The sequence below is a fragment of the Adiantum capillus-veneris genome, chromosome 18 (genome assembly GCF_014529385.1).
Source record: "Adiantum capillus-veneris isolate H3 chromosome 18, ASM1452938v2, whole genome shotgun sequence".
NCBI lineage: Eukaryota > Viridiplantae > Streptophyta > Polypodiopsida > Polypodiales > Pteridaceae > Adiantum > Adiantum capillus-veneris.
Window position 1 is genome coordinate 109,709,911 of NC_140948.1, and position 72,089 is coordinate 109,781,999.

General features: G+C 40.2%; 1 protein-coding gene and 1 pseudogene across 1 annotated transcript; one reads left to right on the forward strand and one right to left on the reverse strand.

Moving 5' to 3' along the window:
• Positions 1–23,326: 23,326 nt before the first annotated feature.
• On the reverse strand, positions 23,327–23,961 carry LOC147436193 (uncharacterized; annotated as a pseudogene).
• A 12,037-nt stretch (positions 23,962–35,998) lies between these two features.
• On the forward strand, positions 35,999–36,512 carry LOC147436194 (uncharacterized). Its single transcript, XM_086488107.1, has 2 exons — positions 35,999–36,120; positions 36,185–36,512. The coding sequence occupies exons 1-2, from the start codon at positions 36,024–36,026 to the stop codon at positions 36,394–36,396; spliced, it is 309 nt and encodes a 102-aa protein (XP_086344233.1). The 5' UTR covers positions 35,999–36,023; the 3' UTR covers positions 36,397–36,512.
• Positions 36,513–72,089: the final 35,577 nt, after the last annotated feature.

Genomic DNA, 72,089 nt, shown 5'->3' on the forward strand with positions numbered 1-72,089 from the left:
CATTTGCAAAACATCCATCACCTAATTGGGATGCTTGCAGGTGAAAGATAGAATGATCTGCAAGTAAGTGCAGGACATGAGGACATGTAGTATCATCCAAGTGTATAGCTAACGGGTCAACATTTGAAGGAGGAGACACATCCTCTTCTATCCTAGTATGTTTAGAACTGCCTTCGACCTTATCCTTGGTCTTCAACTTTGAATGTAGTTGTACCACAAGCTGCATTCGCTCTTTGGTTCCAGGTTTGTCTTTGATTTCTCGATGAACCATACTCTCAAAGCTTCTAGTGACTTGGCCCAATAATTCCTTTATTGTATTGTGCAGTACTCCATTAGTGTGTAGAGCTGGGTCAAAGGAAATAGGGAATGCACTACACAGTTTCAGTTAGTGCTGCTCCACAAGTTCAATCACAAAATCATCAAACTTTTCTTGCAGTAAGTCAAATGCCCAATGCAAATGATCGTCTGAAGCTCCATAAAGAGATGAAACTAGAGCATCACAAATGATTTTTTAATGCTAACGCACTAACTTTGTCTCTACCATGACCTAAGCCTGAAAATACATGAAGAAAATAAAATTAAGGTAGATCTAGAATACATATAACTTTGACATATATGATTGTAAATAGAAAAAAAACACTAATAACAGCCAACAACAAAAGATTTAAAAATATATAACTCCTCCCTGCAGTGCAACCCTAAACCCTAAATTACACACAATTTTTGCATTATAAAATTAATTGAGAATATAATACAAACTGTGTAGCTTATCCGTCCCCTCAATCACAGGCACCATGCCATCAATTTCTTCGACATCTAAAAATTTTGGATCAATATCTTTCAGGTTCCATTCCATTTCATCATCAAAGTTGAGCTCATTTCCAATTGCTTCGTGTGATTGAAAGTGTCCGAAGCTTTCCTCAGTGGCACGTGTGGCTAACTTTTCTAGCTTATCCATAAGTCACATGTTACAAATACAAACACCAAGTCTCGATTTTGTTTCTTAGTATGCACGAAAGAAAACGAAGACCAATTTCTTTCATAGCTACCACTTGAGGTGGAAACAAACAATACTCTCACAATTACATGTTGAAGTTCCACTTTTTCTCCACCATACTCTTTCCAACAAACTGGTGTGCTCATTGCCTTGATAGCATCTATATGCCAAGGATCCCCAAATATTCCTTCTCTGCTAGTAGAGGCCATCTTCTATGAGTATGTCACATGTCCATCCACATTGCCAAATAGTTGGGCATGCACTTTCTTGAAATCGCTGATCACTTCATTGTTTCAAGATTGATCGTGCATCTGGAATTTGGGATCTAAGATGAACCCCGCTCCAGTAAAGGTGTATGCAGCTGTTCCCATCATCTTTTGACAAATGATATCATCATGGCTTTCTCTTTTCCTACATAAGATGTACACTCTTTTAACTTGCGAGAGGCTTCAAGAATGTACCAATAAACCTCTCCATAGATAGAGGCTTCTTTGTCCACTAATCCTATCAGATGAGTGAAGGGTTCTATGATAACAACAATTTTGTCTACATTTCTTCAAAAAAAAAGGGATATTTTACAAGCTAATAGAATATGGAAGTAGCATGTTCATACTTGGGATATTTATCAAGGCAAATGTCCCACCTTCTATCTTTTACTGTTTCAAGAAGGGATGCTGTAACCTGTTGTAGTGTAGTGAGAACGTAATAAGCTCCTGCAAAATGGATTGCACAAAAAACTATATATTTTTTGTTGGGGAGTTTGCTAAACAAACCATAAGAAATGAATGCTCTCTTATAAACTTTACCAAGTGGTTTGCATCTAGAAGAGTTTGCTTAATAGAAGAAGTCCTTAGAGAGCAGATTCAAAGTGTGGGCAGCACATGGAACCCATGTAATCTCTGGATACTTTGCTTCAATCACTTTTCCAACTACTTTGTAGTTAGATGTGTTATCTATGAGGGAATGGCTCACATTTGTAGGTCACCCTTCTCTTCTGATTCAATGCTCTATATACCATCAAGATATCCACTAGTTTTCTCTTTTAGAGATGTGTCGATCACTTCAAGAAATATGCATCCTCTTGGACAAATCAAGATCACATTAATCAATGGTTTCTTATGATAATTTGTCCAACCATCTAGAGCTATTTTGCATCCATACTGTGGCACATAGTCAATAGCTGTGTGCTTTAAAAAATTCTCTGATGTAGCTTTCATTTTATCTAAATAGTACGCATCTTATTATAATAGGTAGCATAAAACCCTTCTTGGTTGTGCTCATTGAAGCATCTTTGAAGATAGGATTTTAAATGACAATTAAAGGAATTCCACATGCAACAAATTCTTCCGTTCACTTAAGATGGGAGTTCAAGCATCCACTGTGTATCAAATGCTTGATTCCAAGTAGAACCACTTGGTATAGGTTCTCCTGCAGCCCGTGCTTCACTTTGGCTTATGTTAGTAGAGCTTGCAGTAGGATTAGAGCTATAATCCCCAACAAAGGATGAATGATACCCTCCTTGATTATACATAGGGGTCGAGGGAAGGTTTTAATCATTCTCAAGTGTCATCTCCACGTCCCTAGCCATAGATGGAGCCATCATGCTGGGACTCTTTTAAGACAACCCTTTTTTTTGCCCTCAAGATGTGCTCTCTTTGCATTGAGTGCCCACTCAGGAAATTTTTGTTTAATACCTCTGGGGGGGGTATTGCAAGCTGTCACATTTCCAAGAATTTTGAACACATGTTCTTTTATCTTATGAGCATTTTTGCTAAAATTATGGTCGCAGGTCTTACACCTCAACTTTGATGTAGTCTTTCCACTGACCAATTCATCTACGTAGTTCCACGCATATCCTTTCACCATCTTCTTAAGATTTGCAAACTCAAACAACAATACTTACTAAATACACATCTGAAATCAAACTCTCATACCATTTAACTTACTTTATTCTCCATCATTTTCAAATAAAAAAACATCAGTTTTCAACCTCTTTAAATTCTAAATACCAATTTGTTTTCCAAGTGTGAGCTTTCACTCTATACTTGAATCATGATAAATAAATCAATAAATCGGTTAATCTATCTCCAATAACTTCTAAGTGTGAGTAAACTCTACACAAAGCAAGATATCTTTAGAAATCCTACCTAAGGTACCTCCAAGTGTGAGTATAACTCTACACATGGCAAGGAATCAACATTCACTACTTATCTATATCTCTTCTAGGTGTGAATACCTCTACACAAAGCAAGAGATTATTATATTTAATCTACACTACAAGAGGTTGTGTGCTCTTGTGATGTTGTTAGTGACGAAAATACATTGGGTTTTTATAACCCTTGGCATCGCTAAGACCGTTGCTAATAGCGTCGATACGGGAATGTTGATATAACGGTCACTATATGCGCCGCTATAACCATCGCTATATAGCGACGATCTTTAGCGACGTTTACAGGCCATCTATAGCGACGTTGCAGGGCCTTATATAGCGACGGTCATAGCGACGCCAGAGAGAATTTGTTTTTTGGTGGTAGGGCATTGAATGCCTTGCCACCCATCAACCATATTGAATGGTTCATTAATTGATTCACCTTTGAAAAAAAGACCAAGGATACATATAGACCCAAAATAGTCACCCACAAGACAATATAACCATTAACTCCATCATCCATAGTGCGTATTGTTTGCAAAATAAACATACAAAACTAACAAGCTTAAATTGATGAAAGTAAATCAATGACATTTACACACATCATAGGCAAAATCACTTGATTGTTACACTTTGCAAATGTAATAGTTACAACACCATTGTCATTATTGAAAAATATACATGGTTTTCAAAAAGACGTTTAAAAGTAATCTCATGATACATATGCTATGACAAAAAGAAACTAATGCTATCTAGCTACGGCTAGACGGACGGCGTCTAATCAGACGTCTCATCACGTCCAAGCAGCATATCTGTCCAATTCTGCAAAAAAAAAACAATAAGACAACTTTCTATAAGTATAAACATATAGCGACGTTTATAAAACAATACAAAAATAAGAAAAGAGTAAACCCTAATACTAACCATGCCACCACAAGAACTCAGAATGTCCATCAGGGCGTTTAAGCCCTTCCTGCCTGTTTACTCGCGCTCGTACGGTGTGGGGTCACGTCCTATCATCGACCACTGTCAAAACATACAGAGAATCCATTATGTTAGAATTTAAAATTCCCTAAACCCTAAACTATCAAACATAAAGAGCAATGCAAAAATACTTACAAAATCGGCCTCAAATGATGCCCACCCGCCGCTCCCCAAGTGGTGCAAGCTCCCTACTTGTACTCGCGCTCTGGCTTCCTCCTTTTGTTGCTTCCACTTTTCGGGATTGTCGCGTGCTGCTTTCTTCGCATTCTTCCAATCGTCTTTGGCCAGCTAATCTGGTCTGTTCAATTTATGCTTGATTGATCTTTGCCTTCAAAACGCTTGTGCTTGTAGCGTGCGCGCATTCAAACCTTCATCAGGTCTTCGTTGAAGCGCTTATCCTATGTTGGAGCGGGAAACTCGTCATGAAGCATGTTGATGACTCTGTCTTTTAAATCACTCGATACTTCACTCCAGGTGTTTAGTATGTAGTGTCTAAATACTTGAGAGCAAAGACCGCGCATGCGCGAAATCACCTTCTTGCCTTTATCATCCAAGATGATGCCGCCACTGAAGTGGACGGAGTAAGGCAAGCCCTCTTGCCGCTGACGCGAGAACCTGGGTGTTCCGGCAGGGGTCTCTAGCGGTGTATCGATGGGGGTACGGACGTCAGGTGTCTCCACTCGAGTCTGGGCCCCGAAGAGAGGTGTGGATGGTGATGCCATGGCTGGTGTCGGGGCGGGCAAAGAAGGGGAGGGTAAAGAGCCTCGTCGAACACAAGGCAGTGTCGAAGCATCGGTGGTGGCATCCCCACAACAACGGCCACCGCCACCACTAGAGCGTCGATGCCTAGACGAGTGTGAAGATCGTCTCGTCGACATCAAAGCTTTGGAGCGCGCTGAATGCTACGAAACGAAGGGAGACACGGCCGGAGTAGGAACGCGCGATGGTGCACCAGAGCGATGACGCTCCACGTACCAATGTCTTTGCTCGGGTGACAAAGAAGAAAGAAACTCCTCATTATCCATACGTGCATTAAACACACAAACATCTAAACTTAATACTAAATGAATGGAGTAGAAAGCATGGACAAGTAGATAGATAGATAGAGAGAGAGAGAGAGAGAGAGAGAGAGAGGGAGGGAAGGTACCTAGAGACCCAGAGTTTTTATAAAACGGAGCAAAATTATTCAAATACAATATTTATGGCTTTAAGAGGTCTCTCTCTCATCCTCGCATAGCTCAACACAAATGATATCATCATGGATTTCTCTTTTCCTACATAAGATGTACACTCTTTTAACTTGCGAGAGGCTTCAAGTATGTACCAATAAACCTGTCCATAGATAGAGGCTTCTTTGTCCACTAATCCTATCAGATGAGTGAAGGGTTCTATGATAACAACAATTTTGTCTACATTTCTTCAAAAAAAATGGGATATTTTACAAGCTAATAGAATATGGAAGTAGCATGTTCATACTTGGGATATTTATCAAGGCAAATGTCCCACCTTCTATCTTTTACTGTTTCAAGAAGGGATGCTGTAACCTGTTGTAGTGTAGTGAGAACGTAATAAGCTCCTGCAAAATGGATTGCACAAAAAACTATATATTTTTTGTTGGGGAGTTTGCTAAACAAACCATAAGAAATGAATGCTCTCTTATAAACTTTACCAAGTGGTTTGCATCTAGAAGAGTTTGCTTAATAGAAGAAGTCCTTAGAGAGCAGATTCAAAGTGTGGGCAGCACATGGAACCCATGTAATCTCTGGATACTTTGCTTCAATCACTTTTCCAACTACTTTGTAGTTAGATGTGTTATCTATGAGGGAATGGCTCACATTTGTAGGTCACCCTTCTCTTCTGATTCAATGCTCTATATACCATCAAGATATCCACTAGTTTTCTCTTTTAGAGATGTGTCGATCACTTCAAGAAATATGCATCCTCTTGGACAAATCAACATCACATTAATCAATGGTTTCTTATGATAATTTGTCCAACCATCTAGAGCTATTTTGCATCCATACTGTGGCACATAGTCAATAGCTGTGTGCTTTAAAAAATTCTCTGATGTAGCTTTCATTTTATCTAAATAGTACGCATCTTATTATAATAGGTAGCATAAAACCCTTCTTGGTTGTGCTCATTGAAGCATCTTTGAAGATAGGATTTTAAATGACAATTAAAGGAATTCCACATGCAACAAATTCTTCCGTTCACTTAAGATGGGAGTTCAAGCATCCACTGTGTATCAAATGCTTGATTCCAAGTAGAACCACTTGGTATAGGTTCTCCTGCAGCCCGTGCTTCACTTTGGCTTATGTTAGTAGAGCTTGCAGTAGGATTAGAGCTATAATCCCCAACAAAGGATGAATGATACCCTCCTTGATTATACATAGGGGTCGAGGGAAGGTTTTAATCATTCTCAAGTGTCATCTCCACGTCCCTAGCCATAGATGGAGCCATCATGCTGGGACTCTTTTAAGACAACCCTTTTTTTTGCCCTCAAGATGTGCTCTCTTTGCATTGAGTGCCCACTCAGGAAATTTTTGTTTAATACCTCTGGGGGGGGTATTGCAAGCTGTCACATTTCCAAGAATTTTGAACACATGTTCTTTTATCTTATGAGCATTTTTGCTAAAATTATGGTCGCAGGTCTTACACCTCAACTTTGATGTAGTCTTTCCACTGACCAATTCATCTACGTAGTTCCACGCATATCCTTTCACCATCTTCTTAAGATTTGCAAACTCAAACAACAATACTTACTAAATACACATCTGAAATCAAACTCTCATACCATTTAACTTACTTTATTCTCCATCGTTTTCAAATAAAAAAACATAAGTTTTCAACCTCTTTAAATTCTAAATACCAATTTGTTTTCCAAGTGTGAGCTTTCACTCTATACTTGAATCATGATAAATAAATCAATAAATCGGTTAATCTATCTCAAATAACTTCTAAGTGTGAGTAAACTCTACACAAAGCAAGATATCTTTAGAAATCCTACCTAAGGTACCTCCAAGTGTGAGTATAACTCTACACATGGCAAGGAATCAAAATTCACTACTTATCTAAATCTGTTCTAGGTGTGAATACCTCTACACAAAGCAAGAGATTATTATATTTAATCTACACTACAAGAGGTTGTGTGCTCTTGTGATGCTGTTAGTGACAAAAATACATTGGGTTTTTATAACCCTTGGCATCGCTAAGACCGTTGCTAATAGCGTCGATACGGGAATGTTGATATAATGGTCACTATATGCGTTGCTATAACCATCGCTATATAGCGACGATCTATAGAGATGTTTATAGGCCATCTATAGCAACGTTTATAGCGATGTTGCAGAGCCTTATATAGCGACGGTCATAGCAACGCCCGAGAGAATTTGTTTTTTGGTGGCAGGGCATTGAATGCCTTTCCACCATGCATAAATTGATGAAAGTAAATCAATGACATTTGTACACATCATAGGCAAAATCACTTGATTGTTACACTTTGCAAATGTAATAGTTACAACACCATTGTCATTATTGAAAAATATACATGGTTTTCAAAAAGACGTTTAAAAGTAGTCTCATGATACATATGCTATGACAAAAAGAAACTAATGCTATCTAGCTACGGCTAGATGGACGTCGTCTAATCAGACGTCTGATCACGTCCAAGCAGCGTATCTATCTGATTCTGCAAAAAAAAAAACAATAAGACAACTTTCTATAAGTATAAACATATAGCGACGTTTATAAAACAATACAAAAATAAGAAAAGAGTAAACCCTAATACTAACCATGCCACCGCGAGAACTCAGAATGTCCATCAGGGCGTTTAAGCCCTTCCTGCCTGTTTACTCGCGCTCGTACGGTGTGGGGTCACGTCCTATCATCGACCACTATCAAAACATATAGAGAATCCATTATGTTAGAATTTAAAATTCCCTAAACCCTAAACTATCAAACATAAAGATCAATGCAAAAACACTTACAAAATCGGCCTCAAATGATGCCCACCCGCCGCTCCCCAAGTGGTGCAAGCTCCCTACTTGTACTTGCGCTCTGGCTTCCTCCTTTTGTTGCTTCCACTTGTCGGGATTCTCGCGTGCTGCTTTCTTTGCATTCCTCCAATCGTCTTTGGCCAGCCAATCTGGTCTGTTCCACTTATGCTTGATTGATATTTGCCTTCGAAACGCTTGTGCTTGTAGTGTGCATGCATTAAAACCTTCATCAGGTCTTCATTGAAGCGCTCATCCTATGTTGGAGCGGGAAACTCGTCATGAAGCATGTTGATGACTCTGTCTTTTAAATCACTTTGTACTTCACTCCACGTGTTTAGTATGTAGTGTATAAATACTTGAGAGCAAAGACCGCGCATGCACGAAATCACCTTCTTGCCTTTATCATCCAAGATGATGCCGCCGCTGAAGTGGACGGAGTAAGGCAAGCCCTCTTGCCGTTGACGCGTGGACCTGGGTGTCCCGGCAGGGGTCTCTAGCGGTGTATCGATGGGGGCACGGAAGTCAGGTGTCTCCACTGGAGTCTGGGCCCCAAAGCGAGGTGTCAATGGTGATGCCATGGCTGGTGTCAGGGCGGGCAAAGAAGGGGAGGGTAAAGAGCCTCGTCAAACACGAGGCAGTGTCGAAGCATCGGTGGTGGCATCCCCACAACAACTGCCACCGCCACTGCCACCACTAGAGAGTCGATGCCTAGACGAGTGGGAAGATCGTCTCGTTGACATCGAAGCTTTGGAGCGCGCTGAATGCTACGAAACGAAGGGAGACACGGTCGGAGTAGGAACGCACGATGGTGCACCAGAGCAATGATGCTCCACGTACCAGTGTCTTTGCTCGGGTGACAAAGAAGAAAGAAATTTCTCATTGTCCATACGTGCATTAAACACACAAACATCTAAACTTAATACTGAATGAATGGAGTAGAAAGCATGGACAAGTAGATAGATAGATAGAGATAGAGAGAGAGAGAGAGAGAGAGAGAGAGAGAGAGAGAGAGGGAGGGAAGGTACCTAGAGAGCCAGAGTTTTTATAAAACGGAGCAAAATTGTTCAAATACAATATTTATGGCTTTAAGAGGTATCTCTCTCATCCTCGCATAGCTCAACATAACTTCCTATCTCTATATAGAGCTCTCCGTTTAGACAGATGTCCTCCGTTTCATTTTGTAGATCCTCTGCATGCACCCCATAGAGAGTAGCAGATTGATGCTCATCCGGCACTACCTCAGCGGCTTCTGACTGAGCATCTTCTCTGATCTCCTCCATTGATGCCGATGTGATTGGCACATGGTAGCCTTCATACGTCCGTGCACTACGAAGTGCTACCTCTATGACGTACCACCAGTTTGGTGCAAACTTTGTAGGATGAAATATCACTTGCCAGAGCCACATAAGTTACATGAGACCTTCCAAGCACATAACTTCTAAAATGGGATGTTAACTATTTACATACTTACTTGTTCACAATGCTCGGGTAGTACGAAAGTGTCTCTTAGGTCATTCCATTTCATAGTTGAATCCACCTCAAGAAAACCAGACTCTCCTCTACGCACAATAGAGTTGCGACCCTCCATGATTCTAGAACCATTGCACATCGAACAAGTGGACAAAAAATCCTCTATAATCAATCCTCAAAGTCTCTTGTAGCGTGCTAAAGGAAGCGAGGTCTGCCACCACATGATCTGCATCAGAGGACCGTCGTCGACTAGACTCTTCAAATTTTTCCATGACTCCACAATATTGAGTAAAACTCTTTTTGTCGATCCGTTCCACCCTAAAATGTCGACCTTTACACCATGCTGGTGTGTATGACTTATACTACAATGAACAAAGATTATGAGTGATTGTTCAAACATCTAGAAAGTCACTAGTCGTACAATGCAAAATTACCTTGGTCGCGCAACCCCGAGAGTAATCCCACTCTTCCTGAGTCACTTCTTCACCACACTGTTGTGCGCTTTTCAATTGGTTGTGCAACCATCTTAAGCTCATGAATGTTGGTATGCTCTGCAAACCCGTCGGATAGTGCATCGGTGGTGGTCTTTGTTGGAATTAGGGTTGCAGAGAAACACACACAGCTTGGAGAAGACGAAGGAAGCTCAAGGCACACAATAGAGAGTGTATTACTTAGTGTGCAATGGAAAGATAGATAGCCCTAGAGTGATGGACGTATATACAATGCACGGGGGGAAAAACCTCCTAAAGAGGGAAAAGATGCCCCGGCGGTCCTAGTGTGTTCACACATATCACTACCACATGTATATGGTAACAAATCCCCCCTGGAGTGATGCAGTGAACGAGAGCTGTCACATGAGTAAAGGGAAGTGCCATGCCCTGAGGACATGATCAGTCCACAAAGGGGAGGAAGCCCAAAGCTTTGCGGAAAGCTTCAAGTGTCTCACAAGACAATGCCTTTGTGAAAAGATCTTCAAGGTTGTCCTGTACTGGCACATAAGCCAAGCTGATCTCTATTACTGAGAGCCTCTCCGTGACATAGTGGTAATGCACCTCAATGTGATTTGTGCCAGCATGAAAAACCGGGTTCATCGCAACTCCCAATGCGCTCTGACTGTCAGTGTAGATAGTGTTGGAGTGTCCTGTCCAATACCCAAATCAGTCATAAGGCGTCTGAGCCATACACACTCAACCGTAGCTGTGAAGACTGCCCTGGACTCAGCCTCACAACTTGAAGTGGCCACAGTAGGTTGCTTCTTGCTCAACCATGATATACATGAACTGCCAAGCATGAAACAAAAACCACTTGTGGACACTCGCGTGTCAAAACAACCAGCCCAATCTGAGTCCTAAAAAGCATGTAAGTCTGGCAGCAATGATCCCACCTTGGGATAAAACAAGCCAAGGTATAAAGTGCCACTAAGGTAGCGGAAAATCTTCTTGACAACTTACCATTACTTAGACCCTAGGCTATGCATGAATCTGCTGACCTGTGAGACTGCAAACTGAATATGTGGCCTCATGTTGCATACATAAATGAGGCAGCCAACAGCAATTTGGTAAAGAGTGCATCATGTAGACTCAACTTCAAACCTGTTTCCATGGGAGTGGCAATAGGTTTGCAATCCTCAAGTCCAAACTTACATACCAATGTCTCTATGTAACTTTTCTGATAAAAGGAAATATACCACCATCACACTGCTTAAACTGTATACCCAAGTAATGATGCAACAGCTCCAAATCTTTCATTTTGAAAGTAGCATTCAAATCAGCCTTAAATTCAGCAATATGTCTCTCATTTGGTCCAGTGATCAGCAAATCATCAACATAAAGAACCACAATGAGAAGTACATCACCCTCACGCTTTACATACAATGTGCTTTCTGTTGGACTGTTACGAAAGCCTTGTTTAACCAAATGAGTGTCGGCTTTCTCATACCAAGCACGAGGAGATTGCTTCAACCCATACAAAGCCTTCTTACATTTTCACACTTTGTCCTCTTTTCCTTTTATGACAAAACCGAGAGGCTGCGTTACATAAACTTCCTCAAATATGTCACCATTCAAGAAAGCAGTAACAATGTCTGATTGATGTACATCCCAACCAAAATGAGTTGCCAATGCACATAGAAAACGCACAGTAGTCATACGACAAGTGGGAGCAAAAGTCTCTTCATAATCTATGCCTTTTTGCTGTGCATAACCCTTTGCAACAAGTTGAGCCTTATGGTGATCGATCTCACCATCCGGATTGCATTTCAACTTGTAAACCCACTTCGTACCAATGGCCTTTTTGCGAGGAGGAAAATCACATAAAGTCCATGTGTCATTTTCTATAAGTGCATCATATTCGGATTGCATGGCAGCCATCCAATTTTCTGAATTATGTGCTTCAGCAAAACACAGAGGCTCCTCAACATCATGTAAACTAGGCACAACCAAAGCATAACAATCTGATCCATAAGATGCATGGCGAGAGCCTGAACGAGTACGACTGGACAAAGGTGCATCCAATTTACTGTCACGCAAAGCGTGCACCAATCATTTTGGCATACCTCTAGCCTGCTCATTTTCAGCCCTTTCCTCATCAAGTACATCATGTACATCTGTATCAGTAATAGGCTGATCTGTAACATTTTCAAAAAACCCCCATAGGTTGTACATTTGCCTCATTGGAAATTACATTCGTATTTCCACCACTAAAAAGAGGCAACAAAGTGTCATAAATGTCCTATGAGCTTACATTAATGTCTCTAGTACATGACAACAAGGGCTGAACAAAAAATTCCACAAACACTACATCCCGTGAAACCAGAATACATTTTGTTTGCGTATGATACAACCTGTAACCTTTTCTTTCAGCAGTATAAACAACAAAAATACATTTGACAGCATTATCATCCAATTTTGTGCGCTGTGTTTGTGGCAGCAAAGCATATGCCAAACAGCCAAAAACACGCATGTGCTCAATAGAAGGCTTTCTATCATGCCATGCTTCATATGGAGTAATAGACTGCAAGGCTTTTGTAGGGCACCTGTTAAGTACATAAGTGGCACACATGATGGCCTCAAGCCAAAAACAATGCGGCAAAGCTTGACTTTTGACCATCCATCGTGCCATTTCCGTACGTGACCTGTTTTCCCTCTCAGCAACACCATTCTGCTGAGGTGTATAGGGCATTGTACATTGGTGTTTTATCCCACGACTAGCCATAAATGCATTAAATTCATGAGACATATACTCCCCCCCTCAATCGGAACGGAGGATGCCCATAGTACATTTCGAGACATTTTCAGTCATAGCCAGAAATTGTTTGAAGCGCATAAAAACTTCAGACTTCTAGTTAAGCGTAAATACCCATGCATGCCTGGAGTAATCATCAATGAAAGTCACAAAGTACAGGTAATTTCCCAAGGACGGAGTTTGCATAGGTCCACAAACATCACTATGCACAAGCTCCAACCTCCATGTGGCCCGAATTGAACCATCCTTTGGAAACTTAGAACGCTGCATCTTACCCAAAATACAGCCGTCACAAACATGTTTGACAGGTGCTTCAAGAGGTGGCAAAGAAGCAACCATATCAAATTTTTGCAAACGCAGCAAACTGGCAAAATTCAGATGACCAAAACATGCATGCCAAAGTTTTGCATCTAAAATAGCCCTTGAATCTGCAACAAAATTTGCAAAAAAAAATCAACACTTGTCATACAAAGTGAGCTTATACAGCCCACGGCACAAAAGGCCAGATGCAACAATTTCAGCACCAAAACTGAGATCATGAACTGTACATCTGTCATCCACAAATTTGACTACAAGTCCAAGTCTAGCAAGTGAGGATACAAACAAGAGATTCTTCTTGATCCCAGGTACATAAAGCGCATTAACAAGTGTGAAAGAACTGCCATTAGCAGCAGTAAGCACAACCTTTCCAACTCCCTGAAGTGGATAAGAGGCATTGTTGGCACAAGTGACTAAATTCCCATGAGGGACAGACTCGAGACAGGCAAACAATTCACGATGTGAGGTAATGTGGTTTGTAGCACCACTATCAAAATACCACACATGTGAATCTGCAGCAACTGACAAGCATGCATCATGGACATCAGGATTTTAAGTGCACTCTGTGCTAAAAGCCCATTCTGCATCAACATCAGCATTACAGTCTCCGTTCATAGAATACTCAACAATGGCTGCATTTGTAGTGGAACCAGCATTTGCTGTGGAACTACCCTCTTTCTTCTTAGCCTCTTTGGCCTTCAACTTAGGACACGACTTGATCAAGTGATCATTAGCTTTACAATAATGGCAACGCATCTTCTTTTTGGTCCCACATAGCAAAAGCATTTAGAGTGAGGTAGATAATTTAGTTTCACATTACGCACGTGCCACGGAACGACATCCACACTCTCTAAACCTGCACATCCTCCGACATGTGCCACACATAGCTTTTGGAGGTTCAGTCCTCATTTAAATCAACATACATATCGATTTCATCATCACTTGCAACAAAGTCCAGTGCATCATCATCCGTTTCTTCATCCTCATCCATAACATGTTCAAAAGAGCCTTCATTTTGACTTTCTTGTGAAACAAAGGGATGTGTATCTCCTCTTCTTTTGAACAATTTAATTATTTTCCCTGCAATGGGAATCTTCATTTCTGCAACATCCAACTCATGCAAGATATAAGCTGCATCCCCGTGTACATGCTTAACCACATAAGGGCCAAACCATCTCTTTGAAAGCTTTCTTATCATTGAATGTTGGTTATCAAGACTACTGTCATACACCAACACCCAATCACCTTCCTCAATAGCTCTAGTTCTGAGCCTGTGAATTTTATCAAATCTGTCCTTATTCTTCAACCTTCCATCTTTCAATCGTGCTACTGCAATCTCAATATCTTGAGGCCTTCTTTCTAATTGTTGTATGCGCAAAGCAAGAAGGTATTTCCTACTCATTCTATCTTACCAAGGCAATACATTCCATGTGGAATTACATCCTCAATTGGCATTATAGGTTTTTCACCATACATTAACTTTAAAGGCATATAGCCAGTAACTAAGCTATGAGTTGTATGATCAACCCATAAAGCATAAGGCAATAACCTAGGCCACTCTCCCATTTTTCCTTTGCAAGACTTAGCCAAAGCTTTAATGATAGGAGGATGCCCACGTTATGATTTAACATTCCCCTCAGGATTGTATGCAGTAGTGAGAGCGAGTTTAATACCCAATGTAGAACTCCCTTGCTTTGTCAGCATCCAGCTCACCCCTATCCCCTGTTATTTTCCCTACACATCCATAACGACTACTTACATCATCCAAGAGAAGCTTGCATATCCCTTATGTGATTTTTGTCCTTAGACCACGACCTTCAACCTGATTGGTTAAGTCTTTTCATACAAGCACTATGTATCTCATTTTCCATAAGGCCAATGGCATTGTAACCAGATCAGCTACACACTTATAGTGCATAGCCAGTGGGTATGTAGGGTGCAACCTATCACGATGACATACATTTGAATACATTTGACACGTTTCACAAGTATCCACAAAGTGAGATACATCTTTATACATACCTTTCCACCAATACTTCTCCTTCATTTCAGTAAAGGTGGCCCATACCCGTAGATATGTCCAGCATAAAGACTCGCAACGGAATTCCATTTCTTTTTTTTGGATGCTTCCACAAGTATCAATCTTTCAAAAAGTATCCATAGTCTTTTAAGTGTATTATTTTGAACTCTTGATCTTTCCACCCTTCTTGCCTTGTCAAAGTGCTTAGATAGCGTCCAATGAGCAACCGGTCACCTTGATATAGCTCCTCTGTAAATGACTCAAGTGGATTTGACAGGGAAACATGATCACCCTTGGCATGAGAGATAATATAGAACCTTGTGCCTACACAATTGCCCTCGACAACCAGGTCTTCTTCATTTTCATATCTTGCTCTTGAAAGAATATCTGCGATCAGATTTTCTTTTCTGCAATATGCTTAAATTTTGGATTGAAGGACTTTATGTAGGAAATCCATCTCAACATAGCAATGTCAGTAGTTGAGCAGCTTGTGATCATTCCAAGAAGAGATAGACAATCGGTCTCCACTATTACATTTTCAAATACTATTTAATATCACATTTCAATGCTGTGACTACTCCCCATAAATCTCTTTTTACATGTGGATATATGCGTTGATGAATATTGAGGACTTTTGCTCCAAATCTCACCACATATCGCTTGCCATCATCGTCATCTTGTCCAATCGCCCATCCAATTCTTGTGGGGCTAGTATCCATCGTCACAATTACATATCTTCCACATTCATAGTTTTCTTTCCTCAAAGTTGGAGACATAAGAAAAAACTTCTTTAATTTCCTCATGTCATGTATATGCATTTCTTCCCATTGGAACTTTTGGTTTTTTCGCAAAAGCTGATACAGAGGCTCTACTACATGTGCATAATCCGGAATTCAGAGAACATAAAACATGGCGCATGCACCCAAGAACCTTCAAACCTCAGTGACATTTATACATTTCTCTTTCATTCTCTAAATTACATCAATATTTGCAGGACAAGACCTTTTACCATATGGCCCACACATATGTCCTAAAATAAGAACTTCATTCACACAAAAAACACCGACTTTTGCCCAGACAAGGTAAGGTACACTTCTTCCAATCTTAATAAGATCTTATCATAGTCAGTGATATGGTTTGCCACATACTTGCGGAACCCCCTCAAATCCAGACCCACATTTATATCACCTATATCACATCCTTTGATTGGCACATCATCAAGGAAAGGCATCGTAGTTTGAGGTATGAAGTCACGTAGGACTTTGTTCATACCATTCATCATATGTGCAACTGAATTAGTTGCTCCTTGAGGTAAGGTGCACATCCTTACCAGGCCCAAAGGTGTCCTCATGGTAGTTAGGTCCCTGCTTTCCATTGCTAGTTGGAACTGATCATTAGGAGATTTCAGAGGTCTTTTGGAGGGCCTTTTGGAAGAGAGAGTAAAATAAGCTCCTCCAATGAGAGAAGAGCCTACGTAACATAGAAAAATAGATTGATATTAACAAAAATATAAAAGGTGTCCCTCTTCTCATTTAATAATCTAGTGGTCCTTGAAGACGATCACTTTCTTTCATTTAATGTGAGCATCTTTTTTAGAAGGTAGATGCAGTGCATTTAATACGGCTTACGTCATCACTGGAACTCAAAAAGTCACAAAGCTATCAAGTGGTGGAAGATTTTGAAACTTTTGATACTGTCAATGCGTCCGGAACGCCTAAATATCTTAGAAATGAATGTATAATGGCCTCACTCCGACATCCAAAGAGGCAAAAAATGTCAAAAACCCCTAAAAGAACATTTTACTAACGGCGCGCGAGGGGGCATTCCAAAATTTTGGAATGCCTCCTTGCGCACCATTAGTAAAAAGCCCCTTTTTTCCTCTTTTTAGGGAGCTTTTTGAGAGGAAAATTTCAAAAAACCTCTAACGGCGCGCAGGGGGGTATTCTAGAATTTTAGAATGCCTCCTTGCGTGCCTTAAGTAAAAAGCCCATTTTTTGGGGTTTTTTGACAGTTTTTGCCTCTCCGGATGTCGGAACGAGACAAGTAGACATTCGTTTTTAGGGTAATTTGGCATTTCGGACGCATTCGTGGTGTCAAAAGCCTCAAAATCTATCACTATTTGAAAGTTTGTGACATTTCAAGTTCCAGTGATGACGCAAGCTACATTGAATGCGTCGCACCTACCTCCTGAAAAAGACACTCACATTAAATAAAAAAGTGACCATTTTCAAGGACGACTGGGAATATAAATCTACTTTTTAGAGTGTCTGGTTGTCCTTTTGGACGTACTCACAAGGTGCAAGTGCATTTTAAAAAAGTTTCTAGAGAGAGAAATACAATTTCTTACAAGGCCCTCCAAATGATCTCCGAAATTTTCTAATGCATACCCTGAGTGCAAATCTCCCATAGAATATATTTCCATGAACAAGGTGCAAATCACAAAAGAGTTCCACTCACGGATGCATCTAGTTAAGATCACTTTTTGACAAAGAGCTCAAAAAGGAAGAGGAGAAGGACATGCATGAACTCTCTGAAAAGTATGCTGATAGAGTTTGCAAGGTCTAATACAAGCTCTATCCTTTTTAAATTGCATATTTGTATTTAGGGTATGTTGAAGTGAACTTTATATTTGTTTTCAGATTCTAAACATTGCTGATCCTAACCTTGGGGATGCATGGATGGCATGGGTGTTAGCCTTGAAATGGGGTCCAAATTCTTACGCATTCATTGAGAAGCTAAATGTTGGAATTAGGGTTGCAGAGAAACGTACACAGCTTGGAGAAGACGGAGGAAGCTCAAGGCACACAATAGAGAGTGTTTTACTTAGTGTGCAATGGAAAGATAGATAGCCCTAGAGTGATGGGCGTAATATACAATGCTCGGGGGGCAAAACCTCCTAAAGAGGGAAAAAATGCCCCGGCGTGTTGGGGTATAAAGCCCAATGTGGTCGCCCAGGTAAGTGGGCGGGCCGCCAGGTATGTACACATATTCTTTTGTAAAAACCTAATAAGAACTCACTATGCTCTACACATTACAGTAGAGCGAGTTCACCATATCATCGTGCTCTTATTCTCGCACTCTCTCTCGCGTCGCACTTCCGCTCATACTCCTTCAACTGGTATCAGAGCTCAGATCGAGGCTCGAGGCAGCACTGCAGGAGGCTAGAGTCACCAGCTCAGATTGGAGTGAAATTCGATAGGCAAAGACACGGCCCCAAATCTTTGTGCGGGATTTCGATGAGCTTGGTGTGCTCAAAATTTCATTCTGAGGTCATCTCGGCCACCATTCAGCTTTGACAAAGCTCTGCGCAGGCCATTTTCGACTACGTGGTCTCAGCGGGTGCAGATCCGACTCTATAAATTTGGGGTTTTCGGCCTACGACTGCAGGTGCTACGGATATCGGCACTCCCAGAGTGCTGATTTGTGGCTGTCTACACATCGAAGGACGGCTCACAGTTCTTGGAGGCGTGTCACATACGACACGGGCACGCCTATACACAGATTGTAGGCGACATCCATACTAGTTCATCAGGTAGCTTGTGTTTGCTGCTTGATATTTCAGATTTCATCATGACATTGCAGGTACTTACACATGGGATGTATTGTCAGAGATGATGTATGTCTATTGAGGGTTTGCTGGCTGTGAATCACGCAGCAACCGCCGCAGCGGTTACAGTATACAGTGGGAAATTTGTGGATGTATGACTTTGTGGGAAGTCTATGTACTGTCAGATTTATTGCAACCTTTGTTGAGGGTTGAGTGAGGTTTTATTGAGCTGGGGGATTCTCGAATGTTGAGATCCTTTCGGTGATACAGGTCTTGGAGCGATCCCTCGAGCACCCTTAGATAGGCAGCTAGGATGTATTGACTGTGAGTTAGACAGTTGTGATTGCATCTTTGCTTTACTGCCGTTGAGGCATTGTCGCAGTCTATGCTTACAGGACAGTGAGAGGACAGTGAGAGAGAGTACAGGTGCAGGACAGGTTTACCCACAGCTTACAGTGTTAGAGAGATAGTGGTTTTTTGAGCTGTTTTTGGTCTGTTTTTGAGTACACCAGAGCCATTTTACAAAGGAGACTCTGCCGAAATTTCTACAGAATCTGAAGCTTTCTTGGTTCATTTGACAGGTTGATATTGGTTCAGAGGTCAGTTTACAAGGGAAAATTTATCGAATTTTTCCCAGGAAAGTAAACTGCTGTGAAGCGTAGCTATGGATGGATCACAAGACACTGCTCTTTACAATATCAAGAAACTGGATGGAACCAATTTCCCATTGTGGAAGAAGCATATTTGGCACGTGTTGGTACAAAATAAGCAGATAAAACCTATAAAGCTCAAGGGGATAAAACCAGAAGATATGGACGAAGATGAATGGAGCGAAATGGATGAATTGGCACTTTCTACCATTATGCTGACTTTGGCAGAAAGAGTTTACTTCAATGTAGCAGAAGATATGTCGGCTTATCAAGCATGGTTAAAGCTGAGTGATCTTTATGAGAAGCAGAGTGCAGCTTCACAGGTATACTGGCTTAAAGAAGCTTGTTGACTTGAAGATGAAAGAAGGGACACCTATGTCCAATCATCTGAATGAATTCAACACAATCTATAGTCAGTTGTCACCTCAAGTTGTCAAGTTTGATGAACCTGTTAGAGCTATGTTCCTGTTGATCACATTGCCGGAAAGTTGGGACACTTTTCGCACAGCTTTGAGTAATTCTGCACCTCCAGATGGTTTGAACATAGCAGGTGTAGAAGGAAGTCTGCTAACTGAAGAAACCAATTATAGAAAGACAATGGACAAAGGCAAAGGAACAACCTTAGTTGTCAGGGGAAGGACCAAAGAAAAGTACAAAGGTGGAAAGAGGAATCAGTATCGTAGCAAGTCCCGCAGTGCTAAAGGCAAGAGTGACATAGAATGCTACCATTGTGGCAAGAAGGGTCACATGAAAAGAGAATGCAGAGAATGGAAAGCAGAAAAAGGACTCAGCTCTTCTTATAGCATTTGATGGAAATGCACTGAGTGACTGGATTATAGTCTCAGGGGCATCACTTCATGTGTTTCCAAACAAGGAGTGGTTTACCTCTTATGTGACCACTAAAGATCATGTTCGGCTAGGCAATGGACAGACATGTGAGATCTTAGGTGTTGGAGATGTTCAATTGAAGTTTCAGAATGGCGCTTCTTTCACGCTGAAGAATGTGAGACATGTTCCCGCAATTACAAAGAGCTTGATCAGCACAGGTTTACTTGATGATGCTGGCTACGTCACCACTTTTGGACAGAACATGTGGAAGATATCCAAGGGTTCTATGACAGTAGCACATGGAGTAATGTCTGGAGGACTTTACATGATTTATGTATCAAATGTCTCTAAAAATTTAATCAATGTAACCGAGCAGCCGAATGTTTCTTTGTGGCATAGCCGGTTAGGACATATGTCCAAGAAGGGAATGGAAATCTTGTCTCGTTCTGGTTATTTTCCTGGCTTTTCATTTAATGATTTTGAATTCTGTGAACATTGTCTGTATGGTAAGCAAACATAGCAGCCACATAAGCATAGAAGCAGTAGAAGAGATACACAGTTGGCACTTGTTCATAGTGATTTGTGTGGACCTATGCCTAACCTATCTCTAGGGGGAGCTTCTTACTTTATGACATTTATAGATGATTACTCGAGGAAAGTATGGGTTTACTTTCTCAAGCACAAGGATGAAGCGTTTAGTGTTTTCAAAATGTTTGTGACACTTGTGGAGAATCAGAGTGGCAAGAAGCTTAAATGCTTACGCACTGACAATGGTGGAGAGTATGTTTCAAAGGCCTTTTAGGACTTTTGTGAGTCAAAAGGTATAAAACGTGAACTTATTGCTCCTTACAATCCTCCTCAAAATGGTGTTGCTGAGTGGATGAATAGGACCATACAAGAGAAGGTCAAAAGTATGTTGTCTAATGCACAGCTGCCAAATGGGTTTTGGGCTGAAGCTGTATCAACAGCTATTCATCTTATAAATAGATCTCCTAGCAAGGTTTTGCAGAAGGATTTAGTGGCAGAGATGGTATGGTCAGGCAAGGTGCCTTCATTCAAGCATCTCAGAGTCTTTGGCTGTGAGGCATATACTCACGTTCCAGAGGAATTTCGGAACAAACTTGAGCCAAAGAGTAGAAAGTGCATCTTTCTAGGCTATGGTAATTCTGGTGAGATGGGGTACAGACTTTGGGAACCCGAATCCAGAAAGGTTGTCCGCAGCAATGATGTTCACTTTAATGAATCCAAATATCATTCTAAACCAGAGAGGGTTGAGGAGATTAGAAGAGTTGTATTCCAAGAAGATGGACCTACACGTGCAAGACAAAATGTCAGGGCTAAGTGATGAATCCCTCTTTGTTCTTGCAATATATATTGGGGTTTATGATACAAAGAACCCCAGTCAAAAGACCGAGTTCCAAGTAGACTACTCCTATGCTCCTCTCATCAACACGCTAGCCTTGCTAGAGGGACATAATTCTATGGATATCCTCATGGCGGGAGCTCTACAAACCATTGATGAGGAGAAAGATTTCTATGAGAGTGTTCTTGAGAGTATCTTTGCTCCCCACAAACTTCTCATGTGCTCGGAGCGTACTGATCTTGGCACAATCGACATAACCAACAAGAAGCTTTGGGAGCAATATGATGTGACACTAGTAAGTACTATATTCTTCACAATTCTCCTTGGTGTCTCTTAGAATCACAATCCAATGTTGTTTCCTTGCAGTCCACTTTGGAGATGGATTTGTTTGCCCAACAAAAAGGTGGATTTGGCAATGAGGGTGACTCAAAGGACACTACCCTGTGGCATTATCTCCCAAGCTTCAATGAAGAGATGATCCGGGTCATCCACAACAACAAATATACAGACTATGCATCAGTGGAGACGTGCAAGTGTAGAGCGCTAAGCTCTATTTTGGTCGAATTTCCTATAGCCCTAAATGCCCACAAATGTATTCTTGTAAACAAAGAGGCAGCAATCCATAGTTTTGGTGAGAAAGGGACCGGAAGCCTTATATGATACTGCAGCCTTTGCCTCGGGCAAGGAACATATTATATCACACATTGAGGAAAGACCAGATTTAAGGAGCCTATGTCAAGATGCTTTCAGTGAGCTTGTAAAAAGGCTATCTTAGCCATGTGCATTGCACGTCTCGATGTATCTTTACAACTAATAAAATTATTAGCTTGAGTGAAGATTTATCTTGATCCATGTGTGTCACGTGCAATTTACGTACTAGCATAGTGTTTTTGTTCTCGATTCCCACGAGCCATATGAACCTCGTCATTGTGCACTTGGCGGAATATTGAGTCGTGTAGTGGCCCACTAGTCCATGGAACGGCTCGATATTACCAACTGCACGACAACGGGTTTTTGGTGCCCCTCTCCAGCACCATGGGCCGTATGAACCTCTTCGCCGTGCACTTGGATGAATATCGGGCTATTTCATGGCCCTGTGTGTCACAGAGTGGCTTTTAGCAGCTTGTCCAGGTCAAACTACTAAAAGTCTCTCTGTGGTACAAGGGGCCATGAAATAGCTCGGTTTTTTTCCATGTGCACAGTGATGGGGTTCATACGGCTCATGGGGCTTGGGATGGGCACCACATGAGTTGTATTTGCTAACTGCCAGATAACACGGATCCCATAAACGTAGAAACATTTTTTTTTAGCACCTTGCAAATTTAATGTGCGTCACGAGAAATCTGCGTACTAACATGATGTTTTCTTGTCCATCCCGAGCCCCATGGGCCTATGAACTTCAGCGCCATGCACATGGAGGAATATCAAGCCGTTACGTGGCCCACTATGCCTCGCGGACACATAATGGCTTGATATTCCACCATATGCATGGCGACGAGGTTCATACAGTCCGTGGGCCTTGGGATGGGCCATGTTAGCCCATATTTCTACTTTCTAGCTCACAGGGACCCCGTGAGCGGATTGATTAGAGATATTGACCTAAGTAACCACATTCAAATCCATAACCAACACAAGCTTAAAATTGCAAGCAATACATTGCAATTGCCAACAAACATAGATATGATAATTTCATTTTCAAAACAGCTACATGATAAAGCTGGCAAAGATGCCTCTTGAGAAGTTACAACGGCTTTCCTATCTAGGTTTTACTAAAGCAATCATAACCATGTAGTCGAAGTGCTAAGCTCATATCTGAGGGATTAATTGTCACATGCTTAGCATGAGCCATTGCCAAAACGGTGTCTTGAAAGTGCGATACAGTGATAGCCTCCATTGCTTGTTGCAATGCACCTAGTGTCGCTGCTTCCACCCTTCAATACATTGTCCGAGTACCCATCCATAATCTCTTTCATGAGCTGGGAAAAAGAGGCTATAGGGATGATAAGCTGTGTACTCTTCTAGTACTTGTAATATCATGCAATGCACATGTGCTAGGTCTCGAATGATGCTTCTTCTTGAGAGGTGGTGGTGGTGGTGGAGCCTAGGCAGTGCAAGAACAAGGGGCATTATCGTTGTGGTACTTATTTCACCTCTCATCACATTGGTTGGCCTCCTTTGTAGTCTGTGGAGGATTCTTTCTCTTCTTCTTTGTCTTCCCTCTTGGTGCATGACTACTTATACCCGCTGCTTTACCTAGGGGCTATTTTTTCCTTGTTTGAACTCTTTTGGGGTTGGCTTCTTGCGGCTCTTTTGCATGGGCTTCTTCGCCCTTTCCTCCTCCGCTCTCTTTTTTTATTATTCTCTCTCCCTTGCAAGGTGGCTTGCCTCTTTCATCCTTGCCCTCCGTTGTTCTTCTCACTATCCTCCTCGCATTGCCCAAGGACTTCTCATTGATTTCTTCAATCGTGCTATTACAAACCTTCTCTATGAGATCAACCACCTACTCATCTGAGAGTGTTTTTGAATTTGTGTTAGGTATCTTGTCCCGAAGTCTCTCATACTTTGTACTGACCTCTGTGCTCAAGACTTCATCAATCTTGTCCTGTGGGTATCATCGCTCCTGGAGTATCTTGTAGGTCCTCTTTGCTTCTGCAATCAGATACTTCTCTTCCTCTTTTTAAAACTCTTGCATTCTTGCCCTCTGCATATTTTGTTGAGCCCAATCAAAGTTTGCTTGCTCTTGGTGCTCGCTTTTAGCCCGCAAGCACTCTGTCTCTTTGTTTAGATGTTGTATCTACTTGATGTTTGGTATGGTTGACCTATGGGCATGTCGGAGTGGACCAAGAGTATCAAATACCTGCTGAAGTCTAATGTTTTCCAAGTTTTCCGGGGTATTGTTGGTTTTCTATGTTGTTTTCCTAATTGTTTGTTTCCTGCTTGTTGATTTCTTGATTGTTGTTTTCCTGATTGTTGGTTTACATCGGTGGGAGGTGAGACTTGGGAGGAGGATGCATGTGTGTGTGTGTGTGTGTGTGTGTGTGTGTGTGTGTGTGTGTGTGTGTGTGTGTGTGTGTGTGTGTGTGTGTGTGTGTGTGTGTGTGAGAGAGAGAGAGAGAGAGAGAGAGAGAGAGAGAGAGAGAGAGAGAGAGAGAGAGAGAGAGAGAGAGAGAGAGAGAGAGAGAGAGAGAGAGAGAGAACTCATAAACTTATAAAAGACTTTAAACTGTCACTTTGTTTTATAGGGCCCATTTTTTAATGAAATTACAATTTATCATTAAAATGCTTCAAAAAGTGGGAATTACAACTTTTACTACATGAGAAGCCACGCGCACCCTACTCTTTGCAAATTTCTCCTCCACGTCAATGCTCTCACGCATGCATTCAACCCATGGTATTCTTGCATTTGTCAAACACTCACCACTTTCACAATATGGATCCTAAAAGAGAGTTGCCCCATGCCCTTTGCTTCTTCCTATCGGTTAGTGCACGATAGAACCAATGAAACATCTTGTGAAATGCGTTACTGCAGATCTTGCCACCGCCATGCTGAGAGCTCTTAAAATAGCCAACCTTTGCATGATAGAGTGACCTTTCCATCCCTTGATTTCTCTAGAGCGCAAGGGATCCATACTCATCAAGAAAGTATGGACCGTGGGTGAACAAGTAATGTTTTTTTCCAATGGTGGTCTCCCGTCATCTCATCAAAAATAAAATTAAACACCCCCTTTTTTTATTTGACTTCTTAAGCTCCTATTCACACTCTCTCAACTCTGACTTGGCTTGCTCTAGAAGGCTCGTCTCACGAGCCTCCTCATGGGAGCGCGCGCACACACACACACACACACACACACACACACACACACACACACACACACACACACACACACACACACACACACACACACACACACACACACACACAATCACATAATACGCGCATGCTCAGTCTGATAAGTCGCACATGACATGCAATGGCAATAAGCGACTTATAGTGGAAACTATATCTTGAAAATCATGTTTAAAATGTGACCATCCTCGGCATCAAAATCTTGTCCAATCGCCATGGTACACCTCTAGTAGTGGTTGATCTCCATCTCTAGACGAGGACTTTATTGTAGCATCTTCAAACACATTATACCCTGTCAAAACAACTCAAGGCCGATCAAGTGCAAATATCATCATCAAATAGCAGATAAAGTCATAAAAGAATTTATTTCTAGTGCAACATGCTCATGTAAACGCTCTCCCCAAGGCTCAAAAAAAACTCCACCAGTGGCGTCCTGTGGGGAAAACTAGCATGCTAGTGTGAACCCAGAATTTCCGGTTAGACCGGTGCCTTATCCATTCGGCTTTTCTTTCTCCTTCCACTTAAAATTGTACCCTTTTTCTATTAGTTTCTCTCTTCCTTTTATGTTGCCATAACCCCCTTGGATAGGAAACAATGTCACTCTCTGGCATAGGTGGTACCCAATGTGGTACAGGCAAAGTGGTAACTTCAGAAGAAGGTGACTCATTATCTTGGAAAGGTGTTGGGGTGAGGGAGGTGACTCATAGGAACCATAGGAGCACATGCCATAGAATGTAAACAAGCCTCTCTTTGGTATCGCTCAGCTTCCAAGGGTATCCTCAATGAGACGGATAGGATAGTAGCTTCAAAAGCCTCCCCCACAACCTTAGCTCATGCAAATGCATCCTCAAGTGTCTTTGGATCTGACAACCTCACATGGAATTGAATATCCCTCAAAATTCTCATAATAAAACATTGCGGTAAACCCTTTCATCAAAACAATAGGAATCAATTCTTCTTCTTGCAAGCTTGAAAATGATTAACATAATCAGCAGCTGATTCACCCTCCCCTTGGAAAAAGTTTAACAGGTTCCCAAAGGCTAAATTAGAAGGCAAAATAGGAGAAAATCTAGCAACAAAATCTCGGCACATTCCATCCCATGTTTGCATCAAACGTGGAGAATGTCGCAGCATACTATGGTACCACTGCCTAGCTATGTTGAGATGTCGAGCTCTACACCTTGAGCTGGCATCCACTATGGGTCTTGGCCGCTTACGGCATTTACTCACTGGCGCGTTAGGTGACCGACACGGAGGATCTCTGCCAGTGATTCTACAGCTGGACTACACTTATAGTGCCAGCCTAGTACGCTTCTAGCGAGTTCACACTTAGTGACCGCATGTACATATGTGCTACTTTTCAGCTTTAGCACTTAGTCATTTTGTACTCTCTTTTCTATGAAGAAGAAGAAGAAGCTTTCCATCTCTGTGTGCTTTGTGCTTGTCTTGTGTAGCTCTCTTGCATCCTCATTCTTTACATGGTATCAGAGCCTGGTGCAGGCAAGAGAGGCTAAGAGAGCAAGAGCATCACAATCCCTTCGTTTTTCGCACAAGTTTCTGAACAGGTCTCCAAAGTGCAGTATACAGAGATTTACTGTACAAGTACAGTGGTTGTGAAACGCTTGATTGATGGACACTCGTTGAGTGTAGAAAGCGTTACAGGAACCACGATAGCAGGTTCAGCAGATTTGCAGGTTTTTGCAGATTGCAGCTATTTTGTCTTAGTGCTTCAAGATGTCTGACGGTTTCAGTCAGATTGTTACTGAGAAGCTTGAGAAAAATAACTACCCTGCGTGGAAGTTCAGAATAACAAATTTCCTAAAAGGAAAAGGTTATTGGGACTATGTAGAAGGAGACAATGAAAAGGAACCAGAGATTCCCGAGGCAAATGCTACAGCAAAACAAAGGAAAGCTTTGAGGGACTGGCAACAAGGCCAGAGCAAAGTGATGTATTGGCTTTCTATGAGCATCACAGATGGCATGATGGGCTATCTACAGGATGCTGAAACCCCCGCCATTGCATGGAGAAACTGAGGCAGAGTGTTCGAGGTGAACACCAAGGCCAGGAAGCTTCAACTAAAGTCGGAGCTAAATCAGGTTAAGAGGAACAACCTCTCAATCAATGATTATGCCTTGAAGATCAAGAGTATCATTGAGGCTCTTGGATCTATTAAAGTCTCAGTGGAAGACGATGACATTGTCCGTGCATGCTTGGATGGTCTAGGAGATGAGTATGTACATTTTAGGTCTTCCATGAATACAAGAGACGACATCCCCGTGTTCCAAGATTTGATTTCTATGCTTATTCTTGAGGAGAAGAACCTTGACACATCTTCTTCTCATGGTAGAAATAATTCTGAACAGGCCTTCTATTCTAACTCCAACAGAGGTAGAGGTAGAGGTCGTGGTCGAGGCCCAAGGGGTTGCAGGGGCCAATTTCTGGAAGGTCAATCAAATCAAAACAATACAGGTGGCAGGGGAAACCAGTCTCAAGGCAGGGGGAGTCAAAGAGGTCGTGGTGCAGGATCAAGCAGGTAGCAACATACTCCAGATAGTAGAGAATGTTGGACTTGTGGTGAAAGAGGTCACATGTCACGTGACTGTCCAAAGGGAAAAGCAAGTAGAAAGAGAGAACAGGGCAACTATGCATCTACTAGCAGAGATGCAGATGACAACAAAAACGAGCGCATGTTTGTTATGCAGCATGTAATGAATACAATGACTGCAGAGAATTCCACCCAAGATGATGTTTGGTATGTGGATTCAGGTGCCTCTAATCACATGACGTCTCGTGGAGAGTGGTTTAGAGATATGCGCAAACCAGATGTGTCAGGCTATGTGCAGACAGGAGATGACACAGCTCACCCCATTGCTCATGTAGGGGACATACCTCTAAATATGAAGAGTGGGAAATCAAAGTACTTAGCAGATGTACTTCATGTCCCAAACATTACAAAGAATCTTGTTTCTGTTGGACAAATGGTTGAGCAGGGTTTGCAGGTTTGCTTCAATCCAAATGGCTGTTATGTAGAAGATTTCCAGAATGGCTGTAAGCTGATCACAGAGGGCAAATGTGTGGGCAGAATGTTTACGCTGAATGTAGACATGCCTGAGGTAAAAGCTGCATTATTTGCACAGGGCACAGGTGTTGTGGCTGATGTTGACATTTGGCACAAACGCATTGGCCATGTCAATGAGCAGAGATTGCGCAGCATGCAATCAAAACAGATTGTAAAAGGTTTGCCCAAATTCAAGGTGGATGGTATGCATAAAGTGTGTGCAGCATGCCAGTTTGGAAAACAGTCAAGGGGCTCATTTCCACATGAGCGCAATGTATGTAAAAAGCCACTTGAGGTGGTGCACACAGATGTTTGGGGTCCAACCGATACTGCAAGTATACATGGTTGCAGGTATTATGTCTCTTTCATTGATGACCATACAAGGAAAGTATGGGTCTACTTCATGCGTAACAAAAGTGAAGTGTTTGGTCACTTTCAAGACTTCAAAGTCATGATTGAGAAGGAGACAGATATGCAAATCAAGACATTGAGGTCAGATGGAGGGGGAGAGTACTTCTCCAATGATTTTTCAGATTTTCTGCGAATGCATGGTATACACAGGCAGTTTACATGCAGATATACTCCACAGCAGAATGGGGTCGCAGAAAGGAAAAACAGGCACATTGCAGAGGTTGCACGTGCATTGATGAATGAGAAGAACATGCCTCATCATTTCTGGGCTGAAGCTGTAAATACAGCTGTGTACATTATGAACAGGACACCTACAGCTGCGGTGCATGATGTAACACCTGAGGAAAAGTTTACAGGTACAAAGCCTGATTTGGCACACTTGAAAGTGTTTGGCTGCATAGCTTACGTGCATGTACCAGATGAGTTGCGTAGGAAATTGGATCCTAAAGCAGAGAAATGTATTCTTGTGGGATATTCCCTTGAACAAAAGGGGTACAGGTGCTACAATCCTACTACACGAGAATTACGAGTGAGCAGAGATGTAGTCTTTGATGAGATGAGCAGCTGGTACAGCAATGCACATGGCACTATTGGGGCTGATGTAAAAGATGATGTGGTTGTACAAAATGTGAGGCCACAGTCACAGGTTTTGAGTGGACCACAAGAGTCCTCTTCTCGTGGCTCTGTTGAGAAACCATGGAATGGTAGACTACGTACGCAGGTTACTCCACCAACAGGTATAGGGAATGTATCACGAAAAGGAAAGGAAAAGGTTGATGAACCTCCCTTTATGGTTGATGCATCATCAGGTTTTTCACATGTAGACATGGATTCAGATGGTTCTGAACAAAGTCTTGATGAGGAATTTGGAATTCCGGCTGTCAGGACACCTGGTGTAAGGAAAGTACAAGAAGATGCTAGAGGGCAAAGGAGTGACCCAGGACCGCGCAGATCTAATAGAGTCAAAAATCCAGTTCAGAAATTGACTTATGATGGGTATCTAGCGCATCACCAAGCCTACATGGCTAAGGTGATATAGGATGTGGAGCCCACATGTTTTGAGGATGCAGTTGGAAATGTGCATTGGGATGATGCAATGAATGAAGAGATGGCTGCATTGGAAGCAAATGACACATGGGAGTTGGTTCCATTGCCAAGTGGCAAGAAAGCTATTGGCTGCAAATGGGTGTATAAAACCAAGCATAAGGCTGATGGTAACATTGAGCGTCACAAGGCAAGGCTGGTCGCAAAGGGTTATGCACAGACGTATGGCATAGACTATGAGGAGACCTTTGCTCCAGTGGCAAAGATGACGACAGTGAGAGCTGTCATAGCAGTGGCTGCATCTAGAGGATGGATTATGCATCAAATGGATGTAAAGAATGCCTTCTTGAATGGTGAGTTGCAAGAGGAAGTGTATATGGATCAGCCACCTGGTTATGTCGATCCAGGTTACCCAGATTATGTATGCAGACTTCTCAAAGCTTTGTATGGTTTGAAGCAGGGCTCTAGAGCATGGTATGACAGGATTGCCAAGTATCTTGTCAGTATTGGTTTTAGGAGAGCTCATGCTGATCATTCACTCTATGTACGTGAGAGTGATGTGGGGATTGTGGTCATTACCATATATGTAGATGACCTTATTATTGTTGGTGACAATGCTATGGAGATTGACCATGTGAAGGGTCTTCTCAAACAGGAGTTTGAAATGAAAGATTTAGGCGAGTTGCGCTACTTTCTTGGCATTGAGGTGATCAGGACTCCTCCGCTCTTTCCTCCTCCGCTCTCTTTTTTTATTATTCTCTCTATGAAAGATTTAGGCGAGTTGCGCTACTTTCTTGGCTTCTTCGCCCTTTCCTCCTCCGCTCTCTTTTTTTATTATTCTCTCTCCCTTGCAAGGTGGTTTGCCTCTTTCATCCTTGCCCTCCGTTGTTCTTCTCACTATCCTCCTCGCATTGCCCAAGGACTTCTCATTGATTTCTTCAATCGTTCGATTACAAACCTTCTCTATGAGATCAACCACCTACTCATCTGAGAGTGTTTTTGAATTTCTGTTAGGTCTCTTGTCCCGAAGTCTCTCATACTTTGTACTGACCTTTGTGCTCAAGACTTCATCAATCTTGTCCTTTGGGTATCATCGCTCCTGGAGTATCTTGTAGGTCCTCTTTGCTTCTACAATCAGATACTTCTCTTCCTCTTTTTAAAACTCTTGCATTCTTGCCCTCTGCATATTTTGTTGAGCCCAATCAAAGTTTGCTTCCTCTTGGTGCTCGCTTTTAGCCCGCAAGCACTCTGTCTCTTTGTTTAGATGTTGTATCTACTTGATGTTTGGTATGGTTGACCTATGGGCATGTGGGAGTGGACCAAGAGTATCAAATACCTGCTGAAGTCTAATGTTTTCCAAGTTTTCCGGGGTGTTGTTGGTTTTCTATGTTGTTTTCCTAATTGTTTGTTTCCTGCTTGTTGGTTTCTTGATTGTTGTTTTCCTGATTGTTGGTTTCCTAGTTGTTGGTTTACATCGGTGGGAGGTGAGACTAGGGAGGAGGATGCATGTGTGTGTGTGTGTGAGAGAGAGAGAGAGAGAGAGAGAAAGAACTCATAAACTTATAAAAGACTTTAAAATGTCACTTTGTTTTATAGGGCCCAATTTTTTATGAAATTACAATTTATCATTAAAATGCTTCAAAAAGTGGGAATTACAACTTTTACTACATGAGAAGCCACGCGCACCCTACTCTTTGCAAATTTCTCCTCCACGTCAATGCTCTCACGCATGCATTCAACCCATGGTATTCTTGCATTTGTCAAACACTCACCACTTTCACAATATGGATCCTATAAGAGAGTTGCCCCATGCCCTTTGCTTCTTCCTATCGGTTAGTGCACGATAGAACCAATGAAACATCTTGTGAAACGCGTTACTGCAGATCTTGCCACCGCCATGCTGAGAGCTCTTAAAATAGCCAACCTTTGCATGATAGAGTGACCTTTCCATCCCTTGATTGCTCCAGAGCGCAAGGGATCCATACTCATCAGGAAAGTATGGATCGTGGGTGAAAAAGTAATGTTTTTTGCCAATGGTGGTCTCCCGTCATCTCATCAAAAATAAAATTAAACACCCCGTTTTTTTATTTGACTTCTTAAGCTCCTATTCACACTCTCTCAACTCTGGCTTGGCTTGCTCTAGAAGGCTCGTCTCGCGAGACTCCTCATGGGAGCGCACACACACACACACACACACAATCACACAATACACGCATTCTTAGTCTGATAAGTTGCACATGACATGCAATGGCAATAAGCGACTTATAGTGGAAACTATATCTTGAAAATCATGTTTAAAATGTGACCATCCTCGGCATCTTGTCCAATCGCCATGGTACACCTCTAGTAGTGGTTGATCTCCATCTCTAGACGAGGACTTTATTGTAGCATCTCCAAACACATTATACCCTGTCAAAACAACTCAAGGCCGATCAAGTGCAAATATCATCATCAAATAGCAGATAAAGTCATAAAATCATTTATTTCTAGTGCAACATGCTCATGTAAACGCTCTCCCCAAGGCTCAAAAGAAACTCCACCAGTGGCATCCTGTGGGGAAAACTAGCATGCTAGTGTGAACTCAGAATTTCCGGTTAGACCGGTGCCTTATCCATTGGGCTTTTCTTTCTCCTCCCACTTAAAATTATACCCTTTTTCTATTAGTTTCTCTCTTCCTTTTATCTTGCCATAACCCCCTTGGATAGGAAACAATGTCACTCTCTGGCATAGGTGGTACCCAATGTGGTATAGGCAAAGTGGTAACTTCAGAAGAAGGTGACTCATTATCTTGGAAAGGTGTTGGGGTGAGGGAGGTGACTCATAGGAACCATAGGAGCACATGCCATAGAATGTAAACAAGCCTCTCTTTGGTATCGCTCAGCTTCCAAGGGTATCCTCAATGAGACGGATAGGATAGTAGCTTCAAAAGCCTCCCCCACAACCTTAGCTCGTGCAAATGCATCCTCAAGTGTCTTTGGATCTGACAACCTCACATGGAATTGAATATCCCTCAAAATTCTCATAATAAAACATTGCGGTAAACCCTTTCATCAAAACAATAGGAATCAATTCTTCTTCTTGCAACCTTGAAAATGATAACATAATCAGCAGCTGATTCACCCTCCCCTTGAAAAAGTTTAACAGGTTCCCAAAGGCTAAATTAGAAGGCAAAATAGGAGAAAATCTAGCAAAAAAAATCTCGGCACATTCCATCCCATGTTTGCATCAAACGTGGAGAATGTCGCAGCATACTATGGTACCACTGCCTATCTACACCAGTCAAAAAGGCAAGAAAGAACCCGCATGAGGTCTTCAGGCTTGTCATCATAACCCTCAATCCAGCAAGCTTGCACAAATTGCAATAAATGAAATCATTGCATCGCCTCCAACTCCATCATAGGGTGTCGAATTGACAATCCATTGATCAATATGCTCTCTCCCTAGCTTGGGGAACAATAGAGGGTGATCAAGATGCTCTTTCTTAAGAATATTTCAACGGTAACAATATCATCATCAAAAACATCAAGAGAACTAAAGCTAGAAACTCGAAACATTCTCATAAGAACATCATCTTCATAGACATAAGCGTCAACCAATGGCTTAACTTCTGGCATAAATGCCGCCCTTTCTGAAGGCTTCATCACATCAGCACCATGGTCAAAAGAAGTTGTAAAACCCCGATACGGCACCTCGTGAGAACAAGGGTGGCAGGGTGGGAAATAACAAGAGGTAGATCAACATTCTCCTCCTCAAGAAGATATTGGTTACAAGTGGCATCATCCACTAAATTGGCTAAAATCCATCCCAAATGTACTCGTCTAGAGTCGCACTCTCCCCTATAAACACTTTGCTTAAAACAATATCCTCAAGGGAAATTCCCTCATCTTATCATCCACTTCATTGCTCAAATGTGCTAAAAACTCATAATTCCCATAAAAACCTATAGGCTCCACCAATATCATCATCAATGCTCAAGGTTTGGGTAGCAACAAATGTGAAAATAATTGGAATCCTCCCACCTGATATGCAAGCATCCCAAATGAATGCGAGAAAAAAAACCAACCTAAAAGTCACGTATATCCAAAAAGGAAAAACTAGCTCCATCTCTGAGAATCGCAGGTACTTTGCGCAAGCAAAAACGCTAGAAACTGGGTCTCACCGGGCGTGCCACTGATGATATTTTTTTCTAGGCCTGGTCCATGGAGCAAACCCAGACAAGAAAAACCAAGCAAGGATAATACTCAAACCCCAACCCAAGCCCACCAACAAGGAAATATGGCTTGAGATGTGCTGCTAAAATTTTGGCTACCCAGAATGTGCAAATGTAGTCTCAATGTCAGATCTTATCAATGATTATCCACAAAGATGATCACTTCACCATTCATTAAAAGAGAGAGAAAAATTCAACATCGTCGTTATTTCAAAAGATAGAGAGAAAGACGAGACGAGCACGATATTTTGTGTGAATTATCATGCAATTTGAATATTGCAAATATTGTTTTTACAGCAAGCTTAACAATACTTATCTTTTGTCTTCAAAAACTTTATGATGAGCGTCTTTGCATGCTCCAAGCTTCAAATGTCATTCTCTCTCTCAAAATAATGTCTTCTCTCTCTCTCTCTCTCTCTCTCTCTCTCTCTCTCTCTCTCTCTCTCTCTCTCTCTCTCTCTCTCTCTCTCTCTCTATCAAATGTGGTCTATCACAAGACCTCTCTCTCTATTCCCTTACTCGTGTACACGAACATTCCATCCTTCTATCTCTTCTTAGAATAGGACGCTCCATTTATCTCTCTCTCTCTCTCTCTCTCTCTCTCTCTCTCTCTCTCTCTCTCTCTCTCTCTCTCTCTCTCTCTCTCTCTCTCTCTCTCTCTGTCTCTCTCTCTCTCTCTCTCTCTCTTTTGTAATATAGAGAGAAAACCCAGCTCCCTTGTTTTCTATGGCAAGAGAGGATTACTCTCTCTCCCCTTTTTTATTCCCTTCAGCGAAACCAGGGTGCCCTCATTTCTCTCCCTATTCGACTCACATGTGGAGAGATTCTATCTCTCTCTCTTCGTTTCTCGTCCGGGCTATGGGATCTTTCCCTTGTGGGTTTGAATAAATCCAATGGCTTTTAAAAAAAACATCTCTTTCTCTGGCACCCTGGTTTCGTACAGAGGCTTTCCCTCTCTCTCTCTCTCTCTCTCTTGCTTCAATTAGCCACGAAGAGCTATGCTCTCTTTCTCTCTCTCACTCTGCTCGTTCACAGCAGGGCCGCTCAATCTTTCTTTCTCTTGTCATATTGGAAGCCCGCCCTAGCCATCTCACCCCATCTCTCTGGCAGCACCCTCCCAGCTTGGAAACCCCGCTTAGAGAGTCGTTCTCAACCCTCAATCTCTACTCGGCTTGGTCTGCACTAGCTGTGCACCCTCGTGCTCTTCTACTATTGTTCAAGAGTTCAATACACCTACGCCATGATGTTCTCATCTGCCAATATGTTTATAATCCAAAGGTTGAGGTCAGTAAACTAGAGTTCAATATGTTCTAATATTGGCTCCCTGTTTGGGTTCGAAAATAATACAAGGTTAAATCCACCTTAGACATACTCCATTTTCCCTACAAGTTTGGGTTTAGAGCCTCAAAAGCTACTAATTGAAGATTCTAGGCGGATGAGTCAGAACACGGGCGGAGTGGGGAGGCTGGATCAACATGGAAGCTAGTTGAGCGTGACTGAACTTGCCAACATGGCATCAAGCACAGTCGGGCGCCTCCCCTCTCTCTCTCTCTCTCTCTCTCTCTCTCTCTCTCTCACTCATTTCTTGTAAGAGAGACATCACATAAACCATTAGCATTTGTATATGTAGGCCATTGTGATACAAGAAGATGTACTAGTTCCAGGCCAATGCAACTGTACATTCTCGGGCGGCTCTTCTGATTGGATGAAATATGCTCCTAAAGCGCCCCAACCTGGTTCAGTCCGGAAACGCCTCTTATGAATTTGAGGCTTGAGCTGGGCCCGGTCTCCCTAAATGCGGTCTCGCCCGCTTTGACCCAGAGCCGTGTATAAAAGGAGAAGCCTCGTACAGCGCTGAATAACTACAAAAGCAATTCTGAGATAAATGGCAAGCCTCAAAGTACAGGCCCTCTTGCGGTGCATGGTGCTGGCGGCTCTCGTGGCCTTCGCCCTTCACGGGCCTCACCTCCTGCAAGTGCAGGGTAAGTGGCTGCTTAGTTTTTGTGCTGTGCCTGATGCAGCACTAATGCAACATTTTTAATGCAGGGGCGTGTATCCCCAGCGGGCAACTTTGCAATCTGCTGCTACAGGCCCCCCTGCTGCCGCCCGTCTACGCGCCCACTCTGGCCTGCATCACGGCGTGCACCAATAATCTGCCCACCAACCCCAACGCCATCCCCATCTGCTGCGCACCGGCCACGTCAGGCGCCTCCACCGCCCCTTGCTCCTGCTGCAGCCCCCCCTCCATCTCCTGCTAGTCGCAGCACGCTCTCCCTCCTCTCTCGCTCGCCCTCCTAATAACTCTGGAGAGAGAGAGCCTACTCGTAATGTATCTGACTTTTGCTCGCAAATCTTAATATCCATGGCTTGATTATATTTGTCCTCTCTCTTTCAAATTTTCTCTTGCTCTACTTTTTTAAGTTTGAACATTGAGTGCCAAGACATGATGGCATGTAGAGAAGGTAGTAAAACCCCCTTCTCTCTCTCTCTCTCTCTCTCTCTCTCTCTCTCTCTCTCTCTCACACACACACACACACACACACACACACACATTTGTTTGTATTGTGCCACTTATATCGCATAGCCTTGTATGCTTCATCTTTGTCTCTCTCTATGTCATGTACCGCCACCCATGATTCCACGGTGTTGAGGTTGTCAATTGCGTGATCTACTCAGCACCCACATGTCTTATTAATTTGTTGTCTCTCTTTGCACGTGCATTGACCCCCCCTCATACCATCTGCAACCTCATACCATATGCAGCCTATCCACAATGTCCATGTCGTTCATCTCATGAGCCACAAGTATGAGCTCCTAGGAGGCCTTTAAGCTGCTCAAGGTTCACATGGCATCTACTGCGGTGTTATTTGTGTGGGGTTGTTACCATAATGACCTTAGTGCACTGGTTGGCGGCATGTTGTGTCTAGAAGCAATCTTCTCTCTATCATCAGTTAATATGATGTGATCACCAAAAACAACCAAGACATACATGACACTCTGCAAGCCATGCTACCATTTTATAAGTCACAACACAACATCTTCTATGAGTTTTAATTTTGCTCAGCACAATAGCACCAATTGTCATCCTTGAATGCAATACCAACAAAACTCTGGGTATTATGTACAAAGATAAACAATTTGAATTTGTATTGTGTAGGTTTTCAAAACCATTCAGTTTTTGTAGCTTAAAGAAATCTTTCATCATTAATTGAGCCTTGGACTGTGTAATTTTGAGAACTGATATGGGAGTAAAGGCTATTCTTGTGAAGTGTTGTCATGCATTCATGATTACCTAGTCCTCTAGATTGCATGCCAAAATTCCTTTTTGCCCCCCTTTTTCACAAATGAATTTGGTTATGCCTATTGTCATCCACATACGGCAATTCTAGTGTCCCATACCACAATAATAAGTAGTATATGTCATATCTTGGTGTATAAAGACATCATTGGTCACACTCATTACTCAATAATCAATTCTCATAAATTATAAGTTTATTTTCATAAACACTATCACGACAAGAAATCATACTTTGCACATTGTTGAGTGCTTATGGTATTGCGTAGAGATCGGGACTCTATATACCTTTTATATATGTCCATAGTCTGCATTAGCCTTTAAGTGGGAGGTTGTTCGGGAAAGGACCAGTATGTTGTGGTGGCTAAAATGACACGCCATTCATGTAATTACTAACACACTTGGTTATATTAATCTTAGCTTCTTTGAATAAGGATAAGGGAACTACAAGGTTGTTGCCACAGTGAGCTCCACCCCCATTTCTATGATCTCATCTCTCGATGTACTCGCATAGCTTTGCATCACACATAAACATCGTGAGAATTATGTTTTGCAATATTTTGAGAAAAACACACTATCTTCTTAAACATGGCTAGCCAATCATTTGGCAAGGAGATTAATTGAATTTGATACATAGTGCGTTTAGTAAAAATCAATGGGCATTTACATTTACGTTCCTACATCTCTTGAAATTGTTTTTCTCAATATTTATACTCATTCTAACCCATTCATAACGTTTGAAGATTCTATGACAGTGGTCAAGAATTTGTGTATTTGTGGCTCAAAGAAAAGACTTCTATGTTAGGTTTATGGGCTTTATTCTATGCTTGTGTGTAACACCCCTTGTCTATTTGTGGATGCTTAGCTAGCAAGAACCATGTGGTAGCATGTGGAAAAGGCACCCAAAGGGTGTAGATCCACCCATGAAGTGCATTTCTAGAGGGGTTTGGAGTCACTTAGGCTTGGTAAAAGGGTTTATAAAATGTCCTAAAAGAGCACCATGAGTTCTCAAGTGGATTTGAGCTTTTTTGGAGCTTCTTGTGATTTCATGTATGATGCCAAAATGAGATGCCTACTCTAGCTCTATATAATGAACCTTGTTGTACTCAGTTTCGTTCAATCTAATTATCAAGTTTGTGTTTATGGTCTACTCCAATCTACATTGTGCAATCAAGTGTTGATTACTATGTTAATTTCATGGAGTCTCTACATGAAAGAGGTAGACACAAGCTTCAATCTTGACTTCTTCATGATAGTGTGATAATTTGCAATCCTCTGCTCCATAATACCATCTGGAGCCGTAACAAAATCTGATAAGAGTGTAGAAGCTTTTTCTAACAACTTGACCAAAACATTCTTCCTACGCAACCAGCTAAAAGAACACCATCCATACTCTTTCCATCACCAATGTCACAAAAAACAATGTCCTGAAAGTCAAAGTAACAGATAGAGAAATACGATCAAAATGCGTGATCTCCTTTTTGCAATCCATAAGCAGATCTAGTCAACTTGTTTGCTTCAATCAATGAAACTTAAAACATCTCTATATCCACACTAGCCTCATTTGGAGCTATCATGTTTAGCTTCTCAATGGATGCGTAAGAATTTGTACTCATTTTGAACAAGGCTAACACCCGTGCCATCCATGCATCCCCAAGGTTAGGATCAATAATGTGTAGATTTTGAAAACAAATACAAAGTTGACTTAAACATACCCTAAATACAAATACGCAATTTTAAAAGGATAGAGCTTGCATTAGACCTTGCCAACTCTATCAACATACTTGTTAGAGAGGTCATTCATGACCTTCTCCTCTTCCGTTTTGAGCTCTTTGTCAAAAATTGATAGCTTAACTAGATGCATCCATGAGTGGAACTCTCTTGTAATTTGCCCCTGGTTCATGGCAAAGCCCAAGAATATCTTTCACATTAGAAAATATGTATAGACTTTATTAAAACATAGCACATTAGGCAACATACATCATAAATCAACTTTTCCAAATATCATCTAGTCAATGGCCACCATGGCTTAGTTCCTTTATCTGGCTTGTTTCTAATCATAGCGATGACTTTTTTTGTCATGCACCGCTACCCATGATTCCACGGTGTTGAGGTTGTCCATTGCATGATCTACTCAGCACCCACATGTCTTATTAATTTGTTTGTCTCTCTTTGCACATGCATTCACCCCCCTCATACCATATGCAACCTATCCACAATGTCAATGTCGTTCATCTCATGAGCCAAAAATATAAACTCGTAGGATGCCTTTAAGCTGCTCAATGTTCACATGGCATCTACTGCGGTGTTTGTTTGTGTGGGGTTGTTACTACCATAGTGACCTTAGTGCGCTGGTTGAAGGCATGCTCGTGTCTAGAAGCAACCTTCTCTCTATCATCAGTTAATATGATGTGATCACCAAAAAAAACCAAGATTCATATGTCTATACATGATACCATGCAAGCCATGCTACCATTTTATGAGTCACAAAGCAACATCTTCTATGAGTTTTCATTTTTCTCGGCACGATAGCACCAATTGTCATCCTTGAATGCAATACCAACAAGGAGACATCCAACTCTGGGTATTATGTACTAAGATAAACAATTTGAATCTATATTGTGTAGGTTTAAAAACCATTTGGCTTTTTGTAGATCAAAGAAATCATTCATCATTTGAACCTTGGATTGTGTAATTTTGAGAATTGATGTGGGAGTAAGGGCTATTCTTGTGAAGTGCTGTCATGCATTCATTATTACCTAGTTCTATAGACTGCATGCCAAAATTCCCTCTTGCCCCCCTTTTTGATCCTTTTTTGGCTTCTTTTAGTAGACTTTTCTCAACTTGCTTGACCAAACTCAACCTAGATGCTATAATTAGCTCAAAACTATGCACACTAGTCAACCTTCAAAATCAAATGTCTTATTCATATTTCACATATGAGGATAGATTCTCGATCATGAAGTCCTCCTCTTCAAGAAAACATCAAAAATCATACTTTATTTTTGAAATTCACCTTTTGCATTTTATAAAGACCTTCTTCTTTTATATACAAAGTTGCTTCTAAAATATGTTATAATTATAATTCTCATAAAATCCTTCAAATTTCATGAAAAAGAACATTGTAAAAGTTAGTGTCGATGATAGAAATGTTGTGTTATGATTATGAAAATTCAAAGGATGCAATGATAGAAAATATTAAATAGAGTGTGCATTGCCTTAAGAACAAATGATTTCTTTTTATTAACTTTCCATACAAAATCAATCACAACTTATAGCTTCTTCTTGTACCTTATCATTTATGTCATGATCTCTTATGTATGTGGTATCACAAGCAGATGGTTGAATCAATCTTCAATATGTTAATCCATCAACATTTTATGACCAAATGTGGAGATCTTTGACAGTTTTGAAACCTTGATTCCACTTTTGAGCTCCCTATCCTCTGTGAAAGATGTCAGCACTCTTACAAGGCATTGCCACAATCATATTCTTGTTATAAGTTTGAGCATGAATTAGAAAGAGGGTCATATTGAGAAGAAGCACAAAGAAGATTTGCCAAGGTAACTTTATAGTCTACATAGCATTAACTCCCTAATAGCTAATGCAATACTACCTTATTTTTTCTATGGTTTTCTTTCAATACCATCTGGAGCCTTAACAAAATTTGATAAAAGTGTAGAATCTTTGTCTAACAACTTGATCAAAATATTCTTCCTACGCAACCAACTGAAAGAACACCATCCATACTATTCCCATCACCAATGTTACAAAAAAAAAAGTGCTGAAAATCAAAGTAAGAGATAGAAAAGTGCGATCTAAATGGGTGATCTCCTTTTTGCAAGCCATAAGCACCCCTAGTTAGCTTGTTTGCTTTAAGCAATGAAACCCAAAACATCTTTATATCCACACTAGCCTCATTTTGAGCTATCCTATTTAGTGTTACCATATACATGCGGTAGTGATGTGTGTGAACACACTAGGACTACCGGGGAATTTTTTCCCTCTTTAGGAGGTTTTTTCCCCCGAGCATTGCATATACGCCCATCACTCTACGGCTATCTATCTTTCCATTGCACACTAAGTAAAACACTCTCTATTGTGTGCCTCGAGCTTCCTTCCTCTTCTCCAAGATGTGTGCGTTTCTCTGCAATTCCCACAATTGGTATCAGAGCAGGTTACGTCCTCCCGGGCTTAGTCGCCAGCTGCTCCAGCACACACGTGCTCACTTTCTCAGCTTTCAGTGAGGTTTGGCAAGCGTTCGTAGGTAGACAAATAATTGGGCAAGCTCATAGAGCTTAGTCTGCTCAGATTTTTGATTCGGGCTCATTTCGGCCTCCATTTCCACTACAGACAGGTCTGCACAAGCAATTTCATCATTTTGTGCAGAATTTCTGTCAGTGCCAATTTCTGCATAACAGGTGCCTTACTGTCTTCTACGGTTTGTGCTATATAGCACGTGTTGTTCCCACTCCATTTCTCCTATTTTTGGGCATTTTTCACATCTGGTGCAGCATTTACCATGGTTGACAGCAACACATATGTCTTCAAGATGTTTGCTGCAGAGGACAGGTTGGATGGGGACAATTACCCCATGTGGGCTTATATGATGCAAGACATTCTTGTGTCAAAGGGCCTCTAGAATATTGTGCAGGGAATTGATGTACGTCCTGGTTCTAAGGATGTAGGCGATGTTGAGGATGTTGCATGTCTTGCTGCTATTAGAGTTGTGTTTCCTACGGTAGAACAAACTCGTTGGGATGTAAAGGATGCGCAGGCTCATGCATTGATTGTGTTGTATATGAAGGGCACCATTGTTCCTCACATCCGTTCAACAAAATCTGTAAAATGGGCATGGGATATTTTGGCTAGTCTTTATGCAAGTCGCAATGAGGCTAAAATTGCTTTGTTGCGTAAAGAGCTGGAGTCGAAGATTATGCATGAGGAAGATGATATGGACACGTTCCTTGGTAGTGTCAAGCATATAAATGAGCAACTTATTTTTGCAGGTGAAGTCATTTCAGATAGTTTCCTTGTGCAGACTGTTTTTGATGCCTTACCAGATTCTTACCTGACTTTTGCTAGTACTTGGAGACTTATGACCCAAGGAAATCCAGAAGTTGTCAAGTTTGATGCATTATGCACCTTGCTAGATAGCGTGCAGTTGAGCAGGATTTTATTACTTCTCAAAGAAAGGGTGGTAACAGCAATGTAGCCACTTCTTATGGTTCTAGTGCGAGTGGCAAAACTTCAGTTCCCAATGCTTCTGCTAGCAGCACTTCGTCTGGCTATTCTGGTGATAAGGGCAAAAAGAAGATGCATTGCCATTATTGTAAAGCTAATGATCATTTGATCAAGTAGTGTCCTAAGTTGAAGGCAAAAGAGGCTAATAAGAAAGAGGGTGGTTCCACTGCAAATGTTGGTTCCACTACAAATGCATCCATTATTGAGTCTTCTATAAAAGGAGACTGTAATGCTGATGTTGATGCAAAATAGGCTTTTAGCGTAGAGTGCACTTACAATCCTACTGTCCATGATGCATGCTTGTCAGTTGTTGCAGATTCACATGTGTGGTATTTCGACAGTGGTGCTACAGTGCTCTGTACCTCACATCGTGAATTGTTCACCTCTCTCGAGTCTGTCCCTCATGGGAATTCAGTCACTTGTGTCAACAATGCCTCTCATCCAATTCAGGGAGTTGGAAAGATTGTGCTTACTGCTGCAAATGGAAGTTCCTTCACACTTGTTGATGCACTTTATGTACGTGGGATCAATAAGAATCTCTTGTCTGTATCTGCACTTGCTAGACTTGGACTCATAGTCAAATGTATGGATGACAGATGTATAGTTCATGATCTCAATTTTGGTGATGAAATTGTTGTATCTCGCCTTTTGTGTTGTGGACTCTATAAGCTCACTTTGTATGACAAGTGTGGATAAAATTTTGCCAATGATGTTGCAGATTCAAGGGCTATTTCAGATGCAAAACTTTGGCATGCACGTTTTGGTCATCTACATTTTGCCAGTTTGCTCTGTTTGTAGAAATCTGATATAGTTGCTTCTTGCCGCCTCTTGAAGCACCTATCAAAATGTTTGTGAAGGCTGTATTTTGGGTAAGATGCAGCATTCTAAGTTTCCAAAGGATGGTTCAGTTCAGGCCACATGCAGGTTGCAGCTTGTGCATAGTGATGTTTGTGGGCCCATGGAAACTCCGTCCTTGGGCAAATACCTTTACTTCGTGACTTTCATTGATGATTACTCCAAGCATGCATGGGTATTTACGCTTAAAGCGAAGTCCGAAGTTTTTATGTGCTTCAAACAATTTCTTGCTATGGCTGAAAATGTCTCGAAATGTACTATGCGCACCCTCCGTTCCGATCGAGGGGGGCAGTATGTGTCTCACGATTTCAATGCATTTCTGGCTAGTCATGGGATAAAACACCAATGTACAGTGACTTATACACCTTAGCAAAATGGTGTTGTTGAGAAAAAAAACAAGTCACGTGCGGAAATGGCATGATGTATGGTCAAAAGTCAAGCTTTGCCACATTCTTTTTGGCTTGAGGCCATCATGTGTGTGACTTATGTACTAAACGAATGTCCTACAAAAGCTTTGTATTCTATTACTCCATATGAAGCATGGCATATAGAAAGCCTTCTATTGAGCACATGAGTGTTTTTGGTTGTTTGGCATATGCTTTGGTGCCACAAACACAGTGCAGAAAATTGGATGATAATGCTGTCAAATGTATTTTTGTTTGTTATAGTGCTGAAAGCAAAGGTTACAGGTTGTATCATCCGCAAGCAAAACGTATTCTGGTTTCATGGGATGTAGTATTTGTGGAAGATTCTGTTCAGCCCTTGTTGTCATGTACTAGAGACAGTATTGTAAGCTCACATGACATTTATGACATTTTGTTGCCTCTTTTCAGTGGTGAAAATACGAATGTAAGTTCCAATGAGGCAAATGTACAGCATATGGGGGTTTCTGAAAATGTTACAAATCAGCCTATTATTGATGTAGATGTACATAATGTACTTGATGAGGAAAGGGCTGAAAATGAGCAGGCTAGAGGTATGCCAAAATGGCTAGTGCACACTTTGCGTGATAGTAAATTGGATGCACCTTTGTCTAGTCGTACTCGTTCAGGCTCTCGCCATGCATCTTATGCATCAGATTGTTATGCTTTGGCTGTGTATAGATTACATGATTTTCCTCCTGGAAAAAAGGCCATTAGTATGAAGTGGGTTTACAAGCTGAAACGCAAGCCGGATGGTGAAATCGATCGCCATAAGGCTTGACTTGTTGCAAAGGGTTATGCACAGCAAAAAGGCATAGATTATGAAGAGACTTTTGCTCCCACTTGTCGTATGACTACTATGTGTTTTCTATGTGCATTGGCAGCTCATTTTGGTTGGGATGTACATCAATGAGACATTGTTACTGCTTTCTTAAATGGTGACATATTTGAGGAAGTTTATGTAACGCAACCTCGCGGTTTTGTCATAAAAGGACAAGAGGACAAAGTGTGCAAATGTAAGAAGCCTTTGTATGGGTTGAAGCAATCTCCTCGTGCTTGGTATGAGAAAGCTGAAACTCGTTTGGTCAAACGAGGCCTTCCTAACAGTCCAACAGAAAGCACATTGTATGTAAAGCGTGAGGGTGATGTACTTCTCATTGTGGTTCTTTATGTCGATGGTTTGCTGATCATTGGACCAAATGAGAGACATATTGCTGAATTTAAGGTTGACTTGAATGCTACTTTCAAGATGAAAGATTTGGGGCTGTTGCATCATTACTTGGGTATACAGTTTAAGCAGTGTGATGGTGGTATTGCCTTGTGTCATAAAAGTTACATAGAGACATTGCTATGTAGGTTTGGAGTTGAGGATTTCAAACCTGTTTCCACTCCCATGGAAGCAGGTTTGATGTTGAGTCTACATGATACTGGCGATTCTGCTGATGTCACTCTTTATCAAACTGATGTTGGCTGCCTCATTTATGTATGCAATACGAGGCCGGATATTCAGTTTGGAGTCTCACAATTCAGCAAGTTTATGCATAGCCCAGGGTCTAAGCATTGACAGGCACTCAAGAGGATTTTCCGCTACCTTAGTGGCACTTTACATCTTGGCTTGTTTTATCCCAAGGGGGGATCATTGCCGCCAGACTTACATGCTTTTTCGGACTTAGATTGGGCTAGTTGTTTTAACACGCGAGTGTCCACAAGTGGTTTTTGTTTCATGCTTGGCAGTTCATGTATATCATGGTTGAGCAAGAAGCAACCCACTATGCCCACTTCCAGTTGTGAGGTTGAGTACAGGGCAGTCTTCACAACTACGGTTGAGTGTGTATGGCTCAGACGCCTTATGGCTGATTTGGGTGTTGGACAGGACACTCCAACACTATCTACACTGACAGTCAGAGCGCATTGGCAGTTGCGAGGAACCCGGTTTTTCATGCTCGCACAAAGCACATTGAGGTGCATTACCACTATGTCAATGAGAGGCTCTCAGTAATAGAGATCAGACTGGCTTATGTGCCAACAGAAGACAACCTTGCAGATCTTTTCACAAAGGCATTGTCTCGTGAGAAGCTTGAAGATTTCCGCAAAGCTTTGGGCTTACTCCCCTTTGTGGACTGATCATGTGCTCAAGGCATGTCACTTCCCTTTACTCATGTGCCAGCTCTCCTTCACCGCATCACTCCAGGGGGGATTTGTAATCATATACATGTGGTAGTGATGTGTGTGAACACACTAGGACCACTGTGAAGGAGTACGAGCGGAAGTGCGACACGAGAGAGACTGCGAGAAGAAGAGCACGACGATATGGTGAACTCGCTCTACTGTAATGTGTAGAGCCTAGTCAGTTCTTATTAGGTTTTTACAAAAGAATATGTGTACATACCTGGCGGCCCACCCACTTACCTGGGTGACCACATTGGGCTTTATACCCCAATAACCTCCCACTTGAAGTACAATGTGGTACTTTAAGTGTGAGAGAAGCTACTATACAAGCTAATATACAAGAGATGTAGAGAAGTGATGTACTACCCTACACCTAACTGCTTGCAAAAATGCGCAAAGCTCTCTGAGGGAAGTCCTTTTGTAAGTAGATCAGAAGGATTTTCTGTGGTGTGAACTTTGACAAGCTGAAGTTTCTTATCCTCGAGCATTTCCCTGATGAAATGATACTTCACATCCACATGCGTTGTCTTTGAGTGATAAACTGGATTGCGAGCCAATTGTATAGCACTTTGACTATCACAATATAACACAGGTATCTCTCCTTTGATTCCCAAATCTGTTACTATTTGATTAAGCCAAATTGATTCTTTGCATGCCTCTGATGCTGCAACATATTCAGCCTCTGTAGTAGACTGAGTAACACAATCTTGTAATCTAGAACGCCATGATACTGCTCCACCAGCCAATGTAAAGACATACCCTGACGTAGACCTTCGGTTGTCTAAGTCACTTGCATAATCTGAGTCTGTAAAACCCTTTACACTTAGCTCCTGACTCCCATAGCATATACGCATACTCTTTGTAGCTTTCAGGTATCTCAATATTCCTTTCACTGCCTCCCAATGTTTCTTTCCTGGGTTTGACATGTATTGACTTACTACTCCCACTGCAAATGCAATGTTTGGGCGAGTAGCAATCATTGCATACATCAAACTACCCACTGCAGACGCATATGGAATCTTATCCATTTCAGCCTGTTCTTCCTCAGACAAAGGACAATCTTGTTTGCTAAGTTTCACATATGGTGGCAATGGAACACTCAATGCCTTTCCCTTCTCCATATTGAAACGTTGCAAAACCTTGTCAATATACTCTGTTTGAGACAACCAAATCAACTTCTTTGATCTGTCTCTTTCAATGTGCATACCAAGTATATGACTTGCCTCACCCATGTATTTCATGTCAAACGATTTTGCCATCTTTGACTTCAAAGCTGAAATTTCTTCCAAGTGCTTGCCAGCAATCAACATGTCATCCACATACAAAATAAGGATCATCCAACTACCATCCTTGGCCTTTTCTGTATATAGACAGTGATCGAACTCACTACATTTGTAGCCTTGAGAAAGCATAAACTTGTGGAATTTATGGTACCATGCCCTCGGTGATTGTTTTAAGCCATAAAGACTCTTTAACAACTGGCATACCCAATCTTCCTTGCCTTTCTCAACAAACCCTTCTGGATGCTGCATGTAAATTTCCACATCTAAATCACCATGCAAGAACGCTGTCTTGACATCCATTTGGTGCAACACCAAATCTAATATGGCAACCAATGTAAGAAATCATCTGAATGTAGTCATCTTGACCACCAGAGAGAAGACTTCATCAAATTCAATGCCTTGTTCTTGCTTAAAGCCCTTGGCATCAAGCCTTGCTTTGTACTTTGGCTGACTATCATGAGCGGTGATCTTATACCTGTAAACCCATTTGCAAGGTAGAGCCTTTTTGCCCTGTGGTAATTTTACTAGCTTCCATGTCTTGTTTTTATGCAGAGCTTTCATCTCTGACTGCATGGCCAATTGCCAATTCCCGGAGTCCTTCATTTTCACTGCTTCCTTGTAACATGAAGGCTCATTGCAATCAGTCAACATGACATAGTTCATAGATGGAACAAACCTATCAGGAGGTCGCGTGACAGGTCCAGATCTATGCACAATAGGTGGCTCAGGCTCAGCCACAACCTGTGGCTCCACTCTATCCTGTAGGGAGTGGGTAATGTCATCAAGGAAGAGAAATTCTTGATCGTCCAATATAAGTGGATGCGTCATCATGCAGGGTGTGCAAGAGCAGCTCTGGATCTCATCTTTGACATAATCCCCTTCTGGGTATCGGTCAACTTCTTTCAAAGGAGGCTCCCCTTGAATACATAGGAGGGCCAACGAAGCCTCTTCTAGGCTAGACATCTTCTCCTCTTTGGGCTCCACCTCCTTTACAAGCATCCTCAAAGATGTCTTGTTACGGTCACTTGCTTTACCTTTTTGCTTGTTGTTTTCAATTGCCTCCATCACCATCACAGCGACCGCCATGTCCCACCCCATAAATTCCGTGCCAATTCTTCCCATGCCCTAGTCTATGAGGTTGTCCTCCTCTTCCTCTCGATATTGTTCCTTGGTGAGCCCATTGATCACCCTACCCAATCTGAAGCAGAAACAACTATCTTCTTTTAAGGTGTGCTCAAGGAGATCAATTGGCACCCACAAACCTTCTTTATCTTCAAAACTGATGGAGTACTTTGCTATATGTGTCTAAGCCATGTAGGATGTAAGCGCTTCAAATGCATTGGCATGCAGTTTGATGCTAGCAGCATCAACATCCATTCTCACTAGTGGAGTTCAAGGGACAACGGAACATGCTTGGGGATGGATAGAGCAAGGAGGCATTGGAGAAGGTGTGAGAAGATAAAAAAGAAGTAAGTGACTTTAAAATGGGTCTTGCAAGTTACTTTAAAGGAGACAATTAAAAATAGGACACTTTTATAAAACTTAAAAATTCAACGATGATTAGAATTTAAACATTCTCTTCCACAGAATGTTGAAGCTATAATGCATAATATTGTCGTCCAAATACCATAGTTTGAAACACCGTAACTTCACCACCCACCACGACTCTAAAGTCACTTAATGCCTTTAAAACAAAAAATTAGACATTCTCAGATCACGAAATTAAACAAAAGTGTATGGTATTAATATGAAAGCATTACATTTCAACTGTAGTTTTTCTTGTTTGATATGGATACATCTAGGGAAGGGGATTCTCTTTAAAAGAAATACCCTCTCCTTTCTCTTATGTAGAGGGTTGCTACTGGTTACAAAACGTGTAGTCCAAATCTTGAGCTCAAATCTAAGTGCCAAGTACTCCCTTAGATTTTCCATATTCCTATCAACATTGAAGACCATGTCCCACACTTCCTGTTGCTTGCACACATGCACTTCAACTTGCTCCATATTAGTGATTTTCGAATCAAGTGCTTCCCATTCACCTCAAGTCTTCTTCCACCACTAGTAAGGGAATATAATGGATATTTGTTGCTTTGCAATGTGGTATTGGATGATCATTTTTTTTGTTACAACCATGCATTTAATGGTATCCCCATTGTGCTTAATAATCTTTGAGTCCCAAGCGAATGGAAGGAAGGCATTCATTGTTGTTCCACCCTCAGCAATCCAAATCGTAGGTGTGTGATGAGCATCGCCTGGCTAAAAGCATGCTTTGGTGGTACAAAAAGGATTGTCCTTGATAGCACCTTTGACAAATCTTTGAGTTACAATTTCTACATGTCACATGAAAAACTACCTATCATACTATATAGCAATGGATAGATCTTCAAAAGAAGAATCTAAAAACACAAGGTCTGAAAAGTTTTGACCTAAACTACAAAAAATTTACCAGTCCCCACTTTTTCATTGGTAGAAGTAAAATAGGTCCTTTTTTTGTACCACCAAACCACGCTTTCACCCGTATACCTTGAACAAAAAAATAGAATACTATTTGGAGTTGGCCAATTGTTGTCCATCATAGTTGGTGGAATAAGTGTTTTTCAAGGTCATGTAGCTGTTCATTGTCATTGGGACTACATACTCTACATCAAAGAAGAATATGGAATGTTTTTTAAGCTCCAACGTAGTGCATATAGAATATAGCAAGAATGATTCAAAATTAAAGTAGTGATCCACAAAAAAATTGGAGAGTGCCTCTAGAGGATCCCATTCCATAAATGTAGATGGAAAAATACCTACTGCAACCAAACACCATGCCCACAGAGTTTCCTCATAAGAGACTTCATGAGAAAGCATAGCATTTTCTACAAACAACACTAGAAATATTGACAATTAGCAGGATAGTGCTTGCGATCAGCGTTGTTGATTCATAGATGAGAAGCTTTGTAGACGTGTTGTATCTTCACTTGCTTTCCCTTGCTTGCTTCCATTGGCCTTCTGCTTCATCTTCAATATACAACCCTTCCAATGATGGGACTTTAGTCAGAGTGCTTGGTCGCGTTGTCACCCAGATGCCTATCACAAAGGTTGTGGTTTCCCAATGGTCATTGTCCTCTTGCTTGTTGCTGCAGCAGAATGAGGTCTACGATTCATGCTATCCAAGCTTCTTGCATTGTGCAAGCTGAATCTCTCTTACCCCTAAATCTTTGCAAGTTGAAGTTTCCTAAAGCCTAAAGCCTTTTAAGCTAAATCTCTCTAATTCTAAATCTTTGCAAACTAAAGGTCTCTAAACCGTAAGCTTGGGTACCTGAAGCTACTAAGCTCTACAAGATGTATGTGCGCCCCCAAGATGAGAGTGGAGAATGGGTGCAAGCATGAGAGGAATACCTTCAAGAAGGGTAAAATAAATGGTATTACAAGCTCTACATAGAAAAAAAGGAGCCAAAACTCGGAACTAGGTTTGAGAGAGAAGGGGAAGGTAGATTGGAGAGAGAGGAGGCAAAAAATGTACTCTTTCAATTGGAGAGAGAGAGAGAGTGAAAACTGACATTTTTGGTTCTAGAGAGAATAGGGGTCAGATTTGGTATGTAGAGATAGAATGAGTGAGTTGAGGGACGAAAATGTAGACTTGAATGTCAAATTAATGATAGGGGGCGTTTTTGCGGCAAGCCCACTTTTTGAGGGTGGCCCATTTACTCCACCCAGTAGTATTTAGACTAAAAATAGGCCCAATTTTTTTATTTTTGAAGATTTTGCAATTCTCATGTCCATTTACAAAAAAGAAAAGCCTACACTCCAAGTTTGACCTGGAAATGAGGGGCTGACAAACCCAACATTTTTGTCCACATGGATTCCTCCTATTGCTCCACTACTTAAACATTGTCATTAGGCTTGGGGAAGATTAAAGAGCCCAAGAAGACCCCAAAAAAGTCCTAATGCTTTCTTTGCTCCAATGAAAACTACACAACCTTTCTTTTTTTAGGCACTTGATTCTTTGACCCACCAAAGTACATAGTACGCAGTGTATTCCAATTTTCACTGGCTTCATCAACCATGAAACACCTAAAAGTGGGCATCTCATAGCCTTCTTTTGTAAAAACTCTATTTAGTATGTTCCAAAATTCTATTTGTGCATGCTTATTCTCAACAATGAGCTCACATGTGGAAAGCATGAGAAGCTCACAGACATATGGGTCATACACATGAGCTAACATGGTTGGCCATCCAGGGACGTGTTGTACATGATCAAAATGAACCCACATTTGCTGCAAGTTTTCCCCAGGCCACATTATATTGACAAGATCAACACCAATGCCAAGGCCCTAAGTGGACATTTTGAAGATGTGTGGTTGGATTTTTCTTTCTAATTGTCTTGTGTATAAAACAATATGAATAAATACATAATGACTTCTTGCCTTCAGGTCAAATACAACCTCTAGACCTTTAGCAGTGATCCCTTTTGTTCTCTCCACATCTTGCAAGGCATGCTCAATTCATCGCTTGCTGGACAATGGAGTAACTGTATCAAGAAAATATGAAAACTCTTTATCACCAATGACACTAGCAAGACCTATATCACTAGAGACAAGTTTATCCATAATATATAATATCCTCAATAGATTTTCATTCCAGTTGTTTTGATGTGGTAAGAAGATCCATTGATGCATGGGTATGTCAAATCTCTTGAACATGCTTAGAGACAAATCCACTTTTGTCCTTCTGCAATTGGGTGCTTGAAGAACACATCGTGTCACTTCAAATTTGTCTTGAGGAATGCAATAATATATGACAACATGCCATATTTGGATACACTCTGGTATTTGCTTGCAGCAGTGAACACATATGAGTGAGATTGCCTTTTTGGTTATCAAACCCTGCATAACCAATCTTGATAGCCTTCCATGCCATTGAGATTCATTAAACATGGATGTCCTAAGATAGTAAGGTCAATCAAGATTGGCACAAGAGAGATGACCATGACATCTACTAAACCTCACTATTCCAAAAAAAGTTGTCACTATTGCTTGTCACATAATCTATCCATGGATGAATAACATATTTTTTCTCCATTCCAGTCATGGAAGATCTATGTGTTGAGGGTGATAACTCATATGCAAAATACCCATCATAGTACTTAGGAAGTTCCTAGACAAAAAAAATTCATCCACCTAAGAAAGAACATCTTGCAGGTTTCTTTGTAGGGGTGGCTCCCTAATCAAGTCTAGACACTATTTGATGACTTTCTAGTTTAAGCTATATTCCTTATGTCAAGATCTACTAGTGTTGATTGTGAGCTGAATTTTTCAGATTGCTCTTTGGATTCACCCAAAAGAACCTTATAGAACTTATTGACAACATGGTGGAAAACATGTACATATTCTCCTTCTACATTATGCAATGGTTCAATCTTTCTTTGGACACTAGTGTAAGTGGAAGAATGGAAAACTCCTTGTCAGTCAACTCAAAGTGTTCTCAAGTTGTCTGTACTTTTATTAACTATCGAGAGTTATTAAAGAACAGAACAATCTATTGACCATGGTGAGGCCCAAAATGGTTACATGATGACTAAAACGTACTCTGATTTTTGTTGGTAATTTGTACAAGAATGGTTGTTGCATCTTTTTAGGAAAGCCAGAAGGAAAGCATGCTTTCAAATGGGATGTGAGATCTATGCTAATGTAAAGTTTGTTCATATACAAGCCTTGAGCTCAGTACGACATAAAGTCTTTTTACACACAACCCTTTATAAAAGTTCTACAAGTCTTTTTACACACAAGCCTTGAGTTTAGTACAACATAAAGTCTTTTTACACACAAGCCTTTGTAATAATGCTCTAGTTGACGTAGAGTTTATTAAGAAGGAGAAAATCCAATTTGAAAACTAAAAACAATAGAGTCAAAATGTAAAAAATGCCAGTTATATAAAAACGTTTACTCTTTGAATAACCCTACAAATTTCTTTTTGTATACTTGGGAAATTGTTTTTTCTTGAACATTGGGCATTTGTGAACCGCCCAACCCTTTTCACCAACCTAAATTAGGGCTTATGTTAGGGATAGTTCAGGGATGTTGGTTTTCTAATCTTTCCATCTGTCCACAGAGAGTGTTTTAGTGCGCTCCTCATACACTATTGTAATGCTTCAGTGATGGTTCTACTCTTTCAATGCTAAGGTATAGAGTTTAGAGCCACTCAATCTGCACTAACAAGAGTGTTGTAGAGCTCCATTGATTCTGAAGACCTGCTCAATCGTAGTTGAACAACATGAACAAACAATGCCTTCAAATTGCTTCTCAATTGGCTTAGCCATGCGACTAGGACAAACCAAGCCTCCGTCTAGGTACACAATTTCTTGCTCCCAACACCCCGCGTTGATGCGGGCTATTATAAAGAGAAATTTTTGTGATTCAATGTCTCTGCTTAGCTTGCTAGATTAGCTAACCAAGCCCCCATCACACTAATTCTAGCCTCATCTAGAGAGCCACGTTAGCACTACTCTTTCAAGTATGCACTACAGGGGTTAGTGCCACTCAATCTGTGCAAATGAGAGTGTTTAAGTCTTCAAACAACAATTTAATCATCTTAGACATGCAACGAGCACAAGCCTGACGCGGGCAATTATAGATGTACATTTTTTGCTCCATTTCTTGCTCGCAGCATCCCGTGTTCCATTTCTTTCTTGCTCCATTTCTTGCTTGCAGCAAGAAATTAATTTTTGATTAGATATAAATTTTTGTGATTTAATTACTATGCTTAGCTTCATGATTAGCTTGCATGATTTTCTACGTCGATGCGGTCTCTTTCAAAGAGATTTTTTCCTTTTTCCTTTGAGATTTGCTAACTAGGTCCGCTTATATTTAATATATATTGGCCTGCTGATTTACTGCTTAGCTTGCATCTATTGGCCCCATATAGAGAGCCTCATCGATTGGCCCCATATAGAGAGCCTCATTGATTCAGTAGAACAACAAAAGAGGTCTTTAAACAACGATTTAATCATCTTAGACATGCAACGAGCACAAGCCTGACGCGGAAAATTATAGATATACATTTTTTGCTCCATTTCTTGCTTGCAGCATCTCATGTTCCATTTCTTTCTTGCTCCATTTCTTGTTTGCATGATTTAATTACTCTACTTAGCTTGCATGATATAAATTTTTGTGATTTAATTACTCTACCCAACTTGCATGATTTGTTGACCAGGCCCCATGTAGAGAGCTACATTGATGGGGTCTCTTTCAAAGAAATTTTTTCCTTTTGCCTTTAAGATTTGTTAACTAGGTCCGCTTAAATTTAATATGTATTGGCCTACTGATTTACTATTTAGCTTGCATCTATTGGCCCCATATAGAGAGCCTCTTTCAAAGCATGCATCACCTTATGATTTTTTTTGCCTTTAAGATTGCGGTATAATTGAACAAGGGCTTGCAACACATCTATTCTATGGTAATATGACTGAATAAGGCTTTTAAAATTGCAAATTACTCGTAGGCTCTCTAGGAGATGCTTGCTGCAAAGAAATTCTATAGAAAGCAATGTGGTTTTTAATGCTCTCTACTGAAGCTAAAAATGTACGTGAGTAGTAATCATGGGTAAGCCACAACTCATGTTAGTTTGGTACAACAACATTAGGGTAGACGGGGGTTGCTTTATGCACATTTTTTTTTGTTTGTAATGAAATACCATGTGTTGACCCGAGAATATTTGGTAAGCTTAAAGAGCCAAGGAAATCATTAAGTGAAGCACACCGTGTCGATGCAGGTAGCTTTGATGAGCTTCAGGATTCAAAATTTGTAGAAAACTCACTCCAAAATAGATAATTCTATTGAAGCAAATTGTAGTGCACTCAGTAACCATAGAATTTGCAGTGCTCAAAAATTGTGAGTGAAGCACAACGCATCGACACAAATAGCTTTGTTAAGCTTCAAGATTTGTCAAATATTTTACTCTATAATAGAAAATTATTTTGATCATAGAAATATTCCTTTATAAGCTGTGTGTTAGCTTTCTTGACTTGATTGTAAGGTCATGTTCCTAGTAGCTCAAACCTGCCCATGTCGACGCTGACAGTTTCATGACTTGATGCTTTGATCTTGTGTTTCTATCATTTGAAGTTGCTTGTGAATAAAAAATAGTGCTAGAATAAATATATTTTAGGGAAATTTAAGTATTAGGCTTTAAAAATTATATCCAAAGCTATTTGCATTGTTCCCTGCAATGTTCCCTTGTCTACGCGGCTTGTGTTGACCATTAAATACAATTTTCTTTTTTTTTTTGGTGAATAAGATATTCTGTCTATAATTTCCCGAGTCAAAACAAACATTTTCAAGTAGTTAATTTTGAACAATTGTGGAGCTAAATTTTTTCAATTCTATTAGATGTATGTATAAATCTAAGAATTTAAAAGTTTTATTTTATTAGAGCATGATAAATTGGCAGTAGAGGTAAAGAAAAGATAGACAACCATGTTAGAGGGGTGTCTAGTGATATTGTGAACTCTATCCTTGCATCAAATATTGCCAGCAACAAAGCAGTAAGTTCCCATAAAGAAGATGAAATGGAGAGCCCAAAAGATGTGACACTTGAGTCCTTGCATGACGCAGACCTAGATCCAATTAAAGCAATAGTTCCAAGGAGGTGGTTTCATATGTTGCAAGGCCTGAGGTCAAGCAAACAATTGATGTCGTTGCGTAAAATAGATTTTATATGCATAAATGAAAAGATATTCTTCAAAATACTAGAGTGCGTAGCTATTTCTCTTGTCCTTTGATACCTCTTTGTAGGCTCATTCCATATGCTAGTGAGAGAGGTCTTTGGGATGATGTTATTGGCTTGAAATTTGAATTTTCTCCACAAAAATACATGCAATAGAAAGAAGAATTTATTGTCTCTATATGGACACGTTAGAATGACGAGACTAATGTCATAGATATGCTTTGATTTGATTAGCTTGATTGTTCTTATTCTTGATGTCTATTTGCATGAGTCTTGTTTTTAATATATTTAGATGATATAAAAAAAGAGTGGGATGATCATTGGAAAGAAATCAATGAGGATTTTGAAAGGAATTAGCAGAGAGACCAGATTTGAAATCAATGTCAAATATAAGATGCTATATGTATGGGAAGGCAACCACCATATTGCTGCTTGGATTGTTGCCATTAGAGAGCACTTCTCAATAATCAAGGAGAAGCATTGCAGGGTTCTATGCACAATTATTGATCCTTCAAAGGTTTCAGAGATTGCACTCCTTTCAGGATTGCAATGGATGAATTTGTAAATTTGACATGGTGACATGATTGGATCATGAGATGAGTCTATAGATAATTGTTTTCTCAATTTCTTTGTAGCATGAATACTCATGCACTTGTTACTACCACACATTTTTGGGATTGGTGAATTGTTCTAATATCTGTAAAGCTGAACACAAAAGATACTTAGAGGGTTTTCCAGATAAATACAAAAAAATCATCGCTATGATTAGAAAGAAGTCAGCTAAAGGAACTAAGCCATGGTGGCCATTGACTAGACAGTGTCGTGATGTGACACGTACATAGTGGGAATGCATGCTACAAGATCTATCTTGCAACTTTTTAGATACATTATAATATTTCCTACAATATACATATGCATATCTAAGTATAATAATAAGCTTTCTATCTGATCGTATTATTTATCTCAAGGGTAACATATTCTTACTTTACGGGAAAAGCGTCAATAGCTCCGCCTCTTTAACTTAGGGCAAAAAGCATTGATTCTTTCTTTCTACTATCTCATTATTATCTCACACCCTAGCTAGATCCTATATCTAGGGTAACTTCCAATTTATATATATTCTATGTATTTTTTATATTTTTCTTATATTTCCTATATTTCTTTTAAATAACTGCTAAGAATGAGTCAAATACTAGTGGGACACTAAGTGGCACAATTTTCAAAGATACACCTATTTTAATGCATTATTGCAAGCATGATTACAAAACATTGTCAAGTAGCAATGTCATGCTTTCATGCTGCATGTGGTGTCCATTGGAATCAAATGAAAGTCTAGGCTAAGGGGACCACAAGAAGACTTTTGCTGCCAAAACTGTACCCTATTTTGATGATTTTTGAATACAAGGTTCCAATCCAAATTGGAAAAAGTATATAAAATGGGAGTCGTATCTTATGAGATTAATTTTGTGTCCATATTTTTACTTTTTTATTTGGAGTCACGGTTGAGGAGATATGATCAAATTATTGGACCCCAGTCTGCCCACATCATGCTAGGACAACTCATTTCAAACTCTTCCTGTTTCTATTCACACTAGCTCTTCTCTTCTTGTATAAACCCTTGGGGGTTCCCTTCACCTATAAAAGGGGACCTCTTCTTCCTTGAAAACCATTCAACCAATTCATGAGATGATCCATGAGTGAGTGAGAGGATTGTTGCCTAATTATACTTAGCCATTAACATAAGCCTAAGCTTACACTTGCTCCTAGTGGAAAACTAACCATACTTGTAAGCTATCCTTGGAAGATCAACTATAATCAAATAAGGTCTTGAACTTGGTGCATCAATCAAAGTTGAAGTATTCTCTCTTATCTCTCCACATAATGGTGAACAACTCCCGGAGAGTTTGTCAAGTAAGATGTGTTTTATTTTGATATTTTGTTGGTTTCTTGTTGTTTTCTTTTTCATCTCTTATCCAACCTTATATCTCTAATCCAACATATATCTCTAATTTCACCTCCCTCTCTAACCAAACCTATCTCTCTCACTCTAGAAATTCATTCTCTCTATAAATTATAGGTTTTCCTTGCTACAGGTACATCCCTCCCTGTAGTATCCTTATTGCCTACGGGCAAGAATAGGGCTTGGGAGGGAAACTTCTCATCTCTTCACTTCTCTCATATCTACATTTCTCACATACTATCCTAGATGAATAATCCAAATGATGTTAAGTTCTACTATTTCCACTCTGCACGATCTATTAGAATTAACGTATGGATTAGCCGTAAAATACACTTTCAACAATGTATAGTGTTTCTCTTTGGCCCAGAAAGGCTCAATGAAATACTTCATTCATCCGATCCCATCATACTACCTCTTATAGACCATAACTTTCTTTTGACGTAAGTGTAGTTATCTTGCTACTATGAACCAAGAGGATTCGTACATACAATTAATCCCAATCACTAGAGAAAACATATATATTATGGTAAGCACAAAACTACAATTTCAAAGAACAATTCGTAGAAATTTTTTTTGTGCAAATATTGGACGCCATTAACTCGTCTATTAACCCTTTCATATTACCCATGATACAATATGACCATAGCCTTCATGTTTTAATCTTTGTGTTGTTTTGATATTCTCTTTTGTGTTCTTTCTTTTTGTGTGTGAGTGCAAGAGAGAAAGAGTGGGGCTTCTTTGATTTCACTTACGTCCAGACCCTAGACTTCATGGAATATATGGTTTAGGTCCTTCGTATAGTTTTTTACAGTTCTCTCACAAACTCTCACAGCCAAAAGCTCAATGATTTCCTAGAAAGATCGCAAATTTCTTGCCATTTTTTTGGTGAGCCCGACGTGAATCTACCAGGGTGAGAGTTTTTGGGTAACCATGGGTGATCATGTTGAGCAACAGGGTATGCATTTTGACCCAGCAACAATGCAAAAATTTCAATCATTTGCAATGTTCATGCAATAACAACATGCCGCTAAAAGAAGGGAGATTTCAACAACCAAGGCCATACAAGCGATCGTCAGCATAATGGATCAGTTCAATCGCAAAGATGTAACCAATTACTTACGCGAGTATGTGAAGAAGATGGAGCTACATCGCGTTTCAAAAGCTGAGATGATTCAAAGGATTGAGCTAGTTATTGCTCCAAAAATTAGGGAACATGCTAGGGTAATTAAAGATGGGCATGGGAGAAATTGGGAAGAACTCAAAGTAGCTTTAAAGGAGGAGTATTTCATGGAGGACTCAAAGAGAGTGACCAAAAGGACATTCTTAGAATGGGTAGTCAAGCCAAAGAAAGGACTATCAATAATAGAGCTACTTAGGAAAATTTGAGCGGCGCTTTGCACAACCCACCAAGACAGAAAGGGCCACACTAGATGCTAAGAAGACATATCTTTTCTTACAAGCTATAGGTAGAAAGGAGACTAAAGACCGACTAGAATGAAGTTGAAGGTGTTGTCTCACTGCTTGCCAAACGACAAAGAAGAAGGGACAAGATGGTAGTAAACACTACAAGTCCTTCCACCTCAAATTTTGACAAAATGGTAAAGCCTAATTTTATAGCTCCTAAGTTTGATGAGTCTATGCTAGATGAGCTTGTGAAGAAAATGCATGACTTGAAGGTGAATCTTGCAAAGCTTGAAGAAAAAACCATCAGGCCCACTTCCTAGGCAAAGACAACAACCCAAAGAAGGGTTTGTTAATAAATGTATTTGGTGTGATAGTACAGACCATGTAAGAAGAGACTGTGATAGTTTCAGTGATGCTTTGACAAAGATATTGACTTTTTTAAGGATGGTAAAATCCACTTAAGAGAGAGAGGTATACCCTTGAGAACTAACTTTGGGAAGGGGGGAATGAAAACCTTAGTTGAAGATATGGCAACTAACCATGCCACCTCTTCAGTGGAGGCAGCTACTTATGGAGTAAAAATTGAGCATCTTAGTGGTGAAGAGGTGAGTGACCATCATGGTCAAATTTGGCCAAATGTCATGCAATTAGCCAAAAAGGGAAAGCTTACAAAAGAGATTCTTCATGAAGCAGGTGATTGCATACGTCTAGAAATAGGATGGAATGATCCAATGGACCCATTGTCAGTGCATGCCTACATTAAATAATGCCAACAAAATGAGGCTATTGTAGAAGAGAAGCGCAAACATGAGAATGCTGACAAAGGACCATCAAAAAGAGCTTCTAGAAGTGGGGGAAGAAGTGACTTAATGCCTTCCCAAACAAACCCAACACAAGGAGCATCTCCACATGAAGTACTCCTGAAGGAGTCTTCAATAAGAAAGAAGAAAGAGACAACAAAAGGTAAGAAAAAATTCCCAACTTGTAAACTACAATCGGATATTGAGGTTGCTACAGATTTAAAGAAAGGCTTGGAGGATAGGATTTTGCATAGCAAGATTGAGTTCACTCTAGGAGAAGTCCTTGGCATTGCAAAGCATGAATTTCATAAGGAGATCATTGACATCATCTAGAGAAAGAGGAAAACTCTTGATGAGGTTGCTCGTCCACAGGTTGACGGAGAAATCTTGAAGACACAAGGGATGCAGTTGCGAGATAAGGAGGATGATGGAGGTGTGGTGGATGCTACCTATTTAGTGGGACAATGAAGCAAGTGCATTTCTCAAATGATGATGAAGAAGTTGAAGCTATTCCTAGGAGCTACTATTCACGAAGTCACTGGGCAAGGGCTACTTCAAAAACTTTGGTAAAGGTAGGTGATCTTGAAGAGCCATTTGTTGCCTTGATTGACCATGGTTCAGAAAAAAACATAATGTCAAAGATTCTCTACAACAAGTGTAAATGGTTGATGGACACAAATCATGATTGGACGGTGAAAGTGGCAAACAATTCATCCAGTGAATTGTATGCAGCATGTCCATGTGCGAAGGTGACAATAGGTGATGTAAAAATTGACTGAAACTTCTTTGTACAAGATACATCTTCATATCATCTCATCCTTGGACAACCCTACATTGTGGGTGTTGGAATGGAAACAAAGGTGATGGATGATGGTTCAACATATGCCAGGATACAACGAAGATGGTAAACGCACTGTCCAATTTCTCCCAGTTTGTGTAAACCATGAAAGAAATGGTGACAGCCTCAGAGATCATCCTCTACCAAAGGTGAGCAAAGCGTTTCATGACCATAGGGAAATGATGGGCTTTGGCCAAGTACCATTGTAAAGCGAGATTGTAGTGGTACATAAAGAGAAATGGTCTCACCTGATCCAAAAATAAGTGAAACTTTCTTAATGGGCTCCTTGGTAACAAGGAACATATCAGTATGTTTTACAAAACTTGAAGATTTGAAGAGATGTGAGAGGCATGATGTACAAATAGGCATGAAATAGAGTGGGTTACTAGAACCTCCTGAAAATGTTTTGGGTTTGTGTGAGCAAGTTTCTTTTGTAGATACTATGCATGACCTTGATGCTATAATGGAGTCTAGTTTGCATCTTGAAAATGAAGTTGTGGAAGTATGATCTATGGAAATGTACCGAGTCATAGAAGCCTTTAAAGAAAACCAATGTTTTGAGCAAACAGTTGGCCGAGAAGTCCATGTTGAAACTAAATACAAGAGTATAGCAAAGAAGGTAAAACCAGTAGCTTCACCCCTACCACCCAACAATACAGAAAAGATTGAGAAGGCTTCTTTGCAACCATGTTTGAGCAATCCTAAAAATATTGGGCACACCTTCACAAAAGAGTCTTTTCAAGAGTTGAAAATTGGTTGCGAGGAGTTTCTAACACATGAGGAGACAAAGTGATCCAAAGAAATTCTTTCAAAGCATGGTAAGGATTTTGCTTTTGAGCCACATGAGATAGGATGTGTTGATCCTTCTATTGTAGCTCCCATGGTAATTTTTACAATACCTCATGTGCCTTGGAATCTACGGCCTATTCCGGTTCCAAAGGTTCATTTGCCCAAGTTAGTAGAGCTATTGAATGAAAAGATCAAAATGGGGATTTTGGAGCCTTCTTGTACTCCATACTCAAAAAAGTGGTTCACAGTTCTGAAGAAGAATGGTGCTCTATGCTTCATCCAAGATATGTAGCCAAGCATCACTGAGGTTAGAAGGTTTCTCGGAGAATGTTTCTTTTATGTTATTTGGATTCCACATTATGCACATGTAGCTGATCCTCTTTATAAGTTGCTTAGAAAGAATCAAAAGTTTAAATGGACAGAAGCACATGTAAAAGTCATGAAAAAGCTAAAGGAGTTGTTCCAATTAGCACCAACTTTGAGAATGATAGATTATGAACGTCAAATGCCATTAATTGTGATAGTAGACACCAATCCTACAAGAATTGGATGGGCAATAGGGCAAGATGACAAAGAAGGATACATATATGTGGTGAGATTTGTAGCAAGGGTACTAAGTTCTCGCCAAAGAAACTATCCACAAATAAAGAGAGAGTTATGGGGTATGGTTACAGCCTTGAAAAATGGGAAAGAGTACCTAATTGGTGCATATCTGGTTGTAGAAACAGATTGTCTACCACTTCTTGGGATGATTACAAGCTGAGTATCGCCACACACATTGCTATGTTGCAGTGGATTGCATACATTAAGTCCTTAAATTAAGAGTTTAAGAACATTGCAAGTAAAGACAATACATTGGCAGATATGCTATCAAGGGCAAGGTATGAAGATGAGTAACAGATGATTGATGAGGGAGATGATGTAGGCACATAGTTTTATTCTATCTCTCATGTCAAAGGTAACAATGTCTGCATGACTAATCCACTTGAATTATTCTTGAAAGACATTTATGAAGGTGATTGGGTTCTTATTGAAAGCTAATTAAGTACTCTAGCAAATCAGGATGATTGGTCTAAACAAGAATTCAAGAGGATACGCAGGAAAGCATATGGGTGAATTTTTGAGGGATGGTTACTTGTGGAAGTATCCGAAACAAAAGGGTGCTACACCACAATGGGTTATATGTAAAAAAGAGACTCAAGTAAAGCGCATGCAAGAGTTTCATGAGATTCTATGGGCTGGACAAAGGGGTGTGAGGGCAACCTTCTCCAAGTTGAAAGAAAAATACTGGTGGAAGGGTATGTATAAAGATGTATCTCAATTTGTAGAGTCATGTGTAACTTGTCAAATGTATTCAAATGTTTGACATCATGATGGATTGCACCCTACATATCCACTAGCCGTGCACTATAAATGGGTTGTGGATCTAATCACAATGCCTTTAAGACTCTGACAGATGAGATACTTGGTTCTTGCATGAGAGGACCTAACTAACCAGGTTGAAGGAAGAGCTTGGGGGCCCATAATTGTTTTATTTGGAGCCATGGTTGAGGAGATATAATCAAAATACTGGTGGCCACATCATGCTGGGGCATCCCATTTCAAACTTTTCCTATTTCTATTCATACTGGCTCTTCTCTTCTTGTGTAAACCGTTGGGGGTTCCCTTCACCTATTAAAAGGGACCCCTTCTTCTTTGAAAACCATTCAAGCAATTCATGAGATGATCCATGAGTAAGTGAGAGGATTGTTGCCTAATTGTACTTAGCCATTAACATAAGCTTAAGCCTACACCTTGCTCCTAGAGGAAAACTACCAATACTTGTAAGCTATCCTCGCACTCCATAATGATTCTATTAAGGTAAATTGTCGTGCACTCAGTAACCATAAAAATTGCAGTGCTCAAAAACTGTGAGTGAAGCACACCGCATCAACATAGGCAGCTTTGTTAGTCTTCAAGATTTGTCAAAAATTTTACTCAATAATAGAAATTCTTTTGATCATAGAAAATTTCCTTTATGAGCTGTCTATTAGCTTTCTTGACATGACTGTAAGGTCATGTTCCTAGTAGCTCGAACCTGCTTGTGTCGACACTAACAGTTTCATGACTTGATGCTTTGATCTTGTGTTTCTATTATTTGAAGTTCCTTGTAAATAAAAAATAGTGTTAGAATAAATGTATTTTAGGGAAAATTAAATATTAGGATTTAAAAATTCTTTCCAAAGCTATTTACATTGATAATAATAAATAAGATTTGAATGAGTTAATTTAGCAATCTTCTTCCCTCCAATGTTCCCTTGTCTACGCGGCTTGTGTTGACCAGGAGAGCATGACAACAGTTGAGGACCAGATTTAGCCAGTCCCCCCTCCAATAGGCATTTGTATTATGATTTCTCCCATTAAGAGAGACTTGTTACAATAAAATCTTTGTGTTCCTTGTGACCTAGGTGATACAATGTAGAAAGCCTTATGCATCACAAGCATAACATAAAATTGAACAAATCTTTAACTATCCCAAGCCTCAGTCCCAAGACCTCAAACACCTTCGAAGGTGGAGAGAGCTAGTAGGGGAGAGGAAGAAGAAACATTTTAGGAGAAAGAATTAGTTCCTCACTTATCATACTCTTCTTGCTAGCATACATAATATCATAGTAATGAAGATGGAGAAGATGGCAAGCTTAAGCATTGAAGCATGGCTCTTGGTTGGATTGCACTCCATAGCCAAGAGTGAGTTTTTTATGAATAAGATATCCTCTTTATAATTTCCCAAGTCAACACGGACATTTTCAAGTAGTAAATTTTAATTTTGAACAATTGTGGAGCTAAATTTTTTCAATTGTATTAAATGTATGTATAAATCTAAACATTTAGGAGTTTTGTTTTATTAGAGGATGATTATTTGGTAACAGAGGTAAATCAAAGTTAAACAACCATGTTAGAGGGGGTCTAGTGATATTGTGAGCTTTGTCCTTGCATTTAATATTGCCAGCACAGAGCAATAAGTTACACCTAAGGAAGATGAAATGGAGAGACCTAGTTCCAAATGAAGCTAATATTTCCATGGAGGTGGTTCCATATGTTGCAAGGCCCGAGGTCAAGCAGACAATTGATATTGGTGCAGAGGATAGACTTTATATGAAAACAATTCAAGGTATTCTTCAAAATACTAGAGTGTATAGCTATTTCTCTTGTCCTTTGATACCTTTTTGTAGGCTCATTCCATATGCTTGTGTGAGAGGTCTTTGGGATGATCTCACTAGCTTGAAATCTGAATTTTCTCAACAGGGATACATCCAATAGAAAGGAGCATTTATTGTCTCCATATGGAGACTAATGTCACAGGTATGCTTCGGGCTGATTTTCTTTATTATTCTTGTTCTTGATGTCTATTTGAATGAGTCTTGTTTTTTATATATTTAGATGATATAAAAAAAGAGTGAGATGATAATAGGAAAGAAATCAATGAGGAGTTTGAAAAGGAATTAGTAGAGAGACCAGATTTGAAATCCATGTCAAATAAGATGCTAAATGTATGGGAAGGTAACCATCGAAATGCTGCTTGGATTGCTTGGCATTAGAGAGTGCTTCTCAACAATCAAGGAAAAGCATTGCAGAGTTCTATACACAATTATTAATCCTTCAAAGGTTTCAAATATTGCACTTCTTTTGGGATTGCAATGGATGAATTTGTAAATTTGACATGGTTTTAGGTTTGTATGCTTGGATCATGAGACGAGTCTGTTGACAATTAGATTTTTCTCAATTTCTTTGTAGCATGAATCTTTCCATAGATATGTTACACGATATGGTTTTGTCCGCTAGATTTTGAATTTCATTTTGGGGAGGAAATTTAAAATCAAATAAACTAGCCTTTTTGCCTGTTTGAATTCAGAAACTATTCTTTGATTGCTTTCTAAATACTAGAGGTTTGACCCTCGTTAACTTCCAAATAAAGAGGCCGTCCTAGACCCCATTCTCTTCCTAATGATCACATAATCTAAATTTTGAATTTCCAAATGAATCGCTTGGACCTGCATTGCCTATCTCTTCTTTGATTACAAGCCCGTATCTTGTTTTGTACCATGCAAAATTCCTTTCTAGCTCTGCTATACGAGGACACATCATGGTTGGGGTGTCTCCTTGACTTTCCAAATCCATGCCTTGGGTTGCGAGCTACTCAATGACTGCGATATCTCTGGGCAAATATGTGTAACCCCTTTTGCGGAAGAGGGTCTTTTGATTTTCTTCCCGGGCATGAATCTTCTCGACCGGGTGTCCTTTACTAACGCCTCCTCTAGTGGGACAATCATTCCAATCTACTTTGAGCAAAAATATATAATACCAATAGAATTGTTGCACAAAGTAAATTTCCACTTGATTATTATTTGGTGGCGATTTGTATACTTGGATAAATATTGAAATGATATTTCTTGCGAGGACAGTGTGTGACAAATCTAAACCTTTGAAAAGAGAGGAAGCCTTAGCATTTCCAGTAACTCAAAATATTGTATTGCGTACAAAATGATTTGGGCATAGTGGTCTGCATTTCATGTAATTTAATGGTTCCCTTTGAAGTTCTAATTCGTCCTCTTGGGATGTGGCCAAAGTGCTAAGGTCTCCTTGAGCCACCCGAATCTCTTTCTCTTTGTAAATTTGTTGTGCCAATGCGTGATTAATCAAAGAATCATTAGGCTATTGTGAATTCTGGTCTGGAGCAATATCTTCCAAATCTCAAATGCAAAACAATGAACTTTAATGAGCGAAGCCTTAGCACTTAGAAAAGAGAGATGGTTTAAAGGATTTTGGCAATCCAACCTAAAATACTTCAAACACTAACTTTAAAAACTTTAAAGACTTAACTAAAAATATGATTAAAAATCTAGTTTGACATATCACCACACATTACACACCATTAATGGCATGAGATATTGTTACTGGTTTAATCATCAACAGGCCTCAAGACAGATTCGGTTACAACATGATAGCCAACATTATGGGTTCCATTCAAACAAAGGCTTAAATCCCATATCTTAGGCCTATCTAAGGGTTTAAAGAATTTTCCACTAGCAAGAAGTTTTGTTTACATTTCGTAAAAATTCACGCTTGAGAACCTCAGAGGGCTCTGGAATACACACAACCAAGCGTTTAAGAATATATGAGAGGGTATATATATCAGAGTCTTTGGTGAAAGGAGGAGGATTGGTTGTGATATTTTCAGGGCAGTCCATGGATAATCTCGCTCGAATTGAGCTCTAGTTTGAGTATTGAGATTTGGTAGCTTGGAAAATGTTGCCAATTGTTTGATGGTGTACTTTTTTCCCAGTCCACAATCCCAGCATACACTCCTTGCTCGCCAAAATGTATTAGAATATATCTAGTGTGTAGATCGTTATTATGAATGAAATTGTGACTATGCACAAATTTCATCGTCTGCAGAAGAGTGTTGTAGATCAACAAAATATTTCCTATAAACTATTGAACAGTTCCATATGTGTGTTGAAACTCTCTGATTGCAGTCTTGCTTCCATCATGATGACATGATTGAATCCACTAATCAAGGTGAAATCCATTCTAAAGCTTGAAAATCAACATGGGCCATTTGCTATAACTAACAAGAGCATAGGGAAATATCATGCCACGGTGAATAGTAGTAGCAGTTGCTTCCTCTAGCACTATTTGTAAAGTCAGCTTGCTTCCTATCTGGTCCTTGTAGATCTTTGCCGCATAGACAGGATCTTTGAAGAGAGGATGGGCCATTGAAACTTGTTTCACATTTGCAAAACATCCATCACCTAATTGGGATGCTTGCAGGTGAAAGATAGAATGATCTGCAAGCAAGTGTAGGACATGAGGACATGTAGTATCATCCAAGTGTATAGCTAACGGGTCAACACTTGAAGGACGAGACACATCCTCTTCTATCCTAGTATGTTTAGAAGTGCCTTTGACCTTATCCTCGGTCTTCAACTTTGAATGTATTTGTACCACAAGCTGCATTCGCTCTTTGGTTCCAGGTTTGGCTTTGATTTCTCGATGAACCATACTCTCAAAGCTTCTAGTGACTTGGCCCAATAATTTCTTTATTGTATTGCGCATTACTCCATTAGTGTGTAGAGCTGGGTCAAAGGAAATATGGAATGCACTACACAGTTTCAGTTAGTACTGCTCCACAAGTTCAATCACAAAATCATCAAACTTTTCTTGCAGTAAGTCAAATGCCCAATGCAAATGATCGTCTGAAGCTCCATAAAGAGATGAAACTAGAGCATCACAAATGATTTTTTAATGCTAACGCACTAACTTTGTCTCTACCATGACCTAAGCCTGAAAATACATGAAGAAAATAAAATTAAGGTAGATCTAGAATACATATAACTTTGACATATATGATTGTAAATAGAAAAAAAACACTAATAACAACCAACAACAAAAGATTTAAAAATATATAACTCCTCCCTGCAGTGCAACCCTAAACCCTAAATTACACACGATTTTTGCATTAAAAAATAACTGAGAATATAATACAAACTGTGTAGCTTATCCGTCCCCTCAATCACAGGCGCCATGCCATCAATTTCTTCGACATCTGAAAATTTTGGATCAATATCTTTCGGGTTCCATTCCATTTCATCATCAAAGTTGAGCGCATTTCCAATTGCTTCGTGTGTTTGAAAGTGTCCGAAGCTTTCTTCAGTGGCACGTGTGGCTAACTTTTCTAGCTATCCATAAGTCACATGTTACAAAATATAAACACCAAGTCTCGCTTTTGTTTTTTAGTATGCAGGAAAGAAAATGAAGACCAATTTCTTTCATAGCTACCACTTGAGGTGGAAACAAACAATACTCTCACAATTACATGTTGAAGTCCCACTTTTTCTCCACCATACTCTTTCCACCAAACTGGTGTGCTCATCTCCTTGATAGCATCTATATGCCAAGGATCCCCAAATATTCCTTCTCTGCTAGTAGAGGCCATCTTCTATGAGTATGTCACATGTCCATCCACATTGCCAAATAGTTCGGCATGCACTTTCTTGAAATCACTGATCACTTCATTGTTTCAAGATTGATCGTGCATCTGGAACTTGGGATCTAAGATGAACCCCGCTTCAGTAAAGGAGTATGCAGTTGTTCCCATCATCTTTTGACAAATGATATCATCATGGCTTTCTCTTTTCCTACATAAGATGTACACTCTTTTAACTTGCGAGAGGCTTCAAGCATGTACCAATAAACCTGTCCATAGATAGAGGCTTCTTTGTCCACTAATCCTATTAGATGAGTGAAGGGTTCTATGATAACAACAATTTTGTCTTCATTTCTTCAAAAAAAATGGCATATTTTACAAGCTAATAGAATATGGAAGTAGCATGTTCATACTTGGGATATTTATCAAGGCAAATGTCCCACCTTCTATCTTTTACTGTTTCAAGAAGGGATGTTGTAACCTGTTGTAGTGTAGTGAGAACGTAATAAGCTGCTGCAAAATGGGTTGCACAAAAAACTATAAATTTTTTGTTGGGGAGTTTGCTAAACAAACCATAAGAAAATGAATGCTCTCTTATAAACTTTACCAAGAGGTTTGCATCTAGAAAAGTTTGCTTAATAGAAGAAGTCCTTAGAGAGCAGATTCAAAGTGCGGGCAGCACATGAAACCCATGTAATCTCTGGATACTTTGCTTCAATTACTTTTCCAGCTACTTTGTAGTTAGATGTGTTATCTGTGAGGGAATGGCTCACATTTTTAGGTCACCCTTCTCTTCTGATTGAATGCTCTATATACCATCAAGATATCCACTAGTTTTCTCTTTTAGAGATGTGTCGATATTCACTTCAAGAAATATGCATACTCTTGGACAAATCAACATCACATTAATCAATGGTTTCTTATGATAATTAGTCCAACCATCTAGAGCTATTCTGCATCCATACTGTGGCACATAGTCAATAGTTGTGTGCTTTAAAATATTCTCTGATGTAGCTTTCATTTTATCTAAATAGTACGCATCTTATTATAATAGGTAGCATAAAACCCTTCTTGGTTGTGCTCATTGAAGCATCTTTGAAGATAGGATTTTAAATGACATTAAAAGGAATTCCACATGCAACAAATTCTTCCGTTCACTTAAGATGGGAGTTCAAGCATCCACTGTGTATCAAATGCTTGATTCCAAGTAGAACAACTTGGTATAGGTTCTCATGCAGCCCATGCTTCACTTTGGCTTATGTTAGTAGAGCTTGCGCTAGGATTAGAGCTATAAGCCCCAACAAAGGATGAATGACACCCTCCTTGATTATACATAGGGGTCGAGGGAAGGTTTTAATCATTCTCATGTGTCATCTCCACGTCCCTAGCCATAGATGGAGCCATCATGCTGGGACTCTTTTAAGACAACCCTTTTTTTTGCCCTCAAGATGTGCTCTCTTTGCACTGAGTGCCCACTCAGGAAATTTTTGTTTAATACCTCTTGGGGGGGGGGGGTATTGCAAGCTGTCACATTTCCAAGAATTCTGAACACATGTTCTTTTATCTTATGAGCATTTTTGCTAAAATTACGGTCACAGGTCTTACACCTCAACTTTGATGTAGTCTTTCCACTGACCAATTCATCTACGTAGTTCCACGCATATCCTTTCACCATCTTCTTAAGATTTGCAAACTCAAACAACAATACTTACTAAATACACATCTGAAATCAAACTCTCATACCATTTAACTTACTTTATTCTCCATCATTTTCAAAAAAACATAAGTTTTCAACCTCTTTAAATTCTAAATACCAATTTGTTTTCCAAGTGTGAGCTTTCACTCTATACTTGAATCATGATAAATAAATCAATAAATCGGTTAATCTATCTCCAATAACTTCTAAGTGTGAGTAAACTCTATAGAAAGCAAGATATCTTTAGAAATCCTACCTAAGGTACCTCCAAGTGTGAGTGTAACTCTACACATGGCAAGGAATCAAAATTCACTACTTATCTAAATATCTTCTAGGTGTGAATACCTCTACACAAAGCAAGAGATTATTATATTTAATCTACACTACAAGAGGTTGTGTGCTCTTGTGATGCTGTTAGTGACGAAAATACATTGGGTTTTTATAACCCTTGGCATCGCTAAGACCATTGCTAATAGCGTCGATACAGGAATTTGATATAATGGTCACTATACGCGTCGCTATAACCATCGCTATATAGCGACGATCTATAGCGACGTTTACAGGCCATCTAGAGCGACGTTTATAGCGATGTTGCAGAGCCTTATATAGCGACGGTCATAGTGATGCCCGAGAGAATTTGTTTTTTGGTGGCAGGGCATTGAATGCCTTGCCACCCATCAACCATATTGAATGGTTCATTAATTGATTCACCTTTGAAAAAAAGTGCAAGGATAGATATAGACCCAAAATAGTCACCCACAAGACAATATAACCATTAACGCCATCATCCATAGTACGTATTGTTTGCAAAATAAAGATACAAAACTAACAAGCATAAATTGATGAAAGTAAATCAATGACATTTGTACACATCATAGGCAAAATCACTTGATTGTTACACTTTGCAAATGTAATAGTTACAACACCATTGTCATTATTGAAAAATATACATGGTTTTCAAAAAGACGTTTAAAAGTAGTCTCATGATACATATGCTATGACAAAAAGAAACTAATGCTATCTAGCTACGGCTAGATGGACGTCGTCTAATCAGACGTCTGATCACGTCCAAGCAGCGTATCTATCTGATTCTGCAAAAAAAAAAACAATAAGACAACTTTCTATAAGTATAAACATATAGCGACGTTTATAAAACAATACAAAAATAAGAAAACAATAAACCCTAATACTAACCATGCCACCGCGAGAACTCAGAATGTCCATCAGGGCGTTTAAGCCCTTCCTGCCTGTTTACTCGCGCTCGTACGGTGTGGGGTCACGTCCTATCATCGACCACTGTCAAAACATACAGAGAATCCATTATGTTAGAATTTAAAATTCCCTAAACCCTAAACTATCAAACATAAAGAGCAATGCAAAAACACTTACAAAATCGGCCTCAAATGATGCCCACCCGCCGCTCCCCAAGTGGTGCGAGCTCCCTACTTGTACTCGCCCTCTGGCTTCCTCCTTTTGTTGCTTCCACTTGTCGGGATTCTCGCGTGCTGCTTTCTTCACAT

Coding starts and splice junctions, on each gene's coding strand:
- LOC147436194 (XM_086488107.1), top strand. CDS start 36,024: ATGGCAAGCCTCAAAGTACAGGCCCTCTTGCGGTGCATGGTGCTGGCG. Junction 36,121..36,184: donor TCACCTCCTGCAAGTGCAGG/GTAAGTGGCTGC, acceptor TTTTTAATGCAG/GGGCGTGTATCCCCAGCGGG.